Genomic DNA, 72,089 nt, shown 5'->3' with positions numbered 1-72,089 from the left:
ATTTTGGTAAATGTTGAGGCTGTGAAGACCCAGAATCTGTCTTCTAGAAGCACTAGAAAAGACCATTAGACACCCCAAAATTAATAACCCATAAATTACCTCTTGATTTCCCTCCCAACTAGTTCTCCCTCTAGCCTTTTTCCCAGGAAAATACTTCTTTCCTTGAAGACATTTCGACTCCCCTTTTTAGCTCCCATCCCACATCCAATCAATTGCATCATCCTTTCAATTCTACCTTCAGAATCGGGCTAGCTTTTGCTGACTTCAAACAGTGATCCAAGCCTGCATCATTTCAATAGCCTGCTTTTGTCCCTTTCTTTATTTATTTCAGTAGCCTCCTTTCATTTCGTTCCTTAATTATTTCTGTAGCTTGCTGGGAGGCTTCCTTGCTTCTTCCCTTGTCTTGTCTCTCTATGACTTATTCTCTGCCCGGCAATCAGAAGGAATCCGTTAAAACATGAGTGAGACCACACCATCCCCCTCCTCGAAACGCCCGAGAGGCTACCATATCGCCCTGAATAAAAGTCTGTGTAATGGCCTTGGAGGCACCATGTCATCATCTCCTACACTGGCTCCTCAACCTCATCTTTTAATGTCAACCTCCTTTACTGTACCCCGGCTATTTTGGCCTTCTCATCATTCTTCAGGCACACCAGTGCACTCCTATCTCCAGTCCTTTCTATGTGTTCCCTTTACCTGGAACTTTCACCCCCAGATATAAGCAAAACTCACTCCTTCGTTCATCCAGTGATGTCTTGAATGTTACTTTGTGATAGAGCCCTGTGAATCCAATCTATTGGAAATAGTGACTCCTTCTCCCACCCATTGTTAAGGTGATTGTATAATTTATTGTCCACACTGAGAACTTTCAAGAATAAATTGAATGTTATTAATATTCATACCAGGGCAGCAAATATAGACTATTTTTTAGCTTCCCTATTGTTGCTTTCCACTTCACTTACTGTATCACCACCTGGTTTATTAAGCATTTAGTTGTTGATTTTCTGTTTTTTGCCTTTGGATTGTGTGCTGTATGAAAAAGAAGGCTTCATTTCACTCACTGATTTACCCCTAGAGCCTCAATAATAGCCACTTAATAAATATATATTGAAGGAATGAATGAGTGGACTGATTAGTAGAGAGAAAAGGTTGAGTGGACAGATAGAAAGATGGATAGCCTGAAGAATAATTCTCAAAAGATGACATAGAAACACAAAAAGTTAAGAGTCTAAGTAGGCCACATTATACAGGGCTATAAATATCTGTGGCAGCTTAAAGGACGCCACAGATTATTTTACACTCCTCCCATGGAGGCTCCTCCCTTTGAATCTGAATGTAGTGAACAGTCTTTATGATGGTCTTCCTATGCTTACCTCTTGGCATTCACACCCCTGGGTAACACCCTTCCCTTAAGAGTGAGACTGATCAGTGATGTTCTTCCAACCATTAGAACACAGCAAAAATGATTCCATTTTGTAGGACTGCAACACTGGACTTGCTAGCAGACACCTTCCTTTGCTATCTTTGATGAAGTAAGCAGCCATGTTGGGGAGGTTTACAGGACAGACAACTGAGGATGACTTCTGGTCAACAGCCAGCAAGAAATCTAGTTCTTCTGTCCAGCAGCCCACAAGAACCTGAATTCTGCCAACTACCATATGAGCTTGGAAACAACTCCTTCCCTAGTCTGACCTTTAGATGAGAACTCAGCCTTGGACACAATTTGGGTGGCAAGCTTGCAGAGGACCTAGCCAAGCCACGCCTGGAATCATGATCCACAAAACCTGTGAGACAATAATTCTCTGTTATCTGAAGCTGTTAAATTTGTGATGATACTGTTAGACAGCAATAGATAACTAAGATACTCAGTGACCTCTGTGACTATTCTGACACATAGAATATAAAAGTAATTCTGAGCCAGTTTCTCAAGCCAGGCTTTCAGAGACTGGAAGCCCTTACTTTATGTCTCTGGAATCTCTCTCTCTCTCTCTATCTCTCTCTCTCTCTCTCTCTCTCTCTCTCTCTCTCTCTCTGTCTCTCTCTCTCTCTCTCTCTCTCTCTCACACACACACACACACACACACACACACACACACACACACACACATATCCCTGAGCCACTGTGTACAAGACATCTCCCACTGAAACTGCTATGCTGGAGAAGCTACATGTGAATTAACAGTTACAGCTTAGCCATCACCTCCTCGAAGTTCAAATATCCTTATATAGCTATTCTTACTTCCTGAGATTTTTTATGTTCATGAACTTCATCTTCAAAAGTGGGACTACACTAGATCTTTAAAGTGAGAATGCTAATGCTGGTTCAAATGTATTTTACTTATAATTTTAGCAAATATTGGCAATTACAGTGTGGCTGAAGCAACTTGTATTTCTAATAGCATTGCGTGAAAGATATCACCATCACTAGCATTTATCACTTTTTTTAGTTCTTGCTAGACTGGTTGGTAAAAAGTTATATTTTCTTTGTTTCCTTAAATTTTATTTCCCTGTTTACTAGAAGGCTTGAAAATCATTTTGTTGATCACTTGGGTTTCCTTTTCTATAAAATTCTTATTAATATCTTCTGGTTTTTTTAAAAAAAGAATCAGTTTATGAGACTATGCATTATAGCTATTAAATTTTTTATTACTAATTTTTTGTGTTGTATTGTTTTTCTAAATCTATCATGATTTATATACTTTTCTCTACATGATTTTAATATTATAAAGTCAAAATATTACCCTAATTCTTTCATAACTTCTGAGTTTTCTGTCGTGGTCTCAATTATTTCCATATCTTAAAGTGAACAAGTCATCTCCTATATTTTCTCCTAACATCTTTTATTGTTCTATTTGTTTAAATTTAGATATTTCTTCCATCTGGACTTATTCTTGTATGAAGTAGGGGTCCAGCATGATTTTATTATAGAAAAAGCCAGTTATACTAGCTCTGTTTCTTAAATAAAGCACGATTTTTCTATTGTACTGAAAATGCCATCCTTCTCACATGTTAAAATCACATATATAGTCTGGGATCTATCACTGGACTTTCCATTTGGTTCTCTAATTTATTTTTCTATTTATGTGTAAATATAATGGTAATTTGATTAAAGTATAGACAAAAATTAAATGTAGCTTAAACTATTGAGTTATTCAATCAAACTTTAAAGTTCCTTTTTTATCCTTCTGATACTCTTATTACTTCTGTATTTAGGTCTCTGGACCAAACTTCAAGTTCTCTTACTTTTTCCTTCAATATTTCCACCCCTGTGTATTTTTTCAGACTACTTATTTAAGTCGCAGTAGTGATCATTCTCATCTTCATGGACTATATTATTTGAGTTTAAAAATCACTGGATTTTGGATTTTTGTTGTTGTAATCTGCTTTGAACTTTCCTGAATATTCTCCTTTATTTGTTCATTTTCTGTTTTCTCCAGCAGTTCTGATCTAGCTGTGTTTTTCACGTTGATTGTTCCCCCTCTCTCTGGTCTCCAAATTACTTTAGGAACAGTACCTTTTTCAGACCAACAGGATTAGATTCAGAGGTGGCAATAACCACTCCTCCCATGGGTAGGTACCATGGTATCACACAAGTCATTGACCCCTGTGGAGAGACTGAATGAAATCCTGTGTGCTGTCCAGCCTCCTCAACCAAAGAGACTCATACTCACATACCTCACAGGCAGCAAGAACTTCACCTTCCTTTCAGATGTTCCTCAGTTCTTTAGCAGCTGGAGAAAACACCACACTCCTGTAAGCCATTGTCACCTTTCCTCCCAACACCTCTGTGTCCGAAATCTCACCATAATTCACACCAATTGCTTCTGATCCTCACTGCAGAGCTCTCTGATGAAAGGCCCTAGCTTCTGTCAAAACCAAACAGAAGAAAGTATCAGATCTCTTCTTCAGGACTCTATGAACCTCAGAAACCATTCTCTCCCCAACTGTCTGCCAGCCTACTACATGCAGAAGTTAATTAGGTATGGACATGTGGATTAGCTGGTGATATAAGTAGAGAAGAGTTGAGGTCCTTAAGCCCCAACCCTCCCTGAATTCTAACTAGGAAGTTAGGTTTAGATGGTTGAATTTAAAGGGCCTGAGAGACATCCTAGTGGAAATTTTGAGTAGGAAATTAGATATACTACGTGTTTTTCACTGAATGTTTACATCCCCTCAAAATTCATATGTTGAAGCCCTAATCCCCAAAGTGATAGTATTTGAAGATGGAACTTTTGGAGATAACAGATCAGGAGGGAGACTCCATTAAGGGATTAGTGCCCTTATAGGAAAATATACTATAGAGCTTTTTTTTCTCTCTCTCTCTCTTTCTCTCTCCCATGTAAGGATACAGTGAGAAGGCAGCCATTGACAAGCCAGGAGGCAGGCCCTCACCAGACACAGGATCTTCTGGCACCTTGATCTCAGACTTCCCAGCAGCCATAACTGTGAGAAATAAGTGATTGTTGTTCAAGACACCCAGTCTGCCGCATTTGTAATAGCAGCTCACACTAAGACATCAGGACTCAGTTGAGGGATCTAAACTTGAGAAAATTCATGATAATTGAAGTCATAGATTCATCTACAGAGTACAGCATAGAGTAAGAAGAAGAGACCCTGAATTTGGTTTTGAGTAATACCAATGTTTAAAAATCCAATAAGGGCCTGTTGCTTAAAATAGGATGTCAAGAAAGAACAGCCAGGATAGGATGAAAAATGAAAGCATGATGAGTTACAGAAGCCAGGGAAGATGAGTGTTTCCAGAAGGAGGACATGTTCAACTGTGTCAATGACAGTGTCAAGCTCCGTGGAGAGGTCAGCTAATGAGAAAAGTAAAAAATGTGCGTCAGATTTAATAACAGTTCATACAGGTGACCTTACCAAGAGTTGTTTCAAAGGACCCAAAAAGAGTGAAAACAGATAATAAATTTAAACAACTTCAAATATTTTATAGAAATTTATGTCTGAGATAAGCTATGATTAGAGGCTACATAAAATCACAAGTCAAGGAAGTCATAAATGGGTTATTAAAACTGGAGCCAGAGGTTTGACCTGTCATTTAGCTCTTTTCTTTTCCAGTTGCTCACATATTTAACTATCTCAGTCATGACCCTATGATGTACATTAGCTTTGTCCAATTTTTTTTTTCTAAATTTGGGACTTTGGATAGAATGACTTGGGCAAAAATATAATTTGATTATTTGACTATTTTTAGTTAGGCAAAGTAAGCAATTTTAAGAGCTTTGTTTTTTCTCATTTTCTCCCTTTAAGCTCTTTTATTTCTTTACCCTCTCAATAAACCTCCTTGTGTTTATGGTTAAGGGAATGAGTCACTTCCACAGTAGAAGTGGGTGCTGAAAGATTTCACATTGTTTTTCTCTACACAGGACTAAAACAACCAACAAATTTCAGACAGTTTATTGGAACAGTTGGTCAACACAGAGATAAAATTCATCAAACCAGTCATACGTAGATTCATGCAAGTCATTTGAATAAAAGAATAATCAGTCAGAATGGTTCAAGAAGATGGCACTGCTTCCTCTAAAAGGATAACACTCTAGTATTCAAAGAAAAGCAACAACTGAAGTTTCGTAATATTCAGAGATTAACATAGGCCCAGTATTTGGAGATTAATCAGTCTAACAGATAGACTCTAATGTCTTCTTTTTCCAGTGAAATCAAAATATGCAGCTCTATGTTGGTGTTGAATTTATTTTGCTGAAATTTCTGACACAAATTATGTTTATTTAATACTTTAGAATAATAATAATCACAGACCCAAGTCTTTACTTCATGTTTCTCAATGGAAGCACATCAACACTGTAGGGATGTCAGAAAGAAAAAAGAAAAAAAAAATTCACAGGCAGGAAAGTCATTCAGTGTTAGTAACAATATTTTAAGGAATAATGATAGACCAGCACCATTGCTTTGTCTACTGGGTTTTCGCATAATGGCACTAACAACAGCAATAGCGAGCAAAGAAGGGTGATTCTGCTGCTGCAGAGGCTTGCCTGGAGATGAGTCCAGGAAAGGCAAAATCAACTTTGCAAGATGATAGGATTGACTCAGCACCAATTTGAGAATAAAAAAATGCAAGTAGCTAAGCTTTGAGCTCTCCGTCAGAAGCACAGGTTTTGTCTAAACCACTAAAGGAATTGGTGATCTTTTACTGTGTCCGTATGCCATCAAAAAAAGCAGTTTTAGAAATGCATACTATGAAATTGGATAGGAGTCTGTGAAAGCAGAATGGAATCAAATGGATAGGAGTCACTTGGAAATCAAAATGGCCACAATGAGAGCCACTGGAGACCATTTGGCTTTCAGTACCCAGTAATTTGCTGAAGTAATGTTTTGAGGTGATTGTCCAGCTCTCTACCATTGCCTTCCCTGAGAAAGAAAAGTCTCGGACAAGGTTTGGGTTTCAGTGTCTGTGCTGGGACCTTGGGATCATCCAACTGTTTCTGATTGGTCTAAGTCTAGAGTCTATTGGATGCTGAAAAACAACGGAATTCTCACATTGAAGAGCTCAATTTAGAAGCATTGAGAAATCACAGTCAGACAATGGTGAGTACTTAAATTAAAGGAATACATGTATGTTTATACAGAAAAGAACATACAGAGGTAAGAGACTGACATCTTGGTCATTTGCTACTGATGAGTGGGGAGAGAGATTCTGCAGATAAAAGCAATGGGCTGGGCATACAGAGAGAAACAAAATTAAAGAACTTGTGACCATAAACAGAGATAGATGCAAAAGATCCCCAATGGCCTTTTTATTTCGGGTTCACTGTATTTCCATAAGATGCCATTTTAGTTTTCATTATATTCCTCTTAGTTTTTCTTGATTAGGACATTACCTTGTGACAAAAACAACACTAATAGCTACCATTTATTTACTTAATGTTTACCACATCCCTATGCATTTGCATGAATTGTTTCATTTAACTCCCCCACCATCATTATTATTACCCATTTATAGATGAGACAGCTGTGGCATTGGTCCAATTAGTAAGTGAAGGAATTAAGATTCAATGCCAGTCATCTGACTCTAAGGTTAACCCTCTTAATCCCTAGCTGTGTGTTTCTGTGAACCTCAAGTTTCACTTTCATCTATAATGTGGGAATAATGTTACTGACCATACAAGTTATACAGATTCAATATGATAATATATGTAAAGGCTTTTGGTAAATTTTATAATTCTACTAGATCTTGTTTTGCTTTGGTTTATTCCAGGTTTAACAATTCATTTATTTTTACCATTCACCTATTAAGCCACTTCTCCAAAATGTTTACAGATATTTATTAAGCACACATATGCAGTATATTGAAATGTGATATAGATACATTTGAGGCACTTATCATAGGCATATATAATGGAGAAGATAACTGTGTACGTCTTATTTATCATCAATATTATTACTCTTTCAGCTTTAAGATGATGATGATGATGAAGACGGATACACTCATTACCAAATAGAAGTTGCAACAATATGGGTTCCATTTATTACACACTATTAAAATTGTTGAAGTTTAAATTTCACAGTGATATGATAAATCTCTAGAAGTACTAGCTTTTGAATTGATGCCAAAATATTACCATTCCTCCAGTGCATTGGAACTAATTAGTATATGTGAAACTACACAATTAAAAAGATATTCTGTCTTTGTTTTGAATTGCCTAAGTTTTAGCTTTAATTTTATAGCTGCTCTGTCAGAAAAAACTACACTGAAAGATATTTCTTTCCAATAAGTTTGTACTTTATTTTCCTGAAATCTATTTTAAAAGCATAGAGTCTGAGCAAAGAGAAATGGATTAGTGTAATGACTCTTTGAAAGTCCTGATATACCATTCTGGGGATGAGAGTGCTCATGACCCAGTATTTCATTTCTATGGTCAGTACTGGGTAAACACTAAAAATCATTTCTCCTTGGAAACTACCATTTCTAGGTTCCATACTGCTCCTATCCCTTCTGACAACACATTGTTTATATGGTTACAATTTTGCTGACTTAGTTATACCACGTGTAGTTAGAGTATATTCTGGTGTTGTATCTTTGCAACTATATCAAGAGCCTATATGCTAGTCTCCCTGATTGAATCTGGTTTGCAAAGGTCCTCCACCACACACTTACAGTTACCTAAGTTACTATTATGACTCCATAGATACACTATTTAGAAATGTATAACCCAGGCTAAATTGTCCTCAGCTTTGACCCACCAACGAATACATCAGCTAGAATGTTCTTGGTTACAAGGAAAAGGAAAATTCAAACTATTTTAACAATATAATTATTGCTTCATGTAAGCTGTAGCCTAGTTTTCAGGCACAGTGTGTTTCAGACATTAACCATGTTTTTCTGTTATATCTTCATTTATGTGCTTCCCTGATAGCTGACTTCATCCTTAGACTGGCTTCCTTTATGGTTAACAAAGTGCTACAGCAGCTCCAGGTCTCACCTCTGCAAAACATACAGTTCAGAACAATTCCTTTATAACCAAAGTCTTGACCATTTGTTGTTAAGTTGAATTGTGTTGGCCTCGGATTCCTGAACATTTATGAGCCAATCATTGTGGTCCCAAAGGGGTTGAGACAATATTGATCAGGCTACTGTAATTGAGCTTACCCCTGGAAAAGGAAGTGGGAATCAAGGCTACAAAAATTACAATGGAGGGTGCAGGTGTAATCATTGTTGGGAAGTCAGCTACAGTCTAGTCTTTGGTTATACCACATTCACTTATATCATGTTTCTGTACATATGCTTCCAAAAAATGTATTACGTAAATTACATGAGCCCCCTGCAAAAACACAGACAAGCCAAATTCTCACCTAGTGAATCCATAACTAGACAAAACAGTAATCCTAGACTCCAAGAGTCTAGTAGTCTAGGATTACTTGGAGTCTGGGATTACTACATAATCCTATACTATCTATTACTACATAATAGGTAGTCTCCTTCATCAGACCCAGCTAGTCTCCTCACCAGACCCTTCTTATAGACTGCTTCAAATACTCTCAGCCTCACTTGCCTCTTCTTTTCTGCTACTATCACCATACCATATGTAAGTAGGGTTCAACCAACTTCATGTAGGTGGCACCTGGCACCAACTCACATCACCTCCTGCCTTGTGGCATCTCTTTTGATCCTGGGGTGTCAGATACCATAGAGCATCACTTGGTGCCAATATTTGCAGGCCAGAGGTACAAAAGTATAGAATCCCAAGTAAACTTTCAAGTGTTGGAACACAAGAGTTAATAAAAAACTCTTCCTTCTGTCTCCCTCCACCCTTCTACCTCACCTATGTACTATCCTAAGGCACACTTTTATCTGACTCCACAGAGGATGGTCCTGTGAGATAAGCACTTAGCACTTAAGCACTTGGCAGCAGCCAACCCAATAATGTAACCTTATTACTGGCTCTCTCTTCTTACCTGATGCAATTCCCTTGCCTCTCAATCTAGCTTCTGTTGTTTGCACACCTTCATAAATTACTAGCACATATGCTTCTGCTTCATTTTCTCCCTTCTGGGAAACACAGGCCAAGATAATATGTAATAGATCCCCAAAGAATCCCTTAACAAACGTTAGTAGAGAACTGGATAAATGAAACAAAATTTTCACTTGGAAAAGAGATCAGAGAGAAACACACAGAAATCACTAGTACATGGCACATATTATAGTCTTCTGGCCATAAATAACAAGGACAACCTGCCCTGGCAATGGAAGGCATTCCTTGGTCGACTAATAAGAAGGCCCCTGGTTCTACGCAATGAATGGATTTTCCTTGTCCATTGTCTCCCATGGAGATAAACTTTGGAAATGATGCAATTTCTGGAGCTGACCACTTGAGCAGCCCACTTCCTGTTGATGTGATTCCTGGATCCTTGGGATTATCTTAAGGTTTGAGAAATACAGGCTCTTTTTGGCCAGTCATAGGGATTTTTGGCAGTACAGCTCACTTAAAAATTTGGTAGGCTGCTGGTCTATTTGCTTTGGGTCTACGTGCTTGTGATCAATTCCATGGGCTAGCATCAAGGCCAACTCCCTTGTCGGTTCAGAGTTTCATGAATCTGGGCATTTTTGTCTTTCTTGAGTATATCTCTGTCCTCAGCCTACCTCACAGCCCCTTATTTGATGGTTTCAACCATATTCTTGGACTGTGCCTTGAAGAAACTTGAAAAAAATACTTTTATGGACAGAGGTCCTAATAGTATTTAGGATATCCCTAAACACTATACCCTTATCTTTGTTTTCCCAGTATGACTATACTTTTGTTTGGCAAAAATACACTTAGCAAGAGAAGCTTGGAAGAAGCCTGGAGTCTCATTCATTTCCTGCTTAATTCCCCAACTCCCTGCATCTGTTGTTGCCAATCTTGGCTTGAGGTGGAGAATATGACATTTCTATCCCTACAAGATTCCATATTGGATTAGTGAACTCTCTAGCAATATGTATCTTTAACTAGTCTTTTTCCCTTACACTTCATACCGAATCTATAAGGCAGTCTGTCAGCTCTACCTTAAAAACATTTCCTACATTGGAAACCTTCTTGCCCCATCTATTGCCAGTCCGTAGATGGTCCAATCAATCCACCACTATCTCTGCTGTTAATGCCATAGTAGTCTCCTAACTTGGTCTTGCATTTCCTCTCTTATCCCCTCTCAAACGATCATGTGCCAATCATCAACCAGAGCCACCTTTCTAAGATTTCAATGAAATTATGTCATTCCTCTGCTTGAACCTCTCCAGTGGACCCCATCACAATATAAACAAATTCTAATATCCATAACTTCATTTAAATTCCCATGTGGTCTGGTGCATCTCCTCTGATCCTATACCCCAAAGCTCACTGTGCTTCTGCCATCCTAAACATCTAGTTTGTTATTCTTTGAAATACCGGGCACACTCCAGCCTTGAGGAATTTATGCTTGCTGAAATCTCTGCCCAGAAAGTTTCCCTCAGATGTCCTAGTCATCCTATCTATAATAGCAGCACACATCATTTTCTATCCCCCTTTTCTGCTTTATTTATCCTTAACAACTTGTCACTACCTATTTTGGGTAATTTTTTTTTAGTAGTATATGTGTATGAATTAGAATGTAAGATCCATGGATGGGTATGTCCACTGAGGAGGACAGTGCTTGGCAAAGTAGACACTCAACACGTAGTTTGTCAGACATGCCACCTTAAGCCTAGACTTGTCTCTTTTTTACAGGATCTTTCTGCAGGTGGAGGAAATGACCTATCAAGTTGTCTAAAGCTACACCTTCATAAGTCTGAATAGCAACACATAAAAGCCACAACCTAGACACCTTTCTTGCTTGCACATAACAAAGATTGCCAACTTCCTACTCTGGAATAAAAGGGGCCCTCACTGCTCTCCTTCCTATCTCCCCTACTCAGAAAATTCCACAATGAAATGTCTGGTCTTGCATTTCATTGAAATGAGGTGAGTGCCCGTTTCTGGCATCAATCAATTGATCAATCAATAGATCGATAGATATCTGTTAGAATGCTTTGGGAGGCAACCAACAGAAAGTCTAACTCAAACTGAATTAAATAAGGAAATTTATTCATGGAAGTTTTACTAGAAAAGAAGAAAGAAAATCTTCCAAACATGTATAAGCTCTAGAAATAATTTGCTCTGAGCTTCTACTCCACTTCCTCCATCATATTCTGTAGTCTCTACACCCACCCCAGGTGTTACTTCTATTTCAGGCTGACTGCTCTTAAATTAGTAGTTACTGATTAGTTACAGCAATAAATTAGCTGCAGTAGTTCCAGGCTCCAAATATGCACATTATGCAATCTGGTATTTTTAATCCTACAGGAATTCTTAAAGAAAATATAATAAATTATTTACTCCTCTGCACAAGATATGACATGATTTGGCTACCGCTATTGCTGTAAGTTCCTTGTTTTCTGCCAGGCCAATTTGTTAGCTTGGTGTAAAATTTCAGACCTTTCAAGTTGTTTAAAATCTTTCCCTTCAAATCTGTTCTATTCCCAGTCTTCCTTATTTTGCTTAATATTTTTTCAATTGCTCAGGTCAAAGACTTCATGTCATACTTTCTTTGTCTCTCTGTCTCTGTCTGTCTCATCCCCCCACCACCACTTCATCATCTACTTGTTTGACCTCCAGCTATACAGCATCTGAGCACTTCCAAATACTTTTTTACTGCTACCACCCCACATAAAACACTACTATTTCTCTTATAACACATTATTTTAGTGGTTTCCCATTTAGCATCCCAGCTTCTGCTCTTGTCCCACTATTATCTATTCTTAACTGAGCAGCTAGAATGATGCTGTTAAAATATGAGTCAGTCTAGGTCACTCCTTTACTAGAAAACTTCTAATGGCTCCCACCTCAGCACTTTTGCATCAGGTGCTCTGCCTGCCTGAAAAGCTCTTTCCACAGACAGCCACATGGCTTGCTCTCTTTATCTCTTTTAATGTGAGACCTTTTCTGACCATCCTATTTAAAATTTAAGTCTCCTCAACTCCAGCATTTCCTATCTGTTTCCCCTGCTTTACTTCTTCCCTTAACACTTATTACTTTCTAACTTAGCAAAGAATTTATTTTATTTTCTGAATTCTCCAAATAGACAAAAAGATTGACAAGAGAAGGGGCTACACACACACACACACACACACACACACACACTTTCACATACATGACATACATGGATCACGGTATCCTAGTATCAGGGAAGTCAACAGAAGAAGGAATTTCAAGTAAGAATAAATTATCAATGGTGTCAGATATTTTGGAGAAAGCGAGTATGATAGGCTGATAAATGTCCAAAAAGAAGGTGTTGGTGACCTTATAGTAAACAGCTTCTGTAAAGTGAATGAGGAAATAAAAGGAGTAAGGTGTCTGTAAGAAGGCAAGAGAGAATGAGATCCAGGACAAACCATGAGATATTTGTCTTTAAAAGAAGTTACCTCTCTTCCATTACAATGGGGGAGAGAGAGAGAGAGAGAGAGAGAGAGAGAGAGAGAGAGAGAGATGATAGGAGTGGTCTATTAAACCCTGAGATTGGTGGGTAGAGACTGAGGGAGAGCCCACCCTAGTTCACCCACCTTCCCTGGAAAGTAGGAAATTGGGAAGTCAGGTTATCTTTTGGAAAGGGGAGATAATAGGAGGTAAATAAATTTGAGGAACATGTATATTTTAAATGGCCACTATGCAGAATGAAAGAGGAATTTGAAGGAAAACATAGGGATGGTTGAATTATTCTGTGCGGCATTGCTTTATTGTTTTGTTTTCCTTTTGAAAAAAGGCTATTGTTGAAGATGAGTTAATCTTTAGTAATGGTGGCTCAGTCTTCCCCATGCACATTGTGGGAAACAGGGTCTTGAGAAGTGAATTATGAAACTAATTTCGTGAGCACCCATGGAGCCATTGGTATATGTGTAGATAGAGGTGTAGATGGGCATATGTGTATGTGTGATGTGTAGGTATTCTTTCACGCATCTAACCTTGCACATCCCACACTTTCCTATGAACACCCTTAACTAGTCTTTGCTACGTCCAATATGTACTTTCATTCATCCATCAGCAAACAAACATTTCAAGCTCTTACATAGAGCTATCTGTCTTTACCATCTATCTGGGGAAAAGCTCCATTTTGGCTGCCTACACAGCACTTTGTGCAATTATCCAATATGTTATAGAATATTGGTCCTATGATTACATTCATATACATGGAAATGGAAAAGAGGTGGTGATAATTAAAAAGATGACTGAGACAAATGGAAACTTTTAGGTGTTCTGAGGCTGCGGGTCTCTACCTGTATATGCTCATTAGCAAATGCATGTGGTCAAATGCAAAAAAAAAAAAAAAAAAAAAAAGATGAAACGAAGCCTCTGAAAATGTGTCCCATTAGGAATAAGGAAGGGGTAGTCATGCAGGCTTAGAGGATTTCAGATTCAGGCTTATCGTCTGAATAAGAAATGAGAAAAGGGCAGCAGGTTTTTCTTTCTTCCTTAGAACACTTTGATTCTGATCCCTTACATTTTTGAAATTCTCCAAAACTTATCTGAGCTGCTTCTGCCATTGTCTGTTTCCTCTCCATGTACCAGACAAATCCTCCAGCTGCCTGACAAAGCCTTAGGGTTCTCAGTTCAATGGCAGACTATTGCCCGTGAAAGGGGAAAACCCTGCATCTTCAACTTGAGGATTTCGCAGGAGCATTTGTACACGTGCACTGAACCAAAAGAGCTCGATTTAGCTGCTGAGTTTACAGCCACTGTGGCTATCCTTTCCCCAACCTCAGCCCAAACCATGTATGAGGCCAACCACAATTAGTTGTTTCTTTAAACTGGGAAGACTCAACTTGTAATTTAGACAGGAATGTCCATCTAAAAGGAATTATTCTATGCTACTTTTTGTGCCTATCCTGATTCTGCTGCGCTTTTCCTCTAAATTTACAGGTACTTAAATTTTGGAAGGTCAAGCAGGAAGAACTTTTCTCTGGGAAGAGTCTGCATGCTTCCACTTCACCTCTAAGTTGTTTGAACAAAATGACTAAAAATAAGGACAACAAATTCCATGGTTAGATTTCAGTCAAATTACCATTAATTTTACTCACATAATTTAATTTATGAAATTGTATAGTTTATTCCAAGTTATTTTATGAAGAGAAAGGATAGAAGTAATATTAGACCAGTTAAAAATGAAATAACTACCCACTGATGCAAAATGGTCTAGTTAGTGTAGTGTCAAGAGTTGTTCTTCCTTGGTAGACAAGGGACAAGAAATAAGATGAGAGCACTCATGAGCATATAAATCTGTCTTTTCTACCCTCATAACTACTTTCCAACCTGGAACACCTTTAAGAGAGAAACAGAGTGCTACAAATAATTATGCTCAAGCAACCTATATAAACAGGGACAATCACGGGCACGCTAAGGCATATTGTTTCCCTACCTCTCTAGGTCTGGGCCCTCTGTATCCAAGGCTTTGCTCCTGGTCCATGGTGGCATTCTTCCCACCCTGTCTTCCATGGCAGAACCTCTTTCCTGGTGGCTAAACTAACTTGGGCTACTGTTCAGCTTCCTAAAAGGAATAAATTTATCTGCTTTGGCAAATGTAATGTTGGTCACCTTAACACATTTATCAACCCATGAAGATCTGGTGATACTAGCATGTTACTTTCAAATTTATTACTTATATATTTTACACAAAATAGGGAGTTCAGTACACAGACATAGTATGCAAAAAAGTTTCCTGCATTCTTCCATGTCAACGCTTCCAAACGGTATTGAGAAGGATCAGATGAATGGATCTTTCTCCCATGTGCTCTAAAGTATCAATAATTTTTAGAAAAAAAAATGAAATTAGGCAGGTATTTAGAATCAAATGGTGCACAAAATACTTCACTTATTTTATTTATTTGACTGGTTGACTCAATGGGCATTTAATAAGCACTTCCTATGCGTCAAGTACTCACTCTGCCAGAACTTTCAGTATTAAAATATATATATATATACACATATATATATACACATATATATATATGTGTGTGTATATATATATAGTGTGTTATAAATATGGTCAGGTCAGGCATGTAAATCAGAAATTACAGTTCAGCATAAGTGCCATGCAATGGTATGAAGAGAATGCGTGGAGGGTCCTTGAAATTAATGGAAGATGAAAGGAGTGTAACACCTGGTGGGGCTGGTGGGGCTCTCAGGGACCCTAGAGTTGGTGATATTTAAACCGACCCTTAAAGGTACCGAGGCAGTTAATCAGCTTGAGGAAAGGGATCATTCCAAGGGATAGTGAAAGCGGGAGGCTAGGTAATACTGTTAGAATCTTAACAAGAGTGACTATGGAAAAAGGACTCTGGGGAAGTGGAAAATTGGGGTGGGGTGGAGACATAAATTTGAAAAAAAAAAAAAAAAAAAAAGAAAAGAAAATACAAACTTCTGAGAAAACAAATCCAGAGAACATGTTAGTACATCTTGGCTATGCTTCTATAATACCTGCAGATAAACAGGATGAGACAGGCTATAGAAGTAGTAGTATTACATCATTTTGTAGATATAAAAACTGAAAGTTAGGGCCGGGCGCGGTGGCTCAAGCCTGTAATCCCAGCACTCTGGGAGGCCGAGACGGGCGGATCACGAGGTCAGGAGATCGAGACCATCCTGGCTAACACAGTGAAACCCCGTCTCTACTAAAAAATACAAAAAAATAGCCGGGCGAGGTGGCGGGCGCCCGTAGTCCCAGCTACTCGGGAGGCTGAGGCAGGAGAATGGCGTAAACTCGGGAGGCAGAGCTTGCAGTGAGCTGAGATCCGGCCACTGCACTCCAGCCTGCGCGACAGAGCGAGACTCCGTCTCAAAAAAAAAAAAAAAACAAAAAAAAAAAAACTGAAAGTTAGAGGGGAAGGGGTTTTCTAACTTCGTGAAGTAAAAATTATGCTCATGTTCATGAGCTAAATTATGCTCTATAGGAAAACTGAGGAATAAAGAAGATAAGTTCATTTTGGTTTACACAACCTAAAACAACTATTTTCTAAGTAGTCAGCCTCTGCAATTATATACATATAATTTATATATATATAACTTTTATATATATATAACTTATATATATATATATCTTATTTGGGGAGCATATCATCTGTCTTGACTTTCTCTAGCCTAATAAAACCTGAATAACTGACAAAACTCTACTTCATTTTGCAACATCTAGATTCAGAATAAATGCACATACCACTGCAGTTTAAAACGTTTTACCTCCCAAATGCAAACATGTTCAGTATCTCCTGTAAAAATATGACCTTGAGTTTTAATTGTTGACTTGAAGACTTAGGATATTTCATATCGGCAGCAATTGAAAGAATGCTATTCATGTTAACCACAAGAGGCTTAAGAGAGTGAGCTAACTGCTGCATCCGCATTCTTGGAGCTGTCTGATAACAAAAGAGGCTGTTCCGCTGCTTGATGGCAGCAGGGATCTGAGGGCTCTGGCTGTTTCACAGAGACTGTCAGGCAGAGAGGTGGGTCATGGGGCAGGGCTGGAGCTTCTGGACTCATCCACATCTTCTGACTTCGAGAACGAGGAACTCAGCGCCCACAGAGAATGAGATCAGCTGCTTTTAAGGACAGTCTGGTTGTCAGGCTCAGTGAACACCCACATTAGACATCGCTGGACAGGCAAGGAAAAGGACATGTGGTTCCTATGTTGTCTCTGAAATACTGACTCCACAGGGACACTAGTAGACATATTTTCCCAAAGGCCTTCCAAGGGAAAGAAGGGCTGCTTGTTTTCCACAAGTTCGGTTAGTTTCAGGACACTATAACTTCCAAATAAAGTTACCTTCCCTCTGAATTCGAATTTGTTCTAAGGCACTGGGTTTCATATGTTCTTCAGACATTAAAAGTGTCTCCTCTAAGAGCACCACACTTTTTGTTCAGACAATTAAAGAAAAATACTTTAATGAATTATTAATGGATTATTTTATTCTTTAAAGACCTCTAGGCTTTCAGAAATTATATCTTTGAACATAATCTGTGTGTCCTGAGTTCCATACTATTCATGTACTCATGAGTATCCATGATTCTTCAGATTTTGAGATACAGTATTCTTGTTGTGGCTGCAAAATGAAAGAAAATCATCGCCTATCTTTTTTTTTTTTTTTTTGCTCTATACGACATCAAAAAGCTTAGTTTATAGAGTCCCCCATATTTTATTGAACACCATTTTAATTAAAGTGGTCAAAGCAATTTGTAATATGAGGACACAACAAAAATTTAGATGACCATGAATCATGTCACTTATCTGTGACATTACCTTTAACCATAGATTTAAATCTATCTTTGGAGGTTGATCTTCAAAAATCCAACATAGAAAACATATACCCTTAACTTCGCTGACTGAACACTCACTAATGTTATAACCAAGTTTAATAATTTTATGAAGATGAAATCTATCTTTGTGAAAGTGTCATGAAATTTATCATCATTAATATTAGACAGTCATTAATGCAAAATGAAAAGTTTTCATTTTAGGGTAATTTCACAGAAAAAGGAAAGAAATTAAACCTCTTTATCTTCTGTCTGAATTTGTATGTCCAGAATCCCTGCTCTGTTTTTGGTGATCCTAATTTTATTGACTCTGACTAGCACCTAGGATGATTCACACCTACTTTTTGCCTCAGCAGCCTTTTGAACACCTTTGTACTGAAGAACAGTCCTTGGAAAGTAGCGTGTCTCCCAAACCACTGGTAGTTATGGAAACCTGACTTACATGCACACTTTGGGGCTTACTTGCTCTTGCTCTCAACCCACTTGGCCTGAGATACCAGCAGACGTTAGATTGACAGTTGCAGTTTACATGTCTCAAGACTAATATTATTAATATATAGATGGAATTATTAATCCCATCTGTATTACAAATAGCATTTAGTTTATTTGTATTTGAATCTCTGACTAATGACATAGATGAATTATATATCTCACCGTTATGATAAAAATTTTTAACTTACTTCTTATCAATAAAGCGATATCTCTTAATGGTGATGTTAAGGATTAAATTAAACTATGTATTTTTTACACATGAAGTTAGAGTTAGGGTGAGGGTTAAAGGATCTATTTAATAACAGGAAACTTTATGGCATATTAGATGCAAGATACACAAATTATAAAAGATAGATATCTCATCTGAACTTAAATACTTAGTGCAAGTACCTTGTATTTTTAATTAATTCCCTTTTAATTATTTGCCTATATTGTCTCAAATATATTGTCAGCTGCTAGAAGACAGAGACTGTACCCTATACTTCTTGTTCTTCACCTTGCACTTAACCAAGTACCTGCTCAGAGTGTGCACTCAGCATCTTGTATATGATGTGCTTTATATTTACAGTTCCTGATTATAACAAAAGTCAGCTGGGAAAGCAGGTATTATGATCTTTTTAGAGACTCAATGGGAGAGGTTACGTGATTGCCTGGAGTCACATAATGTGTGTGTGATGAAGCCAGGATTCAAAAAGGTCTGTGTATATCTCAAAGACTGACAGACCTCATGTGCCCCAGTAGGCACTCTTACCCCCAGTAACTTGAATCACCAGTTGGGATGAGGCTGGAATACTAAGAAATTTGTTTAAATACTTTCAATTTTAAATATTGAATTTTCTTTCATTATGAATTCCTCTAGACTATGGATACAGTTCAATCCTTGTGCATCAGGTTTATGATTAAAATGAACTAAAATCTTAAAAAGTCATTAATACAATTTCTATCAATTAATCAGCATAGCAGAGATTATATTAAAACTTCTTAAACAGCTACGTTAAAATGTTAAAAAGAAATCAGAAAGTACTTGCTATGTATATTATTAGCACCTCTTATAAACACTGTGTATAAACATGTTAAGAGAGATAGATTGGAAAGCAATTAAAATTATAGTTTACTCAGCTTCAGAATCTTGCTCTACACATGAATGCAAAGATCAAATCCATTTTCTTAATGTTGGATTTGGAGTTGACAACTGCAGTAGCATATGTACATTCACATGTGTAGGTTAAAAACTATATCGCTATACACCAGCACTTTTATTCTTTTCTAAACAGTCAAGCTTCTGTTTCTTTTGTTCTTAAAGCTTTGACACTCATTCTATCTTGAATTGCCATCTGCACAAACAGAATTTTTCTGTTTAGCCATGGTTAGGGATTCCTAGTGCCAAGTCTAAAACTCTACAGCATGTTTGTCTAAACAACAGCTGTGCACGATGCCATCTTTCAGCAATAGTTTGTTCGCCATAAACTTATAATTATCTGCAGGTTATCAAATGTCCTCTTGGAGCAGGGCTGCCCTGGAAGCATATGCACTAGCTAATTGCTTCTGAATTCTCTGCTCACTGTTTCCTTTACCCATCTGGAAGATCTTGTGGGAGTACAAAAACAAAGCCCCTGGCTTCCCAGCAAGACCGTCAACACACCCACAAACTGGTCACCCTAGTGTGAATCTGGCTCCCAGATGGTTTTTGTTTAGTGGGTACAGCATTAGAATTTTCTTGGCCCTCAGTGAAGACAATTGGTTCTGTCTCCTAGATACTCAGGAAAATCAACTGGAAGCTTTTCATAAATATTTATGACTGATCTGGAATAGGATCTGGGCATCTGAATATTTTTCAATGTTTCCAGGAGATTTTTTTAACTATTTCACCTTTTATCTTAGATTCAGAGGGTACACATGTAAGTTTGTGATATGGTTATATTGCTTGATGTGGAGGTTTGAGATACAAAAGATCCCATCACACAGGTAGTGAGCATGGCACACAACAGCTAGTTTTTCTATGCTCACTCTCCTCCCATCCCCTCTAGTAGTCCCCAGTGTTTATTCTTCTTATCTTCATGTCCATGAGTGCCAAATATTAAATCCCCACTTATAAGTGAGAAGATGCAGTATTTGGTTTCCCCTTCGTGAGTTAATTTGCTTAGGATGACAACCTCTAACTGAATTTGTATTGCTGGAAAGGACATGATTTCATTCTTTATATGGCTGAATGGTATTCCATGATGTACATGTAACACATGTTTTTTATGCAGTCCCATCGATGGACACATAGGTTGATTTCATATCTTTGCTATGGTGAATAGTGCTGCAATGAATGTACAAGTGCATGTGTGTTTTTTCATAGAATGACTTATTTTCTTTGGATATACACCCGGTAAAGGGATTGCTGGATCAAATGGTAGTTCTGTTTTTAGTTCTTAGAGAAATCTCCAAACTGCTTTCCACAGTGGATGAACTAATTTACATTCCCACCAATAGTACAGAAGCATTCTCTTTCCTTCTCCAGGAGATTTTAATGCCAGTCATGATTGAGAACCATTGAAGTCTACATTTAGAAATGGATATCATCATCAACAAGGGATTCTGATATAAACAACAAGATAAAGCTGAAAAATCTAAGGATGAAGACAGGTGCAGAAGCCACCCTGGCCCAGACTAATGACAGCTGAATAATTCCACATGGGGCATCTGGAAGAATCAAGAGAGAGAGACAGGGCATTATTTAGAACCAGATGCTCAGAGGCAATGTCTTAAGGGTGAGAACAAACAACAGAGCTGGACTTTCTCTGAGTCTGACTGACAGTGTCAAGGAATATATGGCCAGTTCTCTACATTAGAGATAGCACTAGGAAAGAAAGATCCCAGAACCAAGTGAAATGGAGTAAGACATTTACTGAAGAATAGAAAACCAGAATTAGGGAAGCAGAGACAAGACAAGGACCCAGTGGCAAGAAAAAAAGGCCAAAAAGGTAAGGAATCGGGTTGATGGAAGAAGTGACTCAGGACTGAGGTGTAAATGATAAGGGTTTGATCATGCTGTGTATGTATTCTAGGAGTGGTTGTTGCCACTTAAAAATGGATATAATTTGTGTAAAAAATCTACAATCAGAATCAAGGCAACAAATCTGTTGCAGTGGTTTAATATAAGCAGCAACAAAGATGAACAGAACATCTGCTTCTATCAGGGACCTTTGTCTTCTGAACAGCTGCTCTTGAGACTCATGTACTATGTATCAGTAGTGGCAATTAATGAAGGCAACATGGAATAAGCAGCAAGATTGCCAGTCAATGGACAATGTAGCATCAGAAGTTAGATGCTGAGTCAGAAGGAGGAAGTCACTCCATTGGAATCACCATACCCAAGTTTAGACCTGAGCAATACCATGAAGTCTTTCTGATGAAGAAAAGGGACCTGATTTGTTGGTTATTATTCCTATTGTTATATGGTCACATTAGTTATCTATTGTAGCACAACAAATCACCCCCAAAGCTTTGTACTTAAAATTTTTTAAAAAGTATATGGAACAGAATCTTTCAGGATTAAAGATCCAGGAGTGGCTTAGCCAGTGCTTCTGATTTGGGGGTATCTCATATGGTTGCTTTCAAAGGTTTTGGCTAAGTCTGAAGTTATCCAAAGGCTTGAATGGGATAAAAGATCTGCTCCTCAGCTTATTGCTGGCAGAGGCCTCAGTGCCCATCATGAGGGTCTCTCCATAGGGTTGCTCAAGACATGACAGCTGGCTTCCCCTAGAGAGAGAGACGGAGAAAGAAAAAGCATAACTAAGACAGATCTTTTATAACTTAACCTCTAAAGTAACCTACCATCACCCTTGCCATATTATGTTTGTCATAGGCCAACATTGGTACAATGAGGGAGGAGTGATATACATACCAGGGTATAAATAACAGGAGGTGGGAGTTCATCTCAGAGACTGGCTACCACATTGGTTATTGCTGTTATCTTTGTTTTACAATTTCCTTGGTGTCTCAAAAACATCCACATTATAGAAATGAAGATACTGGGATTCTGAAAGACTTTGAACAAGGTCATGTTGCTGGTAAGTTGTTCTTAGTTGCTGGGGTTTTCTTGGTCATGGTGGCTTGGAACTCACTGACCATTCATAAATCTTCCTTTATTACTCAGTGGAAGTTCTACAAAACTGCAGTAGAATAAGAAAGACATGGACTGGAAGGTTTTCTCAAGCTGCTTAAGCCTGGCCAGCATACCTGGCTTACGCCCATTTACTTATAAGAAAATTTCCTTGGGCAATAAGGAAGCAGCTTGATTAAATCTTTTGTCCATGCCATAAATCAAAACTATTCTGTTGTCTCTACTGATTCTCAGAATAAGGTCTCCGGGTTTAAAACCTCACACAGTCTTCTATCTGAATGAAATTTACAAATACGATTTAATGCTGTTTAAGCTCTGAGGAGGCTAAATTATGCATGTATAGGTCATTAGAATTATAAAGGCATAATTATAGGATGACAAAATTTAGGAGCAGAAATGTACTTAGAAAATTGATGAGAGGTGGAGAGAGGAAAATGGCAAGAAAAGGAAATATAAAATAAAAGAAAAGGCATGCTTAAGGGGAATAATGATGCAAACAATTGCTTCAAGTGACACATGTTAGCGACCACCCCCCACATACACGCCCCCTGCACTTTGGAGTGAAGCCTCAGGCTGTTCCTGCCAGTCTTCTGTATTTGATCCTTATTTTATGAACACGTTCTTTACAAATAACCTCTTTGATTCCATTTTTTTAATTAAATGAGACATAGCATAAAATTTTTTAAATGCCCTCAGTCATTTTAATCCCTTCTCATGGAAATTTGTGTGCATCCTGCCTCTAGATATTTTATACAAATATAAGAGATTTTGTATTTCTTGTTTTGATATTCTGTATCAGAAAATAATTTTTCCTTCTTTTTCTGCAAATGATAATCTATTATACATATAATTCTACATGTTAACTTTTTAAATCAATATTTCTTGGAGATCTTTATGTAAGTACAAGACAAAAAGTTTCCTTGTTCTTTTAAAACAGATGAATAGTATTCCATTTGGGTCGTTTAAAATCTTTTGCTATATAACCACTGACTCAAGGTATGACCTTATACACATGCCATTTTATAAACAATGGTGAGTAGAAGCATAGGGTAAATTCTTAGAAGCAGAATTGTGGGTCAAGTGGTATGTGCATTTATAATCTTGGTAGATTTTGCCAGATTGTCTTCTTAGAGTAGGCACTACTTTCTGTGTCCACCAGCACTGTGTGAAAGTGTCTATCCATTCACAATCTTGCCAGCACAGCATGTTCTCAAACATTTGAGTCTTTTCCATGCTGATAAGTAAAAATGGTATCTCAATTTTTATGTAGTGTTTACTTATATATATTGCCATTTTTTCACTGAGTTGCTGATCTTTTTCTTGCTGATTTGTTGGAACATTTAATATATAAAAAATTAGGTAGGGCATGGTGGCTCACACCTGTAATCCCAGCACTTTGGGAGGCCAAGGCAAGTGGATCACTTGGGGTCAGGAGTTCAAGGCCAGCCTGGCCAATATGGTGAAATCCCATATCTACTAAAAATACAAAAATTAGCCTGGAGTGGTGGCGTGCACCTGTAATCCCAGCTACTTGGGAGGCAGAGGCACGAGAATCACTCGAACTCAGGCAACGGAGGTTGCAGTGAGGTGAGATCACACCACTGCATTCCAGCCTGGGTAACAGAGAGAGGTTGTCTCAAAAATAATAATAAATAAATAAATAAATAAATAAATAAATAAGCCCTTTGCCTGCGAAATGAGTTTTAGTCATTTTCCCTTCATTCATACGTCTTCTGACTAATGACTTCTGAGGTCTGTGGCTGCCTTAGTCACCTCTGGTTGCTATAACAAAATATCATAAACTAGGTGACTTATAAAGAACAGAAATTTATTTCTCACAGCTCTGGAGGCTGGGAAGTCCAAGATCAATGCTTCAGCAGATTCTATGTCTGGTGAGGATCTGCTTCTTGGTTCATTGGACATGGCAATAGAGGCAAGAGAGCTTTCTAGGTTATCTTTTTTAAGGGCACTAATCTCATTCATTAGGATTTTGCCCTCATGACCTAATCAGCTCCTGAAGACCCCACCTCCAAATACAATCACACTAGGGATTAAGTTTCAACATATGAACAGTGTGGGAGACCATTCCCCTATAGTATGGTGTGCTACTTCTATCTATAGCAATAGCACACCATTTATTAGCCATTTGCAAATTGCCTTTCTTGCAACTACATAGAATCGAGAAAGATAAATCCTCAAATCAAACCCACAAAAAGCAAACCCTTGCTCAAACTACAACGTGCTCTCAAAAAAAAGTGATGGAAATGTTTTAAAACCCAAAAACTATTTTAAATAAGTAACAGTCACTTTTCTTGTTTTGTCTGTTGGTGATCCATGAGTGCAGATGCCTTCTTTAATCCATTTTTGGCTGATCACTTGCCAATAAGGAAGAAAATAAGAAAGTAAGCAAAGCAAGAAAGCAAGAAAAGTAAGAAGAAAGGAAGGAAGGAAGGGAAAGAAAGAAGAAAAAAGAGAGAGAGAGAAAGAAAGAAGGAGAGAAAGAAAGAAAGAAAGAAAAGAAAGAAAGAAAGAAAGAAAGAAAGAAAGAAAGAAAGAAAGAGAAAAGAAAGAAAGAAAGAAAAAAAGGAAAGGAAAGAAAGAGGGAGGGAAAGAAGGAAGGAAAGAGAGAGAGAAAGAAAGAAGAAAGAAAAAGAAAGAAAGAAAAAGAAAGGAGGAAGGAAAAGAAGGAAGGAAAGAGAGAGAGAAAGAAAGAAAAGAAAGAAGAAAGAAAGAAAGAAAGAGAAAGAAAAGAAAAAGAAAAGGAAAAGCGAGCAATCATACCTTCCACTCTGAAGGTGTGGTGTGAACAAATGAATCAGTCAGATTTGGGGGTAAGTGAGTGCCAGGATTTATGGCCAAGGCTCTCCTCACCTAGGCAACAGTTGGTAGGCAGCATTTGTGGCAGTGGCTAAAAGCTGTTCCAGGGCTTGGCTGGGACAGTATCTGCTGAATAACTAGGCCAGTCCTAGAGCCAAGATCCACAGCTCAGCTGCTGTTGCTGCTGCTGAAGAAGGCTCAGAGATCGTTTTTGCTGAGTCAAATCTCTCTTTGGGGATTTAGAAAACAAATGAGGCTCACAAAAGTAGAAATTCTTCTGGGCAATTTTTTGGGAAACAATGCGGTTGATCTTTTTGCTATTTTGTTTTTATATAATTCAGTTAAAGGTAGAGACCTCATCTTCATGATAAACACAAAACTAACTCACCCTGGAAGCAACTTCCCTAGTTTTAGGCAAAATAAGTGAGACTAGAGAAATGACAAATTGAGAGAAAAAAAATAGTAAGGAAGAACAAATACATATAGACATATATTTTAAAATGAAAGACAGATGCACACAATTTTCTATGCCAGCTAGTCTGTGTGTATAAATAGGAGGAGCTCAAGGTAAACTACCAAGAAAATGACTCATCTGGGCAAGAATAAGGGAAGAGATCAAGTGTTCCCGAATTATTAGTAACTTGAAATTGCACCCTTATTCAGAGAAGTTTCAAAGCAGCATTCTCCAAGCATTGACCTCTGATGAATGCATGAACCAGCAATGACTTTAGGTAACAGAACCAGGATATTCCATGGAATGTTTAATATGTCTAGCCCACATACATTTGTTTTAAGATGTAGAAAATACCTTAACTATTTCATCAAGTGCCTTAACTTTATGAAATATGTATATTTGAAATAAGAACTATATGTATTTGAAAAAGAAATTCTCACTACCTGAACAAATATTCATTGAGTACCTACTATGTGTGAGGCACCATGCCAGGCTGTTGGCAGGAATGCAAATGGTGTCAGTAACGGCTAGTCTCTTTCAGATATTCCTAGTCTAAAAAGCCACATGTAAGGCACAAACATGGAGAAAGAGGAAGAGGAGGAGCTGGAGGAGGAAGAAAGGCAGAAGGAGAAGGAAGGGAAACAAGAGGGGATATTGAAGTTCTGTTACTTACCACCCAGAGATGACACTACATTTTAACTAACACAATTCAGACTTCACTGTCCTTGAGGCCAGAGCCAAAGTCAAGGCATAGTATAGAGACACAGTCTGAGACACTGGATCAAACTTGCTCATAGGTGTATAAATATGATTTGTCTACAATAATGAACAAAAGTTCGTTATTGTCTTCTCCTAGTCTTTAACTCTTATTAATCCGATGAACAGAAAACCATGATGACTTTCCAATCTAAAAAAATTGACGTTTATGATAATATATGTGTCTGTCTAAGGGTAGCTTTTTTCTGAATATGTGACCGGTGGCCAGACATTTTGTACAAAGCACTAGCTGGCACCTCAGGGTTTCTGCTTACTTGAATTAGAAGTTACCTTGGGCCTTTGTTGCCCCATGGCTTCTGTTTTCATATAGTTTCTGATGCCTCATCTCTTCTATTTATTGCCTTTGACCTATGATTCTCTTGGTTTCTCCGTGACTCTACCACCTGCTGACTTCTGCTCCTACCAAACTTCTCAAGGAGGGTTGGCTCAGCCATTTACTTTATAGTATAGAAGAGATATTTCAGGGAATATGGGGGCCACTGGCCAAAATATGTATTGCTGCCTTTGTGTTAGGTGCATCGTTGGCCCAATCTTACTTGTGATCAAGACAGTAAAGTCATGGGGCAATAAGACTATCAGCATATGTGGAAGGAGCCCAGTGGCAGTTTCTCAAAACAGAGCTATGAGCATGACAGATTTCACAGATCACAAGTGCCTTCTTGGTATTTTTTGCTAAGAAACAGCTTACTTTACTATTTAATCAAGTGGCTGCCTGGGCTCTAACTTTAATTATAGACCTTTCTATGTAATGTCACTTACTTGGAATAAAGTGTTACTTTGACTAAATTGTAGAATTATAGCATTAAAAAGGGACCACGAAGTTCAGTTCTTTCATTTTTATAAATGAGTCATTGGACACTTTGAAGGACTAAGTGAATTTATTTAGTTCACCTCTGGGAGTAAAACCATAATCTGTACATTCCCTTGACAACGCCCTTTCTCGTGCACACTCTCCATTGTGCATGCTCTCCAGATAACTTGTCAGTTACAATAAAGGGCAGTGCATTTAATATCATAAGGACATGCTGCCATTGCAGACATTTTACAAAACAATTTCATCTTCAGTGCCCAACCATTCTTGAATGGATGAGTAAAATGTGGTATTACAATGGATACTTTTCATTAATGAAAAAGGAATGGAGTGATGATACATGCAGCAACATAGATAAGCCTCAAAATCAATACACTAATTGAAAGAAGCCAGACATTTAAAAAGCTATATAGTGTATGATTCCAGTTCTCTGAACTGGAAAATGCAAATCTATAGAGACAGAAAGTAGATGAGTGGTTGCCTGGGACTGGTGGTAGGAAGAAGTGACTGCAATGAGCACCAGGGCTCTCGTGAGGATGATGAAAACGTTATAAAATTGGATTGTAGTGATGCTTGCCCAACTTTGTATATGTATTAAATATCACTGAATCGGTCATTTACAAGAGAATTGTATAATATGTAAATTATATCTCAATAAAGCTGCTAAAATAACAAAAAAATAAAAGTAGCTTTATACATATTTTACACTAAGCTTTCCCAATTTTTTTCTAGTTTTAATCAATCAGTCAATTACAACACAACAATTTTAGTACCAATAAAAGTTGGATCTAAACAGAGCAACATGCCAACACAAGCAAAATAATCTCTCATTGCCAAGGATAGAATAATATGTGGCTGAGAACTTTTTGGTTTGCCATGAACCATAAACATGGACTTCAAATGACAGAGGTCTGGACTCATTTATTCCCCTGATTATGAAACTGCCTCATTTAGTTGTGGTGAATTGAGTGGCCTATTGATCCTGGGGACATCAAAACAAGATTCATCAAAAGCAAATTATGACAGATACATTTAGAACAGGGGAAGGGAACAAGTAGGAGAATAACCCTGAAAACACTAGATACATGTGGGTAGTAACATATACTACAAATTGTTATTAGTTGATCAACGTGACTACACGTAAATGTAGATCTCTAAATTGAAACCAGGTTTTTTTTGCAATTTGACAGAGGAAGATTATACTTCCCTAAAAGAAAAGTGAATTTTAGATATTTAAAAGATGTGTGGTTAAAACAGAATACTTTTACTGAATTAACGGGGAAATTCAATAAATTTCCTGAATTTACTGGGAAAGTTTTAATTTTAAATTCAATAAAAATTAGCCTTTTTATCTTTTTTAGTGAATATTATTTTTGTAAGCCTTGAATCTGGCATTCTTCAAACCTGGCATCGGACATCCCCTGGATTTGCAAAAGAGCAGCTAGTCTGTAGACAGGCCGGTTTCTACACTTACCCAAGCTACTGAAAGCTCCTCAATCAGTGAAAATATCAACTTCTTATGGAGATGAATTTAGTTTGGAAAATTCTCTTTTAGTCATAGCAGTGGTATTAAATCATCTAAACTGTTTCTAATTTATATTTAATCTCTAGGATATAAGGCATTCATTTACCATCAGAAGGATTTAACTAATTCCTTTATCTGTCCTTTACCCATTACGTGGCTTCATGACCTCTTCAAAAGCACATTGACTTCACAAGTCCAGAATCTATCAGAACCACCAACAATGCTGGGTTCAAAATGCAGTAGACACTAGAAATTGTTCCTGGAATAAATGAGGCATGGAGAAAAATTTAATAGGTTTGTTTCTTTGAATGTCCTCTGTGATAGCTTTTCAGACCAAACAATAGTCCCTAAAGCTTTTGTTCTAAACCAGGGTCTCTCAATCTCTGCACTATCCACATTTTAGTCCAGATAATTCTTTGTTGTAGGGGACTGCCTTCTATACAATAGAATGTTTTGCAACATCCGTGGCTTGTACCCACTAGATGCCAGACACATCCACTGCCCTGAAGCGATGACAGCAAAATATGTTTCTAGATGTTGGCAATTATCTCCTGGGGGAGCAAAATTTGTCCCTATTTGAGAACCACTGGTCTCAACAGTTTGGATGATAGTAGTGTCTAGAAATCAGGAGAGAACTGGGACAATATTCCTAATCATATCGAGAGCATTTTTACCCATGGAATTATGTAATCTTTCTATAGTTACTTAGTTAAATTGATTAGAAATGAGAATAAGGTTAAGGCATTCTCCTTAAAATAACCTCAGCACTCTGTTAAATACATCTGATGCATTATTGCATTTAATCCTTGCAATAACTTTATGTACCCAACTTGCAAGATGAAGGAGAGATTTGACAATAAAATGTCTACCAAAGATCCAAAGGCAATCCACAAATTTAACACCAGTTCTTCTTAAGTAAAGTAGATGCTCTTGATCACTTCATTACCCTTTTAAAGTCCTATTAGACAGACTCTATTGCAGTCATAGACTACTCCTAATTCTAGATGCAATTCCTGGTCATAAGGGACCCTGATTAAGAGTATGGATGACTCAGCGTCAATGCATTCCCATTACAGGAAAAACATTTCAAGGGCTGTGATTTACTGAAGGTGAGTCATTAGAGTCATAAAAAAAGAACAAACTCTGTATTTTACAGTGACACAAAATGAATGTCTACGATTACTCCATCTCAGATGACACTCCAGTTTATGGAGCCTATCAGAAGAGTAACATTGGAAGAGGATGGTAGGATAACAGCGGGACTTTCTCCAGGAAAAGGTGAAACAGAATCAAAAGGAAAGGGAGTGCTGTCACCTTCACATTTGACACTCATAGGCTGTGCTAAAGAAAACATTTCTGGAATATTTTTAACCTTATTAAGGAAAGTGGACCCTGCTGGGTCACATGGACAAGCTTCCAATCCAATAAGAGTCAGAAATGCAAAAGAAAAATACCCTGGGAAAATTTTCTCCTGCTTATATGTAACAGAGACTATAGTGCATTCCCCTGTCCAGCCTATAATTAAGATGAAAGGCATGTGCCCCTCCAATTTGCCATCCACTGGCATGGTTAACATTCCATCCTGGCTGCAGTGGCCTGATTCCTCTAATGCAACACATTTTTTCAGGAAAGAAAAAAAAAAGTAAAACACACATTTTACTCTTAAGTGTTTCATAGGATGAGCTATTTCAGTTTCAACTATTTTTAACTATGTTAAAAGAAAACATTTTTGAATTGACCATTTCTTACAAGAACGCAAATATAAGGCTGCCTGTCTTCAACGTCTAGCTGTCTTGTTTGCTTAAGATGCTGCCTGTTTTGTTGCTGCCATTGCCTGTGACAGGTCAGGCTAAAAAGGTTTGGACAGTGTGGTATGTGCCCAGAAGGCCAGATATTTTCCTCAGCCTCTTGGGGTATCAAAACTTGGCCAAAAACCTTTGAGAAGAAGGCTGTTTGTGAAAACTTTAATACTTTTGAATTCCACCCAGACTGAAAATGGCATGAGAACAGTCTTTTTTCATAGAAAAGCCTCTTTTCCTACCTCTCCTTAAGCCCTTATAGCCCAAGCAGTCAAAGAATAATAAAGCATATCTGGACTGTGATCTCAATCTTGATCTACATAAACACATACAGAACGTTTTCAAAAATGTATATAAATTCTACACAATTATATATATGCATTCATAATTTATATATTTCTGGAATTTATACAGATACATATACTCATACATATATAAATGTCTGGATTCTGCTTTTGATCTTCTAGAAAGACTATCAGTGAATGGTCACTTATAATGTAACATTTTTGAATAGATTTCATTTCACTTAGAGACTGATATTATTTGAAATATAATTATACCATAATTCCTCACATTACAGTGATATGGAATGAAAGCACACACTCATAGACCATTTTGTGTCTATAGAAGTCACCTTTTGGAAGGTTCAGAAACTATGGGTCTGACCAAATTAAGTCATTTCCTCAGTAGCCACATGTTATCACCCCAAGGAGAATTCACATCAATGAATAAATGAATCATTTCATGTCTTCCCAGCTGAAAAATTCAGACCCAAGTTTTAAAGTCTGGACTCTCATCGAAGGTGTGGAACAAGTAGATGAATCTGCTTCATGCATGTTAACATCATTTTCACTAATTGCAGGCCCAGTAAGACATCTTGCAGATGTGTCCAATCCTGCACCTAAACTTAATATCTAGGGCCTTTTTACCAAACTCCTATTTTTTTTCAGGTCAATATGCAAGTTTCCTAGCACAATATATGAGTTACCTAGCACCACCCAGTTAGCTAGTCATTCAGCTACATTTTAGCCTCTCTTTAAAAGTTCTCTCCTGCCAGCACTGGATCACCCCACTCAGCTCACCCCTGAATGAGTCATGAGGCTTTTGATCACTCACATCATCTAAGGTTCTGCAAAGCCTGTGGTTCTGTGGTCCTGTTCAAAGACCACCAAACAGAATTACTCTGCCATGAGTTGCTAAGAGTTCCCAGACCCAATTCTTCCAAAGACGTATCCAGTGGCTGTTCATTAATCAGTGTTCTCACTGCTCAATCCTACCTCTTTATAATTCTGACTGGTGAAATATAAAACAGGAAGGAGAGAAAGAAGGATTTATTTCACATCAAGATATGTTTTATAAATGCAACATATCATTCCCAAAATGACTACAGTCCTGATACCGGTGAGGTCTGCTTTTATAAAGTTAATTATTTAAGAAATAAGAGAGAATAAAAGAAAATACGACAAAGTTATCCATTCCTTTTAGTGATCAGTAAACTAGAATAGCTATTTGTCATGGCAGTTATTAAGCGTGAGCCATTGCTGAAGAAAGGAAAGAAGTTATACCTTGCCTAATGTTTAACGTTAGTCAGGGTTAGTACTGGGACAATAGAGGGGCTCAGGCTAACACAATAAACAATAAGCAACAAGGAAACTTGTTCTGAAATCCAGTAAATCCCTTCTGCACATGGTGTGCACTACTACTCCTACTGGCTCTACCACAAACTACTGAAAGATAATTCTTTTTTGTTTAGGCGTATCACTTCTAAAGTATGCAAAGCTGTTAACTTACAACAAGAGGCGATTGATGTTCTCACTGCCTCGTGTAGATAAGATTCAAACTCAAAAAGATTCCTATTAAGATGAATGGTGTCTATGCTGGTTTAATTCCGGCATAGCAAACTGCTTTTATGCAACTGGACTCGGGTGGCCTGTCTTAGAATTCTTACCCCCAATCCCCTTGGAGCGTACAGCCACCCAACCACAGTAAAAGTACAATTGCAACAGGAATGAGAAGAAAGATGATCAATGATCAAAGAGAGGACTTCCTAATGCTTCAGAGAACAGACCTTCCTCTAAGTATTCCATCAGCGGCCAAACCCTCCTCTTGGCGGGAATGCTAGAGAGGACACCAGAACAATTGATGGTGCCTGTATGTGATAAACTTTAAGATTTCTTTCAACCTTGCAATGTTATGAAATGGCCTTATTCCAAATGACCGTTCGACTTTAGGAGAAAATTACGGTCTCTGAATTAATTCAAAAGAAAGTTCCAAAATTGTGCCAGGCACAGCTGGATGTTATTAAAAAAAAATAAAGAGTGGAATCTGTCTTGAAATGTCATTTGACCAACTCATCATTATCATCATCATCATTACATCATTGTTACCACCACAACTATAAAAGTGAAGGGTCTGAGATTTTTCCTCCCTTTTCCATGTGTTTCTCTGAAATTTATTTTTCTGTAATCTACCTGCTTAATATTAGAATTTATTTTCACTGTTGAAATAAAAATTAACCAGACTGAAGCAGTTGATAGCATTTAGAGATGTTGAGTTTTGGAGCAGGAAATCCAGGAAAAAAACAAACAGCAAAAAAATCCAAACAAAGATAATTAAAAGCTGATTTTCCTCAGCAGAAAATGCCATTGACTTTTATTCTGATGCTGGAAACACACAAGGCAAATTTTTCCACACTGTATACCACTGTACTTGGAATATTGTCTTAAGAAAAGAGACATTGGAGAGTTGGCAGAATGAAGAAATGAAAATACAAATAGGAACCACCTCTGGAATGTGACTATTGTGAAAATTAGAGGACATTCATTGCTGTATATTGTTTATACTTGTTGCCATTTATTGTCTCACTGGAATACAAGGATGACAACCCAGTTATCACAGTTTTGTGCCTAGCAGTGTGTACAACTCTTAGCACAGAGCAAGTGTATTGCAGGTAAGATGTGCTTGTCAAGGAGCAAAGAGACATTGGTGTTTGTCCTCAGAATGGCTGAACATATTTTGAAACAGGCAAGATTTTTGATGAAACTAGAGATTTTTTAAAAAGGGGGGATAAATGAGGTTACCAAAAGAGGTATAAAAAAGCAAGAAGTTCAAGCAACCAAAGGAGTTCTAAGAACAAGATGAATTTAAAATAGATCATTCCAACCTGGGACGAGACCCATCAGGGCTGGCAGTTAGTAATTTGGGGGAGGGGAGAGACACGGGGGTGGAGTTGAGGTGGAGGATGAAATTTACCCAGGGCATGCCAAGATGAGGTTGCTACCAGATATCTGTCCACAGAAGCTCAGTGCCAGGAAAGAGAATGCCTGTCAGAGTCTGGGAACCAGGAGAAATGCACAGATCCTGGAAAGTAGGTCATACCATGACTCAGGCTGGATGGGCTGAGCAGGAGATCAGTCATGGAATGAGCAAAGGTGGGTGACCAGAGAGTCAGGAATGAAACATGGTGTTGGTGGACCTGCACGAGCAAAATCAGGACCTCACTCTCCACCTGCCACCAGTGCTCAGTGCTGCTGTTTCTCTACCAGCCAGAGCCTGAGCAGACCCTCAGTTGAATGCATTTTGTATGATTTCACCAAATAGACATATGACCAAAATTATCTGAAATGTTTCATATGCTGTGTTCATTATTCATTGAACAAATAAGCATTGAGTTCCCACTATGTGCTAAGAACTGTGCTGGATGCTGAGACCAGAAACAGGAGAAAATCCTGGCTTTGATCCACTTAGTAATGCCTGTACATGTAAATCAGTCTGCAAGCAGCAAGCTATGGAGAAAACTGTGTTGTAAATATTTTTAAAGGTTGCTTTTTTTAGTTGCTCAAGAACTAGTCAAATAATTTAGGAGATGAATTTGGCAGTGAATTTAGCAGCTTAGAAGTAGCAGAACTCAATAAAATGCAAAACATCACATGATCTATAGAAACCAGGGGATGAAAAGCAGTAGGAGCAAAATCATTCCTCCATTATTTGGGAGGGAAAAAAAGAATGAAAGAAACCCAACCTTCGCTGGTAGAAACTGCAAAGTGACATCTTTACTGAGTCATTCACATAAGGGATAGATGAAGCTAGAAGCTGTTTGGGTTTTGTTATTATTCATCCATAATGACAGACTTTAGTCGAGTGAAAATTTTTTTTAAAGCATCATTTAGAGCTAAGCAGAGGATTAAGTACCATCATTATTGGTTCATATATGATTCTGAAGGCAAAACAAGGTAGTGGTCAGGAACACAGACTTCGGAGAGAGGCTGCCTGGATGTACATCCTCATTTCATCTGTTCACTAGTTTTAGAACCTGAGAAAGTGCCTTTAATTCTTTATAACTTTCTCATCCACAAAAGGTGAATTGTAACAGACTCCACCTCTCATAACTGTCGGAAGGATTAAATAGATTAATGTATGTAATGTGCTCAGGATACTCTTTGTCATGTGTTTAGTACTTCAAAGTGTAGCTATTACTGTGTATTGGGTACCCTATGAGCTGGGAACATAACTAAGTACCCTGGGAGCATAACTATGAACAAGGAAGACACAGTCTTTGTCAAGAAGCTCACATTCTAGTGGAGACACAATTACACCCTATGATAATTGATAGGAAGTATGGGCAGGGATAGAGGAGGGCAGAAGAGTCTACATAATTCTCTAGGGAAGTCAGAGAAGATCTCTGAAGGGGTTACGTGTACCTTGAAACTGAAGGATGAGAAGACAACAGTGAGAACAGGGGAAGGTGGAGTGTTTGGTTCAAAGGAATGAGCTTGGTGGGCTCTGAGAGTTGATGGAAGGTTGAGAGTGACTGGTGTACATGAGCAAAGGGAAGACAGGGCTGTGCTGCCAAGATCCTCCCAGAGCTGGGAGACACATTTGAAACCTTTGAAGTTTGATGTGTCATAATGAAGGGTGCAGTAGGTTTCTAATTCAACACAATTGTTCTCAATCTTGCATCCAATCACTAAGGAAGTCTGACTGCCACCTCCTGAACGCAGGGCTACCCCTTGTCTAGAAACCTTCTGGAATATTTCCCTTGGCCCACATGCTTGTTCTCTTCCAAGGAAACAAGTCTACACACAGCAGCAAGAAGGACTTCTAAATAGGCAAATCACTCCTATTTAAAACCCTCCAGTGGCTTCCCATCTCACTAAAAAAAAAAAAAAAAAAAAAAAAAAAAAACAAGCAAACTCCTTCCCATGGTCTTTAAGGCACTACAGGATCTGGTCATTGCTTACCTCTCCTAAATCTTCCCTCACAATCTTCCCCTCATTTACTAAAGCTCAGCCACATTCTGTTGCCTGCAAAGTGAATGCTCATGTCAGGTCTATTATACTTTGCTGTGCCTGCTGCCTGAAATATAATTCTCCTAGATATTGCGCATGGCTTGCACTTTCTCATTAATGTCCATGGTTAAGTGTAATCACCTAACCACTGAGCCCCAAGTGACCGCCCACCCCTACCGCCCAGTCACTCTCTACACTGTACCTTGATAATTTTCCCTTCATTGAACTTACAACTAACTGAGACAATCTTGTTTAATTAACTATTTTTGACCAGAAAACCCCTATTAGAATGTAAGCTCCAAGAGAGTTAGTGCTTTATATGTCATATTGACTGCTATACCTCCATTGTATTAAGGTACATGACATAGCAGCATATTTAAAGCATATGCTAAATGTCAAATGAAGGAACTGACCCAGCCTAGTTCTAGTTGCATGACTTCAACAAGTCATTTAGCATCTTACAAACTTGCTTTCTTCCATGTAAAACAGGAAAAACTGTAATTTTTCTCTCCAGCATAATGTATCAAATGTCATGCAGATTCACTAAGATTATATAGGCTAAAGTGATTTCTAAACTACAAAGCACTATGTAACTATTTGAAAACTGCAAACTATGCTCAGAAAACACTGTTACTTAATGTTACAGTATAAATGTTGCATTATAAATTGGGAAACATGACTGATATTAGGATGAATAGAATTAAGATTATTAGGAAAGCAGAGAATTTATATTATTTTGGCCTATATTTTAATAAGAATATTAAATATATTTAATTTAATATAATATATATTATATAATATTTAATTTAATATAATATATATTATATAATATATAGTTTCATATTTCATATAATATATATTATATAATATATAATTTAATATAATATATATAATATAAATATATATATTTAATATAATATAATATAAACCTGGTGACTGGTTTATTGAACTGTGTGAACTCACTATGAAATAATTTTGTTTTCCTGCAACTGGTGGGTTTAGCTCTGCTTTGTTGAATCACAACACTCTGACTTGACTTCCTTAACTCTTCATATTTTGCTTATATTGGTTGGAGAACCCAGGAACGTCAGTAAATTGGGGTGACATATGGGGAGGGACAAGAGCAGTTCTATCATTCCTAATAAGTCATGAGAGTTTATAGGGAGAAAACATATAACTCCCATTATTTTTACCTTCTGACAATGTGAGTGCTCCCATCTCCCACTGTCTTCAACACTGGAACTTAAGCCACAATCTCCAGAAAACAAGGGATTCAATTTCACTTATTGAGTGCTTTCTGTGTGCCAGACACCATAACAAATAAGTTATATGTTACATTATTTAGTTTTCACCTATCTGGGAGGTAGGTAGTATTGCTCAAGTTCATGCCATTTATAAGTTGTAGAGTCATTTTATATAAAAGAATTTATTTTTATTGAAATTGTGAGATATATGGGTAAATTACAATAACATGAAACAGATTGCATTATAGCATTGAAGATTCCTATGCAAACATCCCTAAAGCAAATATGTCTAGGTATCCTCAAACTACCCATTTAAATCTAGTGCTATGAAAACAACCAAAATTATCATCTAATTATGATTTACCTAAGCTGTAGACACATGGTCCCTGATGCTTAGAAAGGATTTCAGGGGCTGTTCCAATTAGTACATCAATGACTCATCACGTTCTTCACTGAACCACTTTGATGAGAAATATACTAATTATTAATATAAAAACATAACAATAGTTCCTAGTCTTAGAAACCTATCATCTTATAGAGGATTTAAAACATAAGGTTATAAACATGATCTATTAAAAACATAAATCAAGATGTGCATCTGGTAATAACAAACTGACAGTTTACGCCAATGTTTATTATTAAAAGATAGTTTTGCTGGGTAAAAAAAAAAAAAAAAAAAATCTATGTTAGAGGTTATTTTGTGCCACCACATTTGAAGATATTCTTTCACGATACTCCTGATTCTGTAGTTGCTACCCAGACATCTCCTATAAGACTCTTCTGTTCCCTTTGTACACAGCTGACATTCATCTCTACCTGTTTTAAGACTTTCTTTTAATTTATTCCTGGGCAAGATGGTCAAATAGAAACAACTCTGGTCTGCAACTCCCAGCAAGACCAATGCAGAAGGTGAGTGATTTCTGCATTTCCAACTGAGGTACCTGGTTCATCTCATTGGGACTGGTTAGACAATGGATGCAGCCCACGGAGGGTGAGCAGAAGCAGGGTCGGCATCACCTCACCCAGGAAGTGCAAGGGGTCAGGGAACTCCCTCCCCTAGCCAAGGGAAACCTTGAGGGACTGTGCCATAAGGGACCATGCTATCTAGCCCAGATACTATGCTTTGCCCATGGTCATTGCAACACACGGACCAGGAGATTCCCTTGGGTGCCTACACCACAAAGGCCCTGGGTTTCCAGCACAATACTGGGTGGTCATTTGGGCAGACACCGAACTAGCTGCAGGAGTTTTTTTTTCATACCCCAGTGTGGCACCTGGAATGCCAGCGAGACAGAACCATTCACTCCCCTGGAAAAGAGGCTGAAGCCAGGGAGCCAAGTGGTCTTGCTCAGTGGATCCCACCCTCCACAGAGCTCCGCAAGCTAAGATCCACTGGCTTGAAATTCTCACTGCCAGCACAGCAGTCTGAAGTCAACCTGGGATGCTTGAGCTTGATGGGGGAAGTGGCATCACCATTACTGAGACTTGAGTGGGTGGTTTTCCCCTCACAGTATAAACAAAGCTGCCAGGAAGTTTGGGCTGGGCAGAGCCCACTGCAGCACCACAAAGCAGCTGTAGCCAGACTGCCTCTCTAGATTCCTCCTCTCTGGGCAGGGTATCTCTGAAAGAAAGGCAAAAACCCCCATCAGGGGCTTATAGATAAAACTCCCATCTCCCTGGGTCAAAGCACCTGGGGAAGGGGTGACTGTGGGCTCAGCTTCAGCAGACTTAAATGTTCCTGCCTACCAGCTCTGAAGAGAGCAGTGGATCTCCCAGCACAGCACTTGAGCTTGGCTAAGGGACAGACTGCCTCCTCAATTGGGTCCCTGACACCTGTACCTCCTGATGAGGAGACATCTCCCAGCAGGGAGTCAACAGACACCTTATTCAGGAGAGCTCTGGTTGGCATCTGGTAGGTGCCCCTCTGGGACGAAGCTTCCAGAAGAAGGGGCAGGCAGCAATCTTTGCTTTTCTGCAGCCTCCATTGGTGATACCCAGGCAAACAGGTTCTAGAGTGCACCCCCCAACAAACTCCAGCAGACCTGCAGAAGAGGGACTTGACTGTTAGAAGGAAAACTAACAAACAGAAAGCAATACCATCAACATCAACAAAAGAGACAACCATGCAAAAACCCCATCCAAATGTCACCAACAGCAAAAACCAAGGGTAGATAAATCCACGAAGATGAGGAAAAACCGGCACAAAAAGGCTGAAAGTTTCAAAACCAGAATACCTCTTCTACAAAGGATCACAACTCCTTGCCAGCAAGGGAACAAAACTGGAGGGAGAATGAGTTTGACAAATTGACAGAAGTAGCTTCAGAAGGTAGGTAATAACAAACTCCTCTGAGCTAAAAGGGCATGTTCTAACCCAATGCAAGGAAGCTAAGAGACTTGATAAAAGGTTAGAGGAATTGCTAATGAGAATAATCAGTTTAGAGAAGAACATAAATGAGCTGATGGAGCTGAAAAACACAGTATGAGGACTTTGTGAAGCATAAACAAATATCAATAGTCAAATCGATCAACTGAAAGAAGGGATATCAGAGATTGAAGATCAACTTAATGAAATAAAGCATGAAGGCAAGATTAGATAAAAAAGAATGAAAAGGAATAAACAAAGCCTCCAAGAAATATGGGACTGTGAGAAAAGACTAAACCTACATTTGACTGGAGTACCAGAAGGAGATGGGGAAAATGGAAACAAGCTGGAAAACGTACTTCAGGATATTGTCCAGGAGAACTTCCCCAACCTAACAAGACAGGCCAACATGCAAATTCAGAAAACACAGAGAACACCACAAAGACACCCCTCAAGAACAGCAACCCCAAGACATAATTGTCAGATTCACCAAGGTTGAAATAAAGGAAAAAGTGTTCAGAGAAGCCAAGGAGTAATGTCAGGTTACCCACAAAGGGAAACTTACCAACCTTACAAGCCACAAGAGAATGGGAACCAAAATTCAACATTCTTAAAGAAAAGAGTTTCAACATATAATTTCATATCTAGCCAAACTAAGCTTCATAAGTGAAGGAGAAATAAAATTCTTTACAGAAAAGCAAATGCTGAGGGATTTTGTCACCACCAGGCCTGCCTTACAAGAGCTCCTGCAGGAAGCAGTAAGTATGGAAAGGAAAAACCAGTACCAGCCACTGCAAAAACAAACCAAAATGTAAAGACCATTCACACTATGGAGAAACTGTATCAACTAATGGGCAAAATAACTAGCTAGCATCATAATGACAGATTCAAATTCACACATAACAATATTAACCTTAAATGTAAGTGGGCTAAATGCCCCCGTTAAAAGTTACAGACTGGCAAATTGGATAAAGAGTCAAGACCCATCAGTGTGCTGTATTGAGGAGACCCATCTCATGTCCAAAGACATACATAGGTTCAAAATAAAGGGATTAAGGAAGATTTACCAATCAAATGGAAAGCAAAAAAAACAAAAACAAAAACAAAAAACAAATAAACAAACAAACAAAAAAAAAAAACCAGGTGCTGCAATCTTACTTTCACTTTAAACCAACAAAGATCAAAAAACACAAAGAAGGGCATTACATGACGGTAAAGGGATCAATGCAACAAGAAGAGCTAACTATCCTAAATACATATGCACCCAATACAGGAGCATCCAGATTCATAAAGCAAGTTCTTAGAGACCTACAAAAAGACTCAGACTACTACATAACAATAATGGGAGATTTTAATACCCCCACTGTCAATAGTAGACAGATCAATGAGACAGAAAATTAACAAGGATATTCAGGACGTGAACTCAGCTCTGGACCAAGTGGACCTAATAGACATCTACAGAACTCTCTACCCCCAATCAACCGAATATACATTCTTCTCAGCACCACATCACACTTATTCTAAAATCAATCACATAATTGGAAGTAAAACACTCCTCAGCAAGTGCAGAAGAACAAAAACCATAACAAACAGTCTCTCAGACCACAATGCAAACAAATTAGAACTCTGGATTAAGAAACTCACTCAAAACCACAAAATCACACGGAAACTGAACAACCTGCTCCTGGATGACTACTGGGTAAATAACAAAATTAGGGCAGAAATAAATAAGTTATTTGAAACCAATGAGAACAAAGACACAATGTACCAGAAGCTCTGGGACACAGCTAGAGCAGTGCTTAGAGGGAAATATATAGTACTAAATGCCCACAAGACAAATTGGCAAACATCTAAAATCGACACCCTAACACCACAACTGAAAGAACTAGAGAGGCAAGAGCAAACAAATTCAAAAGTTAGCAGAGGACAAGACATAACTAAGATTAGAGCGGAACTAAGATAGAGACATGAAAAAACGCTGCAAAAAAAATCAATGAATCCAGGAGCTGGTTTTTTGAAAAGATTAAAAAAATAGATACACCACTAGCTACACTAATAAAGAAGGAAGGAGAGAAGAATCAAATAGACACAATAACAAAATGATAAAAGGGAGATCACCAGTGATCCCATAGAAATACAAACTACCATCAGAGAATACTATAAACAACTCTATGTGAATAAACTAGAAAGTCTAAAAGAAATGGATAAATTTCTGGATACATACACCCTCCCAAGACTAAACCAGGAATAAGTCAAATCCCCTAATAGACCAAAAATAAGGTCTGAAATTGAGGCAGTTTTTAATAGCCTACTAACCAAAAAAAACCTCAGGACCAGACAGGTTCACAGTCAAATTCTACCAGAGGTACAAAGAGGAGCTGGTACAATTCCTTCTGAAACTATTCCAAACAAGAGAAAAAGAGGGACCCCTCCCTAACTCATTTTATGAGGCCAGCATCATCAAGATACCAAAATCAGGAAGTGACACAACAAAGAAAGAAAATTTCAGGCCAATATCCCTGATGAACATTGATACAAAAATCCTCAATAAAATACTGCAAACTGAAACCAGCAGCACATCAAAAATCTTATCCACCATGATCAAGTCAGCTTCATTCCTGGGATGCAAGTCTGGTTGAACATATGCAGATCTATAAACGTCATCCATTACATAATCAAAACCAATGACAAGAACCATGTGATTATCTCAATAGATGCAGAAAAGGCCTTCAATAAAATTCAACATCCCTTCATACTAAAAAACACTGAATAAACTAGGTATTGACGAAACATATACTTAATGTTGGAAGTATTGATGGAGCATAATACTTAGTTTATTATCTCAAAATAATAAGAGCTATTTATAACAAATCAACAGCCAATATCATACTGAATGGGCAAAAGCTGGAAGCATTCCCTTTGAAAATCAGCACAAGACAAGGATGACCTCTCTCACCACTCCTATTCAACATAGTTTTAGAAGTTATGGCCAGGGCAATCAGGCAAGAGAAAGAAATAAAGGTATTCAAATAGGAAGAGAGGAAGTCAAATTATCTCTGTTTGCAGATGACATGATTGTATATTTAGAAAACCGCATCATCTCACCCCAAAAACTCCTTAAGCTGATAAGCAACTTCAGCAAAGTCTCAGGATACAAAATCCGTGTGCAAAAATCACAAGCATTCCTATACACCAATAATAGACAGAGAGCCAAATCATGAGCAAACTCCCATTCACAACTGCTGCAAAGAGAATAAAATACATAGGAACACAACTTACAAGCAATGTGAAGGCCCTCTTCAAAGAGAACTACAAAGCACTGCTCAAGGAAATAAGAGAGGATACAAACAAATGGAAAAATATTCCATGCTCATGGATACGAAGAATGAATATTGTGAAAATGACCATATTGCCCAAAGCAATTTATAGATTTAATGCTATTCCCATCAAGCTATCATTGACTTCCTTCACAGAATTAGAAAAAACTACTTTAAATTTCATATGGAACCAAAAAAGAGCCCATATAGCCAAGACAATTCTAAGCAAAAAGAACAAAGCTGGAGGCATCACGCTACCTGAGTTCAAACTATACTACAAGGCTACAGTAACCAATACAGCATGGCACTGGTACCAAACCAGATATACAGACTAAGGAAACAGAACAGAGTCCTCAAAAATAACACCACACATCTACAACCACCTGATCTTTGACAAACCTGACAAAACAAGCAATGGGGAAAGGATTCCCTGTTTAATAAATGGTGCTGGGAAAACTGGCTAGCCATATGCAGAAAACTGAAACTGGACCCCTTCCTTACACCTTATACAAAAATCAACTCAGGATGGATTAAAGATTTAAATGTAAGACCTAAAACCATAAAAACCATAGAATAAAACCTAGGCAATACCATCTAGGTCATAGGCATGGCAATGACTTCATGACAAAAATGCAAAAAATAATTGCAACAAAAGCCAAAAATGACAAATGGGATCTAAGTAAACTAAACAGCTTCTGCACAGCAAAGGAAACTATCATCAGAGTGAACAGTCAACCTACAGAATGGGAGAAAATTTTTACAATCAATCCATCTGACAAAGGAATCTACAAGGAACTTAAACAAATTTACAAGAAAGAAACAAACAACCCCATCAAAAAGTGGGCAAAGGATATGAACAGACCCTTCTCAAAAGAAGACATTTATGAAGCCAACAAACATATGAAAAAAAGCTCATCATCACTGGTCATTAAGGAAATGCAAATCAAAACCACAATGAGATACCATATCATGCCAGTTAGAATGGCAATCATTAAAAAGTCAGGAAGCAACAGATGCTGGAGAGGATGTGGAGAAATAGTAACACTTTTACACTGTTGGTGGGAGTGTAAATTAGTTCAACCATTGTGGAGGACAGTGTGGCGATTCCTCAAGGATCTAGAACTAGAAATATCATTTGACCCAGCAATCTCATTACTGGGTATATATACCCAAAGGATTATAAATCATTCTACTGTAAAGACATATGCACATGTACGTTTATTGTAGCACTATTCACAATAGCAAAGACTTGGAACCAACCCAAACGCCCATCAGTGTTAGAAAGGATAAAGAAAATGTGGCACATATACACCATGGAATACTATGCAACCATAAAAAAGAATGAGTTTTATCTTTTGCAGGGACATGAATTAAGCTGGAAACCATCATTCTCAGCAAGCTAACACAGGAACAGAAAACCAAACACTGCATGTTGTCACTTATAAGTGGGAGTTGAAAAATGAGACCATATGGGCACAGGGAGGGGAACATCACACATTGGGGCCTGTCAGGGGTTGGTGGGGCAAGGTGAGGGCTAGCATTAGGAGAAATACCTAATGTAGATGACGGGTTGATGGGTGCAGCAAACCACCATGGCACATGTATACCTATGTAAGAAACCTGCACATTCCACACATGTATCCCAGAGCTTAAAGTATAATAATATTAATAAAATTATTTTCATCTTTGGTACTCTGCAATTTCTTCACAGTGTCCCTATTCACGAATTTCTTTCTACTTATACTGTTTGCTATAAATTGGGGTTATTTTGTCTGAAAATTCATGCTTTAATCAAGTCAAGAAAATTATGTCATTGTTTCTCCTTTGTTCTCCCCTTCTGAGACAAATGAGATCTGTTAGATGTTCTCATTCTAGTCTTCATACCTTGAATGTTTCTTATGCTTTCATCTGTGCATCTCCATAATTCTGAATAATTTTTTTCACATCTATTCTCCAATTTACTTACTTTTCTATTCTGCTGGCCTACTTAACCCATCCATGAAGTTTTCAACTATGTCAATATTTTTCATTTCTTAAAAATTATATTTGGTGCTCTTTCAGATTTTTCTGATAATCTTTTTACAATCTTTTGTTTCATGTTTATCTTGTAATTTCAAATTTTATTTCTTTAAGCAATTTGTACAAAATTATTTTTGACTCTGCCTCTGGAATCTTCAGGTCTAAATCTATTGTTTATTGTTTCTGGTAATTCTCGCTTACAGTGGCTTATTTCCTCATATGTTTAGTGGTGCTGAACTGTGAGCTCATATTTATTTGGTCTTATTATACGGTAATCAGGAGCACTTAATGAGGGAGTGTTTTCTTTTTGAGACTACTTTTTCTCTTCATAACTATTTGCTTGTGTTGGGAATCAGTGGATGTTATTGACCTGAGGCCACTTTAACTTCCTGTTAGAATCCTATTAATTTCTAATGTTCTTTGTTTCAACTCTCCGACCATGCTACTGGTCTAAAGTTCAACATTCTGACATCGACATTTGCTCTCAGAATAAGCTCACTTTGCATTTGCTGCTTGTTTATTAAGTTACTTTGGGTGGGTATTGAGAGAAAATTATCCCTGAGTCTCTCACATTTCTACACATCTTCTAAATACAGGCATTGGCAGTTTTTGTTCTGAACTATTTTCTCTAGGATGTTTGCATAGCAAACAGTCCTGGAAGCTAAACATAATAACTCCCTTTAGGGAAGTTAGAAGATTTATCCAGGGTCGGGCATGGTGGTTCACGCCTGTAATCCCAGCACTTTGAAAGGCCAACGAGGGCAAATTGCTTGAGGCCAGGAGTTTGAGACCAGCCTGAGCAACATGGCAAAACCCCATCTCTACTAAAAATACAAAAATTAGCCAGGTGTAGTGGCATGCGCCTGTAATCCCAGCTACTTGGGAGGCTGAGGCATGAGAATCACATGAACCCAGGAAGCAGAGGTTGCAGAGAGCCGAGATCGTGCTACTGTACTCCAGTCTGGATGATAGAGTGACATGGATAGGACGAATCAATATTGTGAAAATGGCCATACTGCCCAAAGTAATTTGTAGATTCAATGCTATTCCCATCAAGCTATCATTGACTTCCTTCACTCTGTGGCAAAAAAATAAATAAATAAATAAGGAAAAAGAAGGAAGAAGGAGAAAAAAGAAGAAGAAAAGAAGAAGAAGAAGAAGAAGAAGAAGAAGAAGAAGAAGAAGAAGAAGAAGAAGAAGAAGAAGAAGAAGACGACGACGACGAAGACGACTTATCCAGAAAAAAAAAACATAATTTCTCCCTCTAGGGCAAAAGTTGAACAAGTTTGATGGCAGCTGTTTTAAAAGATTGGGCTTTTCCAATCTGGGCATTCCTCAGATGTGACATAAACCCACTATGAGCACAGATTTCCCCTGGACTGCTCTATACACCATAGGGCTAGGGGACAAAGAAGAATTTACAACAACATGAAGCTTATGATGTCTGCTGTGCTGTGAGTAATAATGTGCATCATCTCTGACCCAGGTGTCTCAAGTCTTCTATTAGCATCCCTGAAACTATGGCACAGGACTTGTTACCTTGAAACAGAAAAATCCGAGATTCTTCACAGTTCTTCACAGTTGAAAGCATACTTGAAGATTCCTCTTATTTTCTAGCAATTTATCAAAAGGTATGATTAGTTATTTTATAGCAGAAGGTCCTTTTGGAGTATCTATTTCAGCATCCTGCCAGAGGTAAATAAAATACTAAAACCATATAAAATGATAACATTTCCATAACATATAAGACTTAATAAAACAACTAATTAATTATGAGCCCGTTTACTCATTTCAGCTATTGTGTCACAGTGGAGTAGCATCATACTTACACTTAACTTATGAGATTCAACTATATGTGTCTGGTCAAAGAGAAAAGCCAGTCTAGACAGCGCAAGTGATTTTGCTAACTGTTCCAAGCTTAACAAGTCCAGCCCCCAGAGTGAGCCTGAGACATTTGAATGTACAGTTCCCTCAGTTGTTCTCATTCCCACAGGCCAACCCTCTTCTAGTGGGATTTTTGTGGTTCAAGAAACAAAGTTTTCACAAAGCAATAGACCTTCACCTGACAACTGGACATAGAGATTCATAAACCTGAATTAACAAACAGTTATGTAAAAATTTCTCTTCTCTGAACCTTGACAATTATACCTTACTATCAACAAAAGTTAAAAACTAAATGTGGGTAAGGCTTTGTTTTCATATGACTGAAGTTGGCAAAACAACAAAGATGATGGAATTTAATTATTATTATTATGTATGTAGAGGTGTTCTCTTTATGGGCTGGTGATGCCTGGCTGAGTAATAAAGACATACACAATTTGTAAATTATTATGTATATGTCTCATAAATATTTATTTTCCTTCCTCTGTTTTAGCAAAATCACTACATTGTTATAAACAGGATTTTCACAGTTTGTTTTAATATAATATTGTTCTAGCACAAAGTGAAATGTAAATACATACAAAGTATATAAAAAGTAAATAAAAAATTAGTTATTTATATATGTTTTGTTATTCTGCTAAAATATTAATACAAGCATTATAATTAAGAGGCAAGATATAAATTATAATTCATGTTTACCTAAAAAGTAAATCAGAATATTTAAATTAAGGTAAAATGGCTGAAAATTTTAATTCTTTTTAGTTTTTTCTAATAAAAAGACTGCTCACTATTCTGGTATGCAATGTTCATCTAGCTGCTTATGTAAAGAATTGATACTACATTCGACAGACATTATATGTAGACCTGCATCTTACAAATTTAAGAGTAAAATGTTTGATAGTGTGAGCATGTCTCTCAACTACTGTGTCCAACTAACTGTTGCAAATACCACACTAATTCTTAAAAATCTTCAGAACCATGAATTAAGACACCAAGATAAGCAAGAGCACACATGTGGCGGCGGGCGGGGGGGGTGGGGATAGCAACAGGAGACAGATAAATTCTTAGGCAGACAAGGAAAGGTCCTAGTGAAACCTGACCTGCAAACCAAGGACGGTTTGAAGGTTGAAAACTGAGTTGCCAGTTCCAGATAGAGTCTACGACCAGAGTGAGAACTTCCATTTTTATCTTAACCACTGTTTCTCATTTGGTTCCTTCTGAATGATGCTTTTAACCAACTGAATGGTACTTCTTCCAAGACAATCCATGGACTAATCAGCACACAAGCCCCATTCCAAGCCCACAAAAACCCGAGACTCAGCCTCACAGACGACTGCCTGCTTTCTAGTCCCCTCTTGTTGCTGAGAGTTTTCTTTCTGTCATTCAATAAAATTCTACACTGCCTTACTCACTCTCCAGTGTCCACATACCTTATTCCTCTTGGTCGCAGGACAAGAACCCAGAACTCACCAAACTGTGGTAGCAAAAGAGCTCCTGCTTGCTGAGCTGCAGAGAGTGGGAGTAAAAGCTGTAACATTCCCTCACACTTGTGAAACAATAGGAGAAAACCTGCCTCAGGGTGCCACTTACCCCGACTTACTGAACTACAGGAGCAAACAGGGGCACTACTAGAAAACAATACTTTATTATTTTTATAATAAAATTTCTTATATTAATTATAAATATGAATTTATTATAATATATTTATTACGCAAGCTTCCCTTGCATTCATTTTATCTGAGAGTAAGGATTTGACAAACTGATCAATTCAAACTTTCCATAATTGCCTTGGGCATTACTACCCCCCAGCTCCCAATACACACACACACACACACACTGAAGCAATGGTCCTTCCCATGTCAGCAGCAGCAGCCTCAAGCCTTCACTGTATTTGTACACAGTGGCCTTTTGTTTCAAAGATATAAGGTGGGAGAGGTGGCGAAGGAAGTCCTTGGGCCCAGAAAGGTAAACATTACAAGTGCAGGTGTTTACGGGTGTGGGCTTCACGGGCTTGGAATGTAATCGCACAGGGCACCTACTCAGAAGGACCCTTAGCTTGGGCTTTTAATGTTCTGTGGTTGCCATTTTGAAATTGTTCTAAATAACAATTTTATCTTTGAGTCTGTGTTTTCTTTTTGTTTTTCTTTTTTTTTCTTTCTTTCTTTTTTTTTTTTTTTTTTTGTTGAGACAGAGTCTGGCTCTGTCTCCCAGGCTGGAGTGCAGTGGCGCAATCTGGGCTCACTGAAAGCTCCACCTCCCGGCTAATTTTTATTTTTATTTTTATTATTTTGGTATTTTTTAGTAGAGACAGGATTTCACCGTGTTAGCCAGGACGGTCTTGATCTCCTGACTTCGTGATCCGCCCGCCTCGGCCTCCCCAAGTGTTGGGATTACAAGCGTGAGCCACCACGCCCGGCCAGAGTCTGTGTTTTCTAAGTGACAATGGAACATGCCCTGAGGGCTTGGAGCCTTCTCAGGTTGGGTCTGTCTCCTGCAGTCTCCCTAGTAATATTCTAAGCCACCCACTCCCCTAACACTCTGGGCCAACCCTGCTTTCCCTCAACCCTGCCTTGTGACCACACTTGGCTTGGGAAGGGTGTGGGTGGAGGACTGGGAAGGGAGGGTGTAGTCACGCTTGCGTGCCCAGAGGTAGCCACCCCTGCGATAGACTACAACCAGACACAGACCATGTCTCCCAGAAAGTAAGCTTCTTACCCATCTTTGATCCAGGTAACCGGCAATTTCAGGTGCAAAGTTTCAACAGTCCTTGTGGGGCTGCCAATCTGCCTTGAGTGTGGGGAGTGGCAACTCCCCAGAGAAAGAGAAAGGCGGAGCTCAACTTCTTCAGATCCCACCCTTGGCCTGGGTTCTGCACATGCGTTCAGTGGCTGGGCTGGTAAAAGGGGAAACCCAGTGGCTCTCAGATCCAGTAAGTGTGTGAGAGACTCATGGAGGTCAGAGCCTCCCAGACAGTAGTGTGGGGCTGTGCTCCCAACTCCAGTCTCCCTACCAAGCACTCCCTCACCTGGCTCCATGCCCTTGGGGGGAATCCTCTCTTCCTTCTTCTATTTTTTTCTGGGTCTGGCTTGTGTTTGTCTCTTTTGGCCTGCTCCAGGAATTGAGCCACAAAATGTAGATGGTGTAATTTCAGTGAGTTTGCATGCAAGTTAAATGCTCTGATGTTTGTATTTGAAACTGGTGTTGCACAATATAAAGAACAATAAGATTCATGCTAGTAATTTTAAATTTCCTTACTTAGAACAGCATTAAAGAACAGATAAAAACAGCATGACGAGAGAAGGGACCCTGGAAGAAGGAAAAACATTTCATATGTTTATTTCATAGCATTTTGTCTGCTTTTTGTAAAAGAAACATTTGTATTTTGCTCTGAGCTATCCAGATTATGTAGCCCACCTTGGTTATGTATCACACAGTTCTAGTACTGAACTCTGGATTCCAAGTGATGGAAGTAGTCATGTGTTTTTAAAACATGTATTTACTCTTTTGTGTGATATTCAGGAAGGTGTCTGAAACACAGGACCCAGGCCAGGGGCTCCTCTTTCCCAGGTCCAAGCAGAGAACTGAAAAAAGCCCCTAAACACAAACCAGCTCTGATTTCTGAGCCACAGTGAAAGTCAGTCCAGTGCTGAAGGAGAATCTAACTGTGTTGATCATATTATGAGAGAGTAGAAACATGCACAAATCAAGACAAAATGAGAATTGTAATTTTTAAATTTTTCTTCTGACTTAGGGGGTGAGTGGACTCCATTGTGGAAAACCTTATTTGTCTGCATTTGACATTGGTAGGATTTTTGAACCAATATGTATGTATAAACACAGCCACTAAAGTTTTATTACATTGAGGTTTTTTGCTTCTTTTTTATGATTTTATTTTGGAGATTAGTAAGATTGGCACTTCTCAAAAGATGTATATAATATCTCCATTTATATTCTCCATGGAATAGCATAGTGACTTTTATTAAACACTCAGAATTTAATATAAATTCATTGAGTTTATTTAAAGTTGACTTACTTTGGTGATTGGAATAATAATACACTTCAATTCTGAAAAGTTTTTAATTTTAGAACAACTTGCCTCTTACTAGATGAACTCAAATATTTCTAAATAATTGAAGTTGTATATGTCACAAACAATTGTGAATTTTATTTTTATCTCAACCTCATACCACCCCTCCCCACCTCCCAAAAAAGTCTCCAAAAAAAAAAAAAAATCACAAGTGGAAAAACAGCCCATATAAGAAAGCAATTGAGTCTTCGAGTTACAAGACTCCATGGGTAATTATTGAGCCCTGGAAATTAAATTCAACTCCCCTCACTCTAAAAGTGTCTCTGACACTTTTTAACTGGCATTGCTGCAGTCAAATAACAGTTAAATAATAAGACATATTGTTGATTCAGTTTTTATAATATGGTATTGTTCTTTCCTTAACTTCTTCATTAATATAGGGGGGAAAAAACGCCTTCTACCACTTCCTTTCATTGCTTGAGATCATAATCTCACACTTCCACACATATGTTTCAGCCACCTTGGCCCTCAGGATTCCTTTTGAGTTTACCATTTTAGGACTCCGGGAGATGTGTGAAAGGTCCAGGCCCTACCCTTCTGCTCATCTACTCCAATTCCAAACAGCATGGACAAAGAGGCTCCTTTCTAGAATGGTGACTTGGCAACACCTTATTTCAAAATACTCTTATCCCTGGGTAGACACAGGACTATGCCCTACCTTCAACCATCATTTCAATGCCCTGCCCAACAGAGTAGTGCTTTACTAGTTCAGACTCAAGTTCCTACTCTGTCTTGCATCAGCCATTGTTGTCAGAGAAACTTCACTTCCCCCTTGTATTCCCATCAGAGAAATAATGGAAGGCGTTTTGCTGCTTGGCCATTTGCACTCCAACTTTTCACAAGTTCTTAAGGGAAATAGGAGCAAATGATGGATGACATATTAAAGGAGACGGATGATGAGTAAATGAGAATGTCAGCTAGATTTTCATACTCTACAGGGCATGGTAAATGTAGTGTTTTGTTTGCATTTTTTTAAAACAGCGTATCCATCTGTTGAGGCTCAGATATTGATGCATGAGCTTCCAGGCACCATGCTGATGTTTCTGAGGTCAGGTTGATGAAATTGAATGGAACTTCAGATTTAGTGTTAAGAGCCATGAGGGCCAAACTTGCACTCTTTAAATCTGTCACATTTAGCAAGTATGAGCAGGAAAATGAACTTTCCATTGTCTCGTTGAGACAATTAACTTGTTTTCATTGTCCCAGAGTACTTTCCTCCCTCCATCCAGCCAAACCCTATCTACATTTTAGTCTCTTCCCCCCAGAAAACCTCCCCAGAACACTGCAGCCCAGAGAAATCTTCCCCTCTTCTACACTTCCATCATTTGTTTTCTACAATACTTAATACAAATTCATCTTCAGTGCTTTGTTTCAAGTCTTATATTATTATTATTATCTTATATTCTTATTATTATCATTTAGGTTGCTTGATACTTTTAACTGTTTAACTTTTAACGTATTTGTGAGTTGCCTCCTCAATCAAAGTATTAGTGCCTCAAAGGAATTAAAGAGCTCTACCACAGTACTTCAATAACTTATCCTTTTGTCATATTAATATATTTTATATTTATTTGTTTATTTCTAACTCTCCTTACTAGAATGTAATCTCTAAGAAGGCAATAACTTTGTATTTATCTCTGCAACTTTAGAAGCAGGTCCAGCAAGTGTGTGAGAGACTCATGGAGGGCAGAGCCTCCCAGACAGTAGTGTGGGGCTGTACTCCCAGCTCCAATCTCCCTGCCAAGCACTAGTGCCTAGCAAATTATAGGTGCTCAATAGATGTGTTGGATGCATGAATGAATAAATGAGTGAATAACTAACTTGTGTCTTCCTCTTGAATTTAAATTGTAACATTTTTAGCATTTGCCTTAACAAAGCTAACATAAGCAAAACCTACATGGAGGTTAAAAGTTCAGTGTTTGTAGTCATAAAGGTATGGATTCAAATCCTCTTCATTGTTTACTTCATTTTCTAGCTATCTGATATTTGTCAAACCACTAAACTTCTCTGCCTCAGACTCATCTCCTTTCAAATGAGGATAACAATATCTGCTTCATAAAGTTGATGTATTAAATAAGATATGGTTAATAAAATTCTTGACATGTAATAAGTGCTTAACGATTCATTGCACAAACCTGTATTGACTACTTACAACGCTGAGGGCACAGTGGTAGGAAAAAATATAGTGTTCAATTAATGCTGCTATGTATTGTATGTAGCTACTCACTGGCAACAAGTGTTTTCCTGAACATTCCTATTCAGATGGGGCATTCAAACATGGGTCCATAATTTTATGCTAGAATCAGCACAGAGACCAGAAGTAGCAGAGATGCATTTCCTGGCATCACTTGGATGAACTGAGAAATCAAGGGTGGTAAGTAGAGGTTACAATATGCCCGTGTACCCAAGCAGATCAAGTGTTAGAACCAATAAATATGGGTAATGAATATATTAAAGGAAAGTGTCAGGAAAAGCAAATACAGGACAAAAAGTAAAGACCAGGAGATAAGAATATGAATATTAGCCCAGGATGACAATGTGGCCCCCTCCATAGGTGACTCTTGTATAGACAGAACTTCCTTATCAGATGCAATTGAAATTTCTCAATTTAAAAAAATCAGCTAAAGTGACAAATCTGTAAAAATTATACATATATGTGTTGAAATTTTATTTTCACTAAAATATGAATGTACCCATCTTTGAAGTAGGACCAAGGTCTTTCATTTGCATACAGATCTATTATGGTCTGTTGCCCTGATTATCCTTTCTCGTATAAACCACACACCACATTCATAATGTAGGGGCTATAATTTTGAGTTTCACATTCTTCAAAGTGAACCAAGAATTTAAGACAATTCCAAAAAACATGAGTATAAAAATGTTTTAAGATTTTTAAAAATTTCTTTTCCAAGCTTTGTTTCACCCACACCAACTGGATAGACATATTTTAGCCCCCAGACGTCATCAAGTCTTTTGGAAACATTCAGTTCATATTTTACAGAACAATTCTCTATCTTTGTGCACTATATTGACTGTTGCGTGATAGCAGTGGGGTAGAAGTGTGGGGTGGGGTGTGTACTAGAAGGTAGTCGACTGGCTGTGAACATTCAGCATAGTGTTGGCATGAGCCATTATGCTTTCCAGAGGAGAAATGGTGTCAGTTTATATAACAAGTTGGTTAAATGGAGGCCTATTAACAAGCCTTCTATTCTACCTGGTGATATGTAATTTGGCTCTACTCCAACTCAAGTTGGCAGTCCTTTTGAATAAAAATAAACAAATAGCCAACAAACAAAACAAACAAAAACATATTGCTGATATTTCCATCATTCGTGCCCTCACTATTTTTAATGTGCTACAAATATTTAAAGAATATCAACTTTAAGAGGAGCCAATTATCACCTGCCCCAAATGTACCTGGATATCTTGGCTCAACCCTATCTGAGACTGAAAGACCAGGGTTAAAACTGGAATTAGATGAACCACAGAAGGCCACTGGCAACTGAGGCAACATCTTTATTCCAGGCTTAAGCCTTAACCTATTTATTCTGAAAAAGGAAATAGCTTCACGAGAGCCGTGTGAAGCAGATCATGAATAATGGCTGATGGGAGGAGATGTAGACAGAAGTAAGCAATTGTGACTGGAGTCACATGCTGACTGGTAGCTTTGATTGAGTTTTGTGAGTCTGTGTGCATTTTATCCTTGAGAGTTTCAGTGCTTGCTGCTTGCTTGGAAATAATACAGTGTGCAAGTCATTACGCAAAACAAACACAAGTTTAGTGAACATCATAATTATTCAAAACTGTTTTGGTTACCTCTTTATACTGACAGAAAAAAATAAATTCCAAGTTAGGAGAAAATGTCTTTTCATTGATAACTGTCTAAACATTCTTGAAAATAGTTGAATTGATGACACCCTCTCCTTAAGACCATCAATTTGTCTCACTAAGAGTAATGCCAGTGAAATTTGTCAAGCATTTGCATTGCTACGTTCACCAATAAATTTCAACTCTCTAACCAATCAGGTGATAAGTGTAGATGAAACAAAATGAAAATTCACAAAATTGACAAATTTTGGCAAGTCTTTCATATTGAATTAAAACATCTTGGCTTATCCTAAAACTATAAATAGGGGATTATTTCTTTCCATTCTCTTGGGAGCTGTGCCTTGGTATTCAGCATCAGAGGGTTCAAGATTCATTTTTCTAGATGAGATATATTCTAGAGAAATTGGTAGGCATGCAAAAAGTGAGAGGTAACTATTTAAAAGTTCTTACAAACTTAAGAAAACTTCATTGTTCTGTTGCCTTGTAACAGTCATCAGAACCATGTTTTGCCCTATTCAATCCATCAATAACTCACCTCTGAGAACAACGCACTTTCACAAACCAACAAACTGGTGCAGGTACCTCCCTTCTGAAAGTCAGACAATCAAGGACAGACTACAGACTTACTCTAGTAAACATACCTCTGAGCTCTAACAAACCAATACCAATCTCACCCAAGTAAACATGCTCTGGAGATGATGTCTATTTACTTGGGTCTCTAGAAGTCCATCAAACTATGAACCATATTTCCCAAAAACTCTATGTGAGATCAGCAGTCTGCTGAATGGTATCTTATCTTGTGGTCTAATGATAAAACAAGAATAATAACAACTAATAACCACTTTTAAACACAGTATTATTTCACTCGATGGTGACAACAACCATGTGCAGTGGATATTATTCCTTTAGAAAGGGAGTAAAAAATAAAACATATATTGAGCAACAATGTATTGAGCATCTATTAATTTCTAGCCACCATATGTAGCATTTATCCCTTTTTTCATTTAAACCTCACAATTTTTTATGAAATAGATATAATCTACTTATTTTACAGTTACATATGAAGGTTAAAAAGATTAGAGGCAGGACTGAAGCCCACACCTTCTAATGACGGAGTCACAATCCTCTCTAGCAGAGTAATGGTGATGAAGACTTAATCAGCACACAAGGCAAATGGGAGCTGGAAGTTTTTGCTTCTGTGTTCCTCTGGGTTTTCTAACATAAATTCTAGCTAAGAAGCTCAAGCTAAATTTCATCCATACCCCAAAATAATTAATTTGCTTTTCCTACATTTCTAAAATTGAAAATAATGTTCCAAAATCTTATGTTAGGCTCCAATACTCTTGCAGTCAGAAAATAAATTAAATAACCTTGGTGGAGAGCACTAGATAAAAAGCACTTGCTTTTGCATTTTTTCTTAATTAGGCTAGGCTTCCCAACAGTGAATTTCTAAGGAGAACATCTTCTATGGTATTGAAAGTAGCAATGTACCTTTCATTTTTAAATTTTCAAGTCTGATTTAACTGACATTTTTTGTTCAACTTTTATTTTAGAATCAAGAGGTACACATGCAAGTTTGTTACAAAGGTATATTATGTAATGATGAGGTTTGAGGTTTGATTGAAATCGTCACCTAGGTGGTGAACCTAGTACCCATAAGCAGTTTTTCAGCCCTTGGCCTGCTCCTTCTCTCTCCCCTCCATTGTCTATTGTTCCCATCTTTATGTCCACATATACCCAATGCTTTTCTCCCACTTATAAGTGAGAATGTACAGTATTTGTTTTTTGTACAGTATTTTGTTTCTGCTTTAGTTCACTTAGGATGATGGCCTCCAAATGCATCCACGTTGCTGCAAAGGACATGATCTCATTCATTTTATGACTGCATAGAATTCCATGGCATATATATACCACATTTTCTTTATCCAGTCCATTGTTGATGGGCACCTGGGTTGATTCCATGTTTCTGCTATTGTGAATAGTGCTGTGATGAACATGATGAACATACAAGTGCATATGTCCTTTTGGTAGAACAATTTATTTTCCTTTGGGTACATATCTAGTAATCAGATTGCTGGGTTGAATAGTAGTTCAAGTCTTAGCTCTTTGAGAAATCTTCAAACTGCTCTCCACAGTGGCTGGACAAATTTACATTCCCACAACAGTGTATAAATGTTCCCTTTTCTCTGCAGCCTTGCCAGCATCTGTTATTTTTTTGACTTTTTAGCAAAAGCCATTCTGACTCATGTGAGGTGGTATCTCATTGTGGTTTTGATTTGTATTTCTCTGATGATCTGTGATAATGAGTATTTGTTCATGTGTTTGTTGGCTGCTTGTATGTCTTTTTTTGAGAAATATCTGTTCATGTCCTCCCAGTTTTTGATGGAATTATTTATTTTTTGCTTGTTGACTTGTTTAAGTTCCTTATAAATTCTGGGTATTAGACCTTTGTTGATTAAAATTTTTAATATTTTAATATGAAAATGACAAATATACACAAAAATAGAATAAATAATAAAGCTCAAGTGCCCACCACCCAGATTCAGTAATTATTAACTCTTGGTCTTATTTCAGCTACAACCCACCTACCTCCCTGCACCTGGATTATTTCAAAGCAAATCTAAGCATCATATTATTTTATATGTAAAGAGCTCAGCGTGTTTCTCTAAAAAATAATGCCTCTTTTCAAACATATCTATAAAAATATCATCACTTCTTAAATTACGAATAATAATTCTGTACATAATTAAATATTCAATCACTGTTTAATAGCAATGCCAATAGTACAGATGCAGGATTTTTTGCTCCTTAGCTCAGCTAAAATCTGGGTTCTTGTCTCATGATCAGGAAAAATTAGGCATGCAGGCACATGGAAACACGATGAGAGCAAATTTTATTAAAAAGAAAGCTCTCAGCAAAAAAAAAAGGGTCCCACCAACAGGCTCTGACCTCACAGACTGAATACCAGGGCACTGCAGGTGAGTTGAGACTCAGCTCCTGCCCCTGCATGAGGCATGAATTCCTGGTGGCTCCACTCCATTCTTCCAGTGTTCATGAGGGCCCTTACTCTGAGCCACTCCACATTGATTTATTTCCCTTACTGTGCATGTGTTAGGGACAGAATTTTTCACTGTGGGCATCTTTAGGCAAACCTGTGCACAGTGACCTAGGTGGCATTTGGCTGTCTCCTGTCTCTGTCACTACCATTAGAAAATACATGATATAAAAAGTTGGAGGTTGGGGCCAGGTGGCCAAATAGAAGCAGTGCCGTTCAGAGGCTCCCATAGAAAAAAAAACCATGACAAGTGTGTGAATCCTTCACCAGCAACAAAGGTATCTGGGTTCTCTCATCAAAATTGACTGGAAGGCTGGCATGATCCACGGAGAGAAGGAAGAGCAGTGTGGTGTGGCCACCCACCTGAGAGCCACAGGGAAAGGGGAACCCCCTCCCCCTAGCCAAGGGAGGCGGTGAATGAGTGTGCTACTCAGCCAAGGAAACTGTGCTTTTTCTATGGGACTGTGCAACTCACAGATTGGAAGATCCCACTTGTGAATCCATGCCACTGGGGCCTAACATCCCAACCCCAGAAAGTACAGATTCTTACAGCCTCTCAGCTGGAATCTGCTTAAGCCTACTGAACTCCTGGGGGAAGGGGTGACCAGCACTGGTTGCAGCTGCCTGCTGTCTAAGCCATTTGAGCTCCTTCTGGGAGGGGAAGCAGCCAGCACTGGGATTCTCAACTGCCTAACAAGCTAAGCTCCCGGAGCAGGGAAGGGCGGAACCCATTTCTATAGCTCCAGGCTATGCTTTTCCCCTGCTGGAGCCAGGAATGTTGGATGGCTTGGTCCCAGGTCTTATCCCCACAGTCCAACACACGGGCTGTGGCAGTCTGCAGCCAGAGTGTCTCTTCAGGTCTAACCCTGACCCATTCTTCCTCAGTGGGCAGGACTTCCCTGCAGAAGCTCTAATAACTCCGGCTAGAGGTTCAAGGACAGAATTTGGATCTCCCTGGGCCTGAGCTCCTAGAGGGAGGGGTGGCCACAGTCTCTGCAGACCAGCAGACTTAGCCTTTCCTCCTGGTAGTTCTGAGGAATCCAGACAGCCCAAACAAGTGGTTTTTCCCTCAGCAAAGCACATTCTCTCCACAAAGTTCTTTATTAAATGGATCCTTCTCCCCGTGCCACCCAACTGGGTGTGACCCCCCAAAAGGGGTTGTCAGACACACTATACAGGAGCAATCCTACTGGCATCAGGTTGATGCCCCTCCAGGTCAGAGGTCCCAGAAGAAGGAGCAGGCACCCATATTTGCTTTTCTCCAGCCTCCCTGAGTGACATCTCCAGGCATGGGAGTGAATCAGATGAATAGGGCCTGAAGTGAACCCCCAGCAAACTGCAGCAGCCCTACAGAAGGAGGACCTGACTATTGAAAGAAAAACAAGCAGAAAGCAACAACGGTATCAACAACAACAACAAAAAGACGCCCACAAAAACCCCTTCCAATGGTCAGCAGCCTCAAAGAATAGAACTAGACAAACACACAAAGATGAGAAAGAATGAATGAAAAAATGTTGAAAACCCGAGAGGCCAGAGTGCCACTTCTCTTCCAAATGATCACAATGTCTCTCCATCAAGGGTACAGAACTGGATGGAGCATCAGATGAATAAATTTACAGGAGCAGGCTTCAGAAGGTGGGTAATAAAAACATACGATGAGCTAAAGGAGCATGTTCTAACCCAATCCAAAGAAGCTAAGAACCTTGATAAAACGTTAGAGGAATTGCTAACTGGAATAACTAGTTTAGAGAGGAACAGAAATGACCTGATGGAGCTGAAAAACACAGCATGAGAACTTCCTGAAGCATACACAAGTTTCAACAGCCAAATCAACCAAATGGAAGAAAGAATATCAGAGTTTGAAGACCTTACTGAAATAAGACATGCAGACAAGAGTAGAGAAAAAAGAATGAAAAGCCATGAACAAAGCCTCCAAGAAATATAGGACTTCATAAAAAGACCGAACCTACGATTGATTGGAGCACCAGAGGAGATGGGGAGAATGGGAACAAGCTGGAAAACACACTTCAAGATATTATCCAGGAGAACTTCTATAACCTAGCAAGATAGACCAACATGCAAATTCAGGAAACAGAGAACACTATTAAGATACCCCATGAGAAGTTCAACACAAGGCACATAATCATCAGATTCTCCAAGGCTGAAATGAAGGAAAAACTGTTAAGGGCAGCCAGAAAAAAAGGCCAGATGACCTACAAAGGGAAGCCTATCAGACTAACAGTGGCCCTCTCAGTAGAAACTCTATAAGTCAGAAGAGATTGGGGGCCAATATTCAGCATTTGTAAAGAAAAGAATTTTTAACCCAAAATTTCATATCCAGCCAAACTAAGATTCATAAGTGAAGGAGAAATAAAATCCTTTCAGACAAGCAAATGCTGAGAGATTTCATTACCACCAGGCCTGCCCTGCAAGAGCTCCTGAAAGAAGCAGTAAATATGGAAAGGAAAAATTGGTACCAACCGCTGGAAAAACACACCAAAACGTAAAGACCAATGACACTACAAAGAAACAGCATCAACTAGTACACAAAATAGCCAAATAGCATCATGATGAAAGGATCAAATTCACACATAACAATACTAACCTTAAATGTAGATGGGCTAAATGCCCCAATTAAAAGACACAGACTGTCAAATTGGATAAGGAGTAAAGAGCCATCAATGTGCTGTATTTAGGAGACCCATTTTACGTGCAAAGACACACACAGGCTCAAAATAAAAGGATGGAGGAAAAATTACCAAGCAAATAGAAATCAAAAATAATAAGGGTTGCATTCCTAGCCTCTGACAAAACAGACTTTATACAAAGATCAAAAAAGACAAAGAAGGGCATTACATAATGGTAAAGGGAACAATTCAACAAGAAGAGCTAACTATTCTAAATATATCTGCACCCAGTAAGGAGCACCCAGATTCATAAAGCAAGTTCTTAGAGACCTACAAAGAGAATTAGACTCTCACACAATAATAGTGGGAGACTTTAACACCCCACTGTCAGTATTAGACAGATCAATGAGAGAAAATTAACAAGGATATTCAGGACTTGAACTCAGCTCTGAATCAAGTGGACCTAGTAGATGTCTACAGAACTCTCTATCCCCGGTCAACAAAATATACATTCTTCTCAGTGTCACATGGCACTTATTCTAAAATAGACTATGTAATTGGAACTAAAACATTCCTCTGCAAATGTAAAAGAAATGAAATCATAACAAACAGTCTCTCAGACCACAGTGCCATCAAATTAGAACTCAGGGTTAAGGAACTCACTCAAAACCACACAATTTCATGGAAATTGAACAACCTGCTCCTGAATGACTCCTGGGTAAATCATGAAATTAAGGCAGAAATCAAGAAGTTCTTTGAAACCAATGAGAACAAAGAGATAATGTACCAGAGTCTCTGGGACACAGCTAAAGCAGTGTTAAGAGGGAAATTTATAGCACTAAATGCCCACATCAGAAAGCTAGAAAGATCTTGAAGCCACACCCTAACATCACAATTAAAAGAGCTAGAGAGGCAAGAGCAAACAAATCCAAAAGCTAGCAGAAGACAAGAAATAAGTAAGATCAGAGAAGAAATGAAGGTGATAGAGACATGAAAAACCCAGCAAAAAATCAATGAATCCAGGAGCTGTTTTTCTTAAGATTAACAAAACAGATACACTGCTATCTACACTAATAAGAAGAGAGAGAAGAATCAAATAGACACAATAAAAAATGACAAAGGGGATGTGACCACCGATCCCACAGAAATACAAACTATCATCAGAGAATACTAAAAACACCTCAATGCAAATAAACTAGAAAATCTAGAAGAAATGGATAAATTTCTGGATGCATACACCCTACCAAGACTAAACCAGGAAGAAGTTAAATTCCTGAATAGATCAATAACAAGCTCTGAAATTGAGGCAGTAATCAATAGCCTACCAACCAAAAAAAGTTTGGGCCAAACAGATTCAAAGCTGAATTCTATCAGAAATAAAAAGAGGAGCTGGTACCATTGCTTCTGAAACTATTCCAAAAATTGAAAAGGTGGAACTCCTCTCTAACTCATTTTATGAAGCCAGCATCATCCTGATGCCAAAACCAGGAAGAGACACACACACAAAACAATACTTCAGGCCAATATCCCTGATGAACACCGATGCAAAAATCCTCAATAAAATACTGGCAAACTGAATCCAGTGGCGCATCAAAAAACGTATCCACCACAATCAAGTTAGCTTCATCCCTGGGATGCAAGGGTGGTCAAACATATGCAAATGAATAAACATAATCCATCACATAAACAGAACAAAGACAAAAACCACATGATTATCTCAATAGATGCAGAAAAGGCCTTTGAGAAAATTCAACATCCCTTCATGTTAAAAACTCTCAAAAAACTAGGTAGTGGTGCAACATATCTCAAAATAATAAGAGCTATTTATGACAAATCCACAGCCAATATCATATTGAATGGGCAAAAGCTGGAAGCATTCCGTTTGAAAACTGGTAGAAGACAAGGCCCTCTCTTACCACTCGTATTCAACAGAGTATTAGAAGTTCTGCCATGTCAATCAGGCAAGAGAAAGAAATAAAGGGTATTCAAATAGGAAGAGAGGAAGTCAAGTTGTCTCTGTTTGCAGATGACATGATTTTATATTTAGAAAACCCTATCATCTCAGCCCAAAAATTTGTTGAACTGATAAGCAACTTTGGCAAAGTCTCAGGATAAAAAATCAATGTGCAAAAAGCACAAACATTTATTTACATCAACAATAGGCAAATAGAGAGCCAAATCACAAATAAACTCCCACTCACAATTGCTACCTAGGTATACAGCTAACAAGGGATGTGAAGGGCCTCTTCAAGGAGAACTACAAACCACTGCTCAAGGAAATAGAGAGGACACTAACAAATGGAAAAACATTCCATGGATAGGAAGAATCAGTATCGTGAAAACAGTCATACTGCCTGAAGTAATTTATAGAGTCAATGTTATTCCCATCAAACTACCATTGATAGCCTTCACAGAATTAGAAAAAAATATTTTAAATTTTATATGAAATCAAAGAAGACCCCATGTAGCCCAGACAATCCTAAGTGAAAAGAACAAAACTGGAGGCATCATGCGACCTGACTTCAAACTATACTACAAGTCTACAGTAACCAAAACAGTATGGTACTGGGACCAAAACCGACATACAGACCAGTAGAGCAGAACAGAGACTTCAGAAATAACACCATACATCTACAACCATCTGATCTTTGACAAACCTGACAAAAACTAGCAATGGGGAAGGATCTCCTATTCAGTAAATAGTGATGGGAAACCTGGCTAGCCATACGCAGAAAACTGAAACTGGATCCCTTCCTTACACCTTACACAAAAAATAACTCAAGATGGATTAAAGACTTAAAATTAAAACCCAAAACCATAAAAACCCTAGAGGAAAACCTAGGCAATAACATTCAGGATATAGGCATAGGCAAAGACTTCATGACAAAAATGCGAAAAGCAATTGAAACAAAAGCTAAAATTGACAAATGGGATCCAACTGAACTAAAGAGCTTCTGCACAGAAAAAGAAACCATCATCAGAGTGAACAGTCAGCCTACAGAATGGGAGAAATTTTTTCACAATCTACCTATCTGACAAAGGTCTAATATCCAGAAATTACAAAGAACTTAAACAAATTTACAAAAAAAAAAAAAAAAAAAAACCCCATCAAAAAGTGGGCAAAGGATATGAACAGACACTTCTCAAAAGAAGAAATTTATGTGGCCAACAAGCATAGGAAAACAAGCTCAACATCACTGATCATCAGAAAAATGCAAATCAAAATCACAATGAGATACCGTCTCATGCTGATCAGAATGGCAATTATTAAAAAGTCAGGAAACAATAGATCCTGGTGAGTCTGTGGAGAGATAGGAACACTTTTACACTGTTGGTGGGAATGTAAATTAGTTCAACCATTGTGGAAGATGGTATAGTGATTCCTCAAGGGTCTAGAACCAAAAATATCATTTGATCCAACAATCTCATTACTGGGTATATACCCAAAGGAATACAAATCATTCCACTATAAAGACATATGCATATGTATTTTTATTACAGCACTATTTACAAGAGCAAAGACATGGAACCAACCCAAATGCCCATCAATGCTAGATTGGATAAAGAAAACGTGGTACATATACACAAAGTATCCTATGCAACCATAAAAAGGAATGAGATCATGTCCTTTGCAGGGACATGGATGAAGTTGGAAGCCATCATCCTCAGCAAACTAACACAGGAACTGAAAACCAAACATGGCATGTTCTCCCTCACAAAAGGGAGTTGAACATTGTAAACACATAGATGCTGAGAAGGGAAGACCACATACCAGGCCCTGCTGGGGGATGGGGGTGAGGGGAGGGAATTTAGAAGACAGGTCAATAGGTGCAGCAAACCACCATGGCACACGTACACCTACGTAAAAAACCTGTACATTCTGCACATGTATCCCATTTTTTTTTTTAAAGAAGAAATAAATAAAAAAGAAAAAAAATCACTACATATGATCAGTGCAAGAAACAAAAAGTTTAGGGTTGCTTTTCATGGCTCTTTTTGTCTTTATATCTCATCTAGAATGTACAGTTTACTACTGTACTGTAAAGTCATGTAGAGAACTCTTGTCTGTGAGGTTATGCCAAGAACTTGGTACATATTTAGGTTAGTCCATATGCTTCATTTTCCATTCAATTTCTAGGGATTGCTTATTCTTTTTTATATAATTTTAAAATTATGTAAAATGTGTATATGGAGTCAATGTCAAATCTACAAAAGAAGGCATATTGAGAGAATTTAAATTTTTATTCCTGTGTCCTTCTCATTTCCTACCTCCCCTCTAGGTAATCATTTTTTAAATATTTAGGTATCTGCTTTCATTTTTTAAACATAGTGGATACATATACAAATTTTGTATACCCCCATTTTAACTAAATGGTGAGTACTTTACATACTTTTCTCTCTATTCTGTGTTTTTACTGAACCATGTTTCCTAAAAGTCCTCTATTGAGATATGACATATATAACTTACAGTAAAGTATTCAATTGAGCAAATGTTACATAATTTGTAAAAGAAGTATCCTATTGCTATGATTTGTTTTTAAATTAAATTTTTTTAAATCAAATTGATTTTCAAAAGTAAACTACAAGTTTTACACTTATTTGAAGGTTCTTGATAATCATGACATTTTCCTTGAAATCATCTAAAATATTATATACGCTGTTCACAGAAACCGTTTTGATGCTCTTAAGATAAACTCTAATTGCTAAAGATATGTTTAAAAACTTCAAACTTTGCTTATTGGTTGGCATAAAAGAGTAAAAGTGTATGGCATCTCAAAATTTTACTCTCATGCTGCTTTTCTTCCTCCAAAAAACAGCCATCTGATTTGAGGCCTAAGTGAATTCCTACATAGGAATACAAAATGGGAAATTAAAAAAAAAATTGATTAAAACTTTTTGGAAAAAAAAGATGTACTACTGTTTAGTTCTTCTTCTTCTTCTTCTTCTTCTTCTTCTTCTTCTTCTTCTTCTTCTTCTTCTTCTTCTTCTTCTTCTTCTTCTTCTTCTTCCTCTTCTTCTTCCTCTCCTCCTCCTCCTCCTCATCCTCCTCCTCCTCCTTCTTCTTCTTCTTCTTCTTCTTCTTGAGACGGAGTTTTTCTCTTGTCGCCCAGGCTGGAGTGCAGTAACATGATCTTGGCTCAACACAACTTCCGTCTCCCAGGTTCAAGCGATTCTCCTGTCTCAGCCTACTGAGTAGCTGGGATTACAGGCATGTGCCATCAAATCCTGATAATTTTGTATTTTTAGTAGAGATGGGGTTGCTCCACATTGGTCAAGCCAGTCTCGAACTCCAGACCTCAGGTGACCCATCTGCCTTGGCCTCCCAAAGTACTGGGATTACAGGCATGAGCCACCGCGACTGGTCTGTTTACATATTTTTAACTGTTTTTATTGTCTTCTCTGGGCTTTATGTCTGAAGAAACTGCTGCTGCAACAAGCAAACCAGTGGGAATCTGAGCCCAGGCTCTCAGGCTTTGCAATGTGTGGTGGCAACATTTACTTCTGCCTTCTTGTCACATTCATATAAATAAATGTATTTGTGAAAAAATATGTAAGCAAGTACATACATAATTCTCAAATATATTCTACCATACATGAATTTCTAAGTGAATTAGCGATGAATTTCAACTAAACTCTTTCCTTGCTCCTAACTATATATATGTGTGTGTGTGTGTGTGTGTGTGTGTGTGTGTGTGTGTGTGTGTGTGTGTGTGTGTGTATGGTTGCTTTTATTCTATGCCTCTTGGCAGAAATAAATGCTGGACTCACTTTAAAGTGAGTAAACACCATTATTTAACATTTTACTTCAAAATAATTATATATTCACAGAAAGTTACAGGAAAAAAATATGCAGGAGTTCTCATGTACTTTTCACCCAGTTTCCCTCAATAGCAACATTTTGCAAAACTATAGTACGATATCAAAACCAGGGAAATGACAATGAAAACATCTAGGGATATTTTTCGGATTTCACGAGTTTTACAGGCATTTCATGCACTAATTTATGTGTGTATATGTGTACCTATGCACATATACCTCTATTTATTCTATGCAATTTTATCACCTGTGTAGATTCATATAACCATCACCATATATGAAGATACAGACTGCTCTTTCTCCAAAGGACCTTTGTGTTAACTCTTCACAGACACCCCCACCCCACCCCACCCCCATTTCTAACCCCTGTCAACCACCAGTCCCTTCTCTATTCTCTATCTTTACCACTATAATTTTACAATTTCAAGAATATTGTATAAATGAAGTCATAAAATGTAGCATTTTAAAATTGTTTTGTAAACTCAGCATAATTCCCTTAAGATGGATCCAAGTTTTTGCCTGTATCAATAGTTATTGCTGCACAGCATTCCTGGTATGGATGTCATAGCTTGTTTAACCATTCACCTGTTGAAGGACATTTGGTCTATTTCCAGTTTTTAGCTATTAAGAATAAAGCTTCCATGAACATTAATGTACAGGTTTTTGTGTGAACATACATTTTCATTTCTCTGGGATAAATGCCCAAGACTACAATTGCTAAATTGTATGTAAGTGCATGTTGAGTTTTTAAAGAAATTGCCAAAGTGTTTTCCAAAGAGGCTGTACTATTTTCTTTCCCACCAGCAATGTGTGAGCAATTTAGCTTCTCTGCATCCTTGCCAGCATTTAGTATTGTCAGTTTTTTTTATTTTAACCATTGATAGGCATGTAATGATATTTTGTGGTTTTAATTCACACTTCTCTAATAATAGTTAATGGTGTTGGACATCTTTTCATGAGCTTATCTTCTGTGTTGTAATACTTAAAGGATTACTATTTAAATATTTAAGCTAGTTACAATACTTATCTAACCTTATGATAGGAAATGGTAACAGTTAAGCATACTTAGAAAATTGTTTTCCAACTCCCTATTATTGACCCCAAACAAAGCAGATCTTCTTCTAAACCACAACTGTACTTCACTGTCTAGATACTGGATATTAAAACCAAAGAATTATAACCTTGCATACAAAAGGGATATCATAACAGGTAAAGGTCAATGCCATGGACATTCTGTGAAGTCTCTTTGGCTTCTCTAGTGCTAACAACAGTTTGTATTATATGGACTGTCCCCTTTAAAACACCAACAATCCCTGGTGAAGCAGGACCCTGCGGGAGGAGGTGTGAGGTAGCTCAGGAGAGTGTGCAAACACAAATTTTAGTTTTACAGCCATTTTAGACAGCTGAGAAGCATTTGGAGGAGTAATCTAGTTCAGTCCAAAGTGCCTTGTAAAAATGGGGTGAATGCGAGTTAACCATATGCAGTGTAGCTGATGTTTGTCTGTTGATGTTTCATCTATAAAAAAATGGAAAGCAAGGCAAAGAAACCCAAATCAGAAATAATAAAATATCTCTCTTAAAAAAATAACACCAGGGTATAAAGAAAAGCTCTATTTCTCTTTAGGTGAGAGAGTAATATTTTTTTTCTGGCTCATGTTTGAGAATTTAAGGAAGGATTGCCCTTTCTTATAAAAGAATATCGAAAATATTTCTGGGAACATGAAGCTGCATGTTTAAAGTAAGAACAATAACAACAACAATAATAAAAAGGCTATTCTATTTCAAAAGTCTATTTAACCCTTAGCTATGTTTTGAAACACATGAGCCCAAGTCTCAGGAATGCAGGTTACAGCTTAGATTGCTCAATCTCATTAGAAAAAGACATCTCTCAAGCAATTAAATCCAGCCTAAAGAAAACTACTGTGAAACACTACTGGATCGGGCTTGGAGTCAGATGAAGAATAAGTAAGAAAACCAAATGTTAACACCCTGGGAGGTGTTTGGAAGGTTACTTTTCATTTCTGTTTTTAACGGGGCCAGTCTCCAAATGTTGTACTACTTTTATGGACCAGTGGCCATGAACTGGGGATGGGAGATGGGGTATTTAAATCACTAATATATGTGTGATTATACCAGCATATAAATGAATCCTGTTCACTTTTCAAGTGCATATTACTATGCATTTCAGCCAATAAGCACGAGCACTGCTTGTTCAAAATTTCCTACTGAGTTTGTACTCATCAAGGATGGGGCCTAATCAGACAAATGCCCAAAATGATTGTGGCAGATTATATTTTTCCAAAATGGCCACAATAAATATATTCCATTCTGCATCCTCTTCTTACAACTGAACTTTGATGTAGAGAGATGAGGTCTATGTCCCTTTCCCTAGAGACTGGACACAATGTGACTGAGTGGTGGTAAAGCTGCCATGTGACTTCCAGTGCTAGGTCATAAAAGGCATGTGAGGAAGCTTTTATATTGCTTGATACTCATTCCTGTAGCCTTTGGCAGCCAAATCTATAGTCTGACTGTCCTGAGGCCACCATGCTTTGAGGAAGCCCAATGCAACCTCTGTGAAAAGACCACATGGAGAGGCTCTGTGAATCCAGGAGAAGTGCCTGGCAAACCTCCAGCTCCTTTAGCTTTCTTCACCGCTGCTCTTCCAACTCCAGCCAACATCTGCCGGCTGCCACATGAGACACCTTGAGGCACAGCCACCTAGCCAAGTCTTTCCCACATTCCTGACCCACAGATACCATCAGAGATCATAAATATCTATTGTTGCTTTAAGCCACTAAATTTGGGGGGAATTTATTATATATCAATAACTAATCAGAGGCCGGGCGCGGTGACTCACTCCTCTAATCCCAGCACTTTGGGACACCGAAGTGGGTGGATCATGAGGTCAGGAGATCGAGACCATCCTGGCTAACATGGTGAAATCCCATCTCTACTAAAAATACAAAAAATATTAGCCGGTCATGGTGGCGGGTACCTGTAGTCCCAGCTACTACATTCTCCTGTAGTCCCAGGAGAATGGCATGAATCTGAGAGGCAGAGCTTGCAGTGAGCTGAGATCGTGCCACTGCACTCCAGCCTGGGTGACAGAGCTAGACTCCGTCTTAAATAAATAAATAAATAAATAAATAAATAAATAAATAATCAGAGCACCCACTGACCTGTTAATTTAATCGAATAGCTTGTTAATTTATTTTACAGAATATACACAGAAAAATATTATAAATAATGTAGATTCAATCAGAGACATCAGGTCATTTTTCTAACTTTTTATTAAAACCATGTGCTTCCTTACGTTTCTAATACTGCTACAATTGCACTGTAAGGGGAATAAAGACTCAATTTAAGATATTTTTCCTTTAGTATTTCCTTCTCCCTCTTCGATTATATTAATTGTTTTATCCTTTAAACCCCAACTCAAGTTTCTGGTCACCTTAGTCCTCTGGGACTGCTCCTTCTTTTAAAATTCTCTACACTTCTGACTGCAACATTTACTTGTCATTTAGAAATGATCTTGTGTGTGTGTGTTTGTGTGTGTGTACAAGTCCTCCTTAAGTAGATTATAAATTGATGTCAAAAAACACATTTCACACTTTTTATGCCTTAATACCCCATTAAACTATGGCATAGCATTTTTCATAATTCCGTGCTTAATTTACTGGATGTACCATTTTGATAGCCAGTTGTTTTTTCACAAGCATCACCATTAATGATCACCAGTCAACTTGAGTTAGTTATTTGAAAAGCCAGATTTCTATGCATAAACCTGTGTATTTGTAAAGTCAAAATAATTCATTTAAAAGTTACAATTTCACTGCTAGTGATTGTCATTTTGGAGATGGGAAAATAATTAGTGTTTAACTAAATATACTAGTTCTTGAGTTTTTCTCATATACATGAAAATCATTTTAACCAAAGGAAGTAATGTAATTTATATTTATAGTCATAGTACAGCTGATTAAGAAAGTTGGTCTTCAAATGAGGCCATAAACAAATTTTCTTTTGTTAAAGAATCTTACTGCTTAAGTAATCTTTGTTTTTGAGACGGAGTCTCGCTCTGTCACCCAGGCTGGAGTGCAGTGGTGTGATCTCCGCTCACTGCAAGCTCCGCCTCCCGGGTTCACGCCATTCTCCTGCCTCAGCCTCCCGAGCAGCTGGGACTACAGGCGCCCTCCACCACGCCTGGCTAATTTTTTTGTATTTTTAGTAGAGACGGGGTTTCACGGTGTTAGCCAGGATGGTCTTCATCTCCTGACCTCGTGATCCACCCGCCTCGGCCTCCCGAAGTGCTGGGATTACAGGCGTGAGACACCATGCCCAGCCTACGCAAGTAATTCTTATCATCAATGAATCTCATTTAGGTTATGGACAACATAAAGATTAAAATTGGATTCAAATCAGTCACAAAAAAGGTGAAGGTTATTTTCATTTAACTCAATACAAAAAAATGCATTTTGTTTTCCATATGACTTTGTTATAGCCAATGAAGCTAATCAAAGCAAGCATGCTGGGTTTTGTTATAGAACACATAGCTTCAATCCAAAGTAATTAATCTTGAATAAGCAATCACTCACAATGGTTATTTGCTGATCTGTAGGCAAAAAGATCAGCTGACTGCCTGAATTTTTTACTTTTTAGCTAGTTGATTTTATAGAGTTTGGTCCATTCAAGATGGCTTTATAATAAAAGCAAATGTGAGAAAGTCCTCAATTGACATGCTGGAAATATTGACTTGGTGCCCAGGACAGCAGCAGTAACCTTTGGGCAGGCCTGCCCTCACGATCAGAACCTCCCACCCAGGACACTTCACTGTGAACCAGGAGTCATCCTGGAAGCGGAAAGATGACCCCAGCTCCCAGGTGGAAAGCAAAAGGCAGTGACTAGGAGAACAGAAGGTCCTCAGTGAAAAGGCTTAGTCACACTCAATGTCAACAGTATGGGAGCCAAAACAAAGTCATATTAGAAAATAAAAACGGAAGTGAGCAGTAATAGAAAGTTATAAAAGTCCCACCAGTTTTGTCTTTTCTTCCACTGGAATCCATGTAATATATAACCAGGGTGCTTATTATAGCCATTTATAGATTCTATTTTAAAGAATTGTGTGTTGACGCACTCACATATAAATAAGTACACAGTTATAATCACTTAGAATAAATATAAAGTCAAAACATGAAACAGAGAATTGATACTTTCATCTCATGTCTGTAGTCTTTCATTAACTAAGATATTTACAATGATGTTTGAAAGAAAAGTTAAATGACCACCCAGGATTAGAAATATCAAGGTAAATAATCTTTCTCTTGTCAGTGAATTTTTCAAGTTTCAGCTTGTAATCACCAATCCTATCTTCTACTTATGAAAGATCTCAGAATTGCATTAAAGGTCAAAACAGAGGCAAGTCATTGATTTTTATCAGTGCTCAACAGATTTACCTAAAAGATGCATAGATCGTCATGCAAAATCTGAAATAGTGGCTCTTATTTTTAGGCCTCTGTAAGTGGAATAATAGTTGGAATGCAAAGTGGTTACCTTCCAGGAAAGAGCCTCATTCAGCACCTAGTCCAGATGAATTTAAACTGAAAAAATTGACTTGGATTGAATTGAATCCTATCGAAAACACCAGCAGAAAAAGAAACAGTGAAACCACATCACAACTGTACCAGAAAATAATGGTGATTTGCAATGTCAACGAAGTATGATTATTCAAAACCAGCAACAAATCAACATTCACAGGGTAGGAGAGAGGGGCAACAGAAATATAGCCCACTCAAAAATATCTCCCTCAAAAATATCTTAAACCCTACCGTTAATGAACGAGTCAGGACTGTTGATTCCAAGTACCAAAAAAAACTTAAGTCGACCTAGTTCAAGCTCCACCCCCAGCCCCCAAAAAGTAGGGTGGAAATTGGTGCCTTACAGTTCACCATAACTGAGATGC

General features: G+C 38.0%; 1 long non-coding RNA gene across 1 annotated transcript; it reads right to left on the bottom strand.

Annotated features, from left to right (window-relative positions):
• Positions 1-21,801: 21,801 nt before the first annotated feature.
• Positions 21,802-49,711, bottom strand: LOC144337640 (uncharacterized). Its single transcript, XR_013411017.1, has 4 exons — positions 49,432-49,711; positions 48,147-48,222; positions 46,375-46,448; positions 21,802-22,058 (listed from the first exon to the last, which is right to left on the bottom strand). It is a non-coding gene; the product is annotated as an uncharacterized LOC144337640 (long non-coding RNA).
• Positions 49,712-72,089: the final 22,378 nt, after the last annotated feature.

Source organism: Macaca mulatta, chromosome 1 (genome assembly GCF_049350105.2).
Source record: "Macaca mulatta isolate MMU2019108-1 chromosome 1, T2T-MMU8v2.0, whole genome shotgun sequence".
Taxonomy (NCBI): domain Eukaryota; kingdom Metazoa; phylum Chordata; class Mammalia; order Primates; family Cercopithecidae; genus Macaca; species Macaca mulatta.
The sequence above is the reverse complement of the archived record's forward strand: the minus strand, read 5'-3'. Positions and strand labels throughout refer to the sequence as shown.